Source organism: Ammospiza nelsoni, chromosome 35, assembly GCF_027579445.1.
Source record: "Ammospiza nelsoni isolate bAmmNel1 chromosome 35, bAmmNel1.pri, whole genome shotgun sequence".
In the NCBI taxonomy this organism is placed as follows: Eukaryota; Metazoa; Chordata; class Aves; order Passeriformes; family Passerellidae; genus Ammospiza; species Ammospiza nelsoni.
The window spans coordinates 624,604-696,235 of NC_080667.1; the positions used below are offsets into that span (position 1 = coordinate 624,604).

Below are 71,632 nucleotides of genomic sequence, written 5' to 3' on the forward strand. Positions count from 1 at the left end.
TATAGGGGTGTTCCCAAGGAAAAAAGCGCTGGAGGGAGCATGTTGAGGACATTTTTGCTGCCCTTGGGAAGCCTTTCGCAGCTGCACTGGGTCTGGAGCTCAGGGTTTACTGATTTAAAAACCCTCTCCCTTGGCGTGACCATAGCTGCAACTGGAGGCAAGTAAATCAGCCTAGGGTCCATGATGGTCCCAAGAAAAAAGCGCTGGATGCAGCCATGTTGTGGCACTTTTGCGCTCCTCTTGGGTAGTCCTTCGCAGCTGCTGTGTTCTTGGAACTCAGGGCTTTCTTGTTAAAAAAACACTAACCCTAGGCATAACTCTAACCCTAACCCTAGGAAGGAAAATCAGACTATGGTTCAGGATGGTCTCATGAGAATAGCAGCAGAGGGAGCAAAGTTTTGTCACTTTTGCGGCCTTCTTCGGATGCCTTGAACAGCTGCAGTGTGCCTGGAGCTAAGGGCTTCCTGGTTTTAAAAGTCCTAGGCCTAAGCCTAACAGTAACCCTAGGAAGGTAAATCAGCCGGGTATTAGGGTTCTTCCTAGGGAAAAAGCATTGAAAGCAGCCATGTTGTGGCACTTCTGCGCTCCCTTTGGGATGCCTTTGGCAGATGCAGTTGTCCTGGAACTCAGGGCTTCCTGGTTAAAAAAATCCTAGCCCTAGGCTGAACCCTAACCCTAACCCTAGGCAGATAAATCAGCCTAGGTATAGGGATGGTGCCAAGGAAAAAGCTGTGAAAGCTGCCATGTTGTTTCGCTTTTGTACTCCCCTTGGGATGCCTTTCATAGCTGTTGTGTGCCTGGAGCTCAGGGCTTCCTGGTTTAAAAAACCATGTCCATAGCTGAGACTGGAGGCAGGTAATTCAGCCTAGGTTTAGCATTGATGCCAATAAAAACGTGTGGAGGCAGCAATTTTCTAGCAATTTTGCGCTCCCCTAGGGATGCCTTTCACAGCTGCATTGTGCCTGGATCTCAGAGTTTGCTGGTTTTAAAAGCTCTACACCTAGGCTTAACCCTAACCCTAACCCGAACACTGGTCATTTAAATGAGCCTGGGTTTAGGAATTATCCCAAGGAAAAAGCTGTGGAGACAGCCATGTTGTGGCACTTTTGCACTCCCTTTTGGATGCCTTTCACAGCTCCAGTGTGCCTGGAAATCAGGGCTTCCTGATTTTAAAAATCCTAGCCCTAGGCCGAACCCCAACCCTAAGACGAGAAAGGCAAATCAGCCAGGAATTAGGCATGTCCCCAAGGAAAAAGCTGTGGCGGCAGGCAGGTTTTGGTACTTTTGCGCTCTTCTTGGGTAGTCCTTTGCAGCTGCTGTGTTCTTGGAACTCAGGGCTTTCTGGTTAATATAACCCTTACCCTAGGCCTAACTCTAACCCTAACCCTAGGAAGGAGTATCAGCCTATGGTTCAGGATGGTCTCATGGAAATATCAGTGGTGGCAGCGAAGTTATGTCACTTTTGCGCTCCCCTTGGGATGCCTTTTGCAGCTGCAGTGTGCCTGGAGCAAAGGGCTTCCTGGTTTTAAATCCTAGGCCTAAGCCTAACAGTAACCCTCGTAAGGTACATCAGCCGCGTATTAGGGTTCTTCCTAAGGAAAAAGCCGTGAAAGCAGCCATGTTGTGGCACTACTGCGCTCTCTTTGGGATGCCTTTATCAGCTGCAATAAGCCTGGAACTCAGGGCTTCCTGTTTGGAAAAATCCTATCCCTAGGCTGAACCCTGACCCTAACCCTAGGCAGATAAATAAGCCTAGGTATAGGGAGGTTCCCAAGGAAAAAAGCGCAGGAGGGAGCATGTTGAGGCAGATTTTCGCTGCCCTTAGGAAACCTTTGGCAGCTGCACTGGGTCTGGAGCTTGGGGTTTACTGATTTAAAAACACTATCCCATGGCGTGACCATAGCTGCAACTGGAGGCAAGTAAATCAGCCTAGGGTCCATGATGGTCCCAAGGAAAAAGCGCTGGAGGCAGCCATGTTGTGGCACTTTTCCGCTCCTCTTTGGTAGTCCTTCACAGCTGCTGTGTTCTTGGAACTCAGGGCTTTCTGCTTAAAAAAACACTAACCCTAGGTGTAACTCTAACCCTAACCCTAGGAAGGAAAATCAGCCTATGATTCGGGATGGTCTAATGAGAATAGCAGCAGAGGCAGCCAAGTTTTGTAACTTCTGCGGCCCTCTTGGGATGCATTTAAGAGCTGCAGTGTGCCTGGAGCACAGGGCTTCCTGGTTTTAAAAGTCCTAGGCCTAATCCTAACAGTAACCCTGGGAAGGTAATTCGGCCACTCATTAGGCTTCTTGCCAAGGAAAAAGCCGTGAAAACAGCCTTGTTGTGGCACTTCTGCGCTCCCTTTTGGATGCCTTTGGCAGATGCAGTAAGCCTGGAATTCAGGGCTTCCTTGTTAAAAAATCCTAGCCCTAGTCTGAACCCTAAACCTATCCCCAGGAAGGAAAATCAGCCTAAGTAAATGGATGGTGCAACGTCTAGAACACGATGGGAGATATTTTCTGTGATGGCAAAGTTTTTCCTTGCCAGACATAGTGGAAAAGCTTTCTGCTAAGATGTAGACTACAAAAGAGGCTTAACAAGAATGTACGATGCTCTCCGGAGCTAAGAGCCGCTCCCGGGCGTCTTTCGGCCACAACCCCGTTAAAAAGAGCACTGTGAGCGGTAAAATCATCTTTCCGCGAAGAAGCCGCCTCTTAGCCTCCAGGAGCCGGAGAGAGTGGCAGCTTCGGACAGGTGAAGAAGGAAGCTGTACAACATTGGGATTGTGTGGCGATCTTGCCAACTGATAGAAAACAGTACCTTTGCACTCTCCTGACTTTTCCAATCACATGAACATTCAATTGGAAGCTGTTTTGGACAACTTTTCTTTTCCTCATGCCAAGCACTTGGCTGACTTCCGTGCAATGTCTAGAACAAGATGGGACATGTTTTCTGTGCTGGCGCAGTTTGTCCTAGCCAGACATAGTGGAAAAGCTTTCTGTTAGGATGTAGACCACAAAAGACGCTAAAGATGATTGTATGACGCTGTCGGGTGATAAGCGCCGCTCCAGGGCGTCTTTCTGCAGAAGCCGCGCTAAGGAGAGCACTGTGAGCGGCACAATCGTCTTTGCGCGAAGAAGCCGCTTCTTCACCTCCGGGAGCCGGAGAGAGCGGCAGCGTCGGAAAGGTGAAGAAGGAAGCTGTACAACAATGGGATTGTGTGCGCAGCTTGCCAACTGATAGAAAACAGTACCTTTGCACTCTCCTGACTTTTCCAATCACCTGAATATTCGATTGGAATCTCTTTTGGACAGCTTTTCTTTTCTTCCTGCTAAATATTTGGCAGACCTCCGTGCAACATCTAGAACCCAATGGGAGATGTTTTCTGTGCTGGCACAGTTTTTCCTAGTCAGACATCGTGGCAAAGCTTTTTGCTAAGATGTATATCACAAAGACGCTAAAGACGAAGGTACAATGCTCTCCGGAGCTAAGTGCCGCTCCTTGTCGTCTTTCTGCAGAAGCCGCGCTCAGCAGAGCACTGTGAGCGGCACCATGGTCTTTTTGCGAAGAAGCCGCTTCTTGGGCTCCACGAGGTGGACAGAGCGGCAGCTTAGGAAGGGTGAAGAAAGAAGCTGTACAACATTGGGATTGTGTGTGCAGCTTGCCAACTGCTAGAAAACAGTACCTTTGCACTCTCCTGACTTTTCCAATCACATGAACATTTGATTGGAAGCTGTTTTGGACAGATTTCTTTTCGTCCTGCCCAAAACTTGGCAGAACTCTCTGCAACGTCTAGAACACGATGGGAGATGTTTTCTGTGCTGGCAAAGTTTTTCCTTGCCAGACATAGTGGAAAAGCTTTCTGCTAAGATGTAGACTACAAAAGAGGCTTAACAAGAATGTACGATGCTCTCCGGAGGTAAGAGCCGCTTCCGGGCGTCTTTCAGCAGAATCCACGCTAAGGAGAGCACAGTGAGCAGCACAATCGTCTTTGCGCGAAGAAGCCGCTTCTTCGCCTCCGCGAGCCGGAGAGAGCGGCATCTTCGGAAAGGTGAAGAAGGAAGCTGTACAACACTGGGATTGTGTGCACAGCTTGCCAACCGATAGAAAACAGTACCTTTGCACTCTCCTGACTTTTCCAATCACATGAACATTCGATTGGAAGCTGTTTTGGACAACTTTTCTTTTCTCCCTGCCAAACACTTGCCAGACCTCTGTGCAATATCTACAACACGCTGGGAGTTGTTTTCTGTGCCGGCACAGTTTTTCTAGCCACACATATTGGAAAAGCTTTCTGCTAAGATGTAGACGCGAAGAGACACTAAAGACGAAGGTACGATGCTCTCTGGAGCTAAGAGCCGCTCCCGGGCGTCTTTCGGCAGAACCCACGCTGCGGAGAGCACTGTGAGCGGCACCATCGTCTTGGCGCAAAGAGGGCACTTCTTCACCTCCGGGAGCCAGAGAGTGCAGCATCTTCGGAAAGGTGAAGAAGGAACATGCACAACACTGGGATTGTATGAGCATCTTGCCAACTGATAGAAAACAGTACCTTACCACTCTCCTGCCTTCTCCATTCACGTGAATATTTGATTGGAAGCATTTTGCACAACTTTCTTTCTCTTTTTCAAAACACTCGGCAGACCTCTCTTCAACTTCTAGAACACGATGGGAGATGTTTTCTGTGCCGGCACAGTTTCTCGTTGCCAGACATAGTGGAAAAGTTTTTTGCTGAGATGTAGATGAGAAGAGACGCTGAAGACGAAGGCACGATGCTCTCCGGAGCTAAGCGCCGCTCCCGGCCGTCTTTTGGGAGAATCCGCCCTGCGGAGAGCACTGTGACCGGCACCATCGTCTTGGCGCAAAGAAGGTGCTTCTTCGCCTCCGGGAGCCAGAGAGTGCTGCAGCTTCGGAAAGGTGAAGAAGGAAGCTGCACAACACTGGGATTGTGTGCGCAGCTTGCCAACTGATAGAAAACAGTACCTTTTTGTTCTCCTGCGTTTCCCGTTCACTTGAATATTTGATTGGAAGCTGTTTTCGACAACTTTCTAGCTCTTCCTGCAAAACACTCGGCAGACATCCCTTTAACTTCTAGAACATGATGGGAGATGTTTTCTGTGCTGCACGGTGTCTCCGTGCCAGACATAGTGTAAAAGCCTTTTGCTGAGATGCAGACGACAAGAGACGCTAAAGATGAAGGTACGATGCTCTCCGGAGCTGAGCGCCGCTCCCGGGTGTCTTTCTGCAGAAGCCTCGCTAAGGCGAGCACTGTGACCGGTACAATCGTCTTTTCGCCAAGAAGCCGCTTCTTCGCCTCCGGGAGCCGGAGAGAGCGGCAGCATGAGAAAGGTGAAGAAGGAAGCTGTACAACACTGGGATTGTGTGCACAGCTTGCCAACCAATAAAAAAGCCCCACTCCTCCCACTGGCAGTTCAACAGCCTAATTAGTGTCAATCAACCGCAATTAGCTTGTTAATAATCATTTGTGACCTAGCAATCAATCCCCATGGAATTCCCATAGGGGATCATGGGGATATCGGTGATCAATAACCCTCCCAAACCCCCCCAACCAGGCCACTTTCCTGCTCTTAATTAGCATTAATAACTCATTAGTGGCACTCATTAGCCTCAATTAACATTAATTAGCTCATTAATAATCGTTAATAACGCTGCAATCAATCCCCATGGAATTCCCATAGGGGATCATTGCGATATCAGTGGTCAACAACCCTCCCCTCCCCAAACCCCCCCAACCAGGCAACTTTCCCGCTCTTAATTAGCATTAATAACTAATTAGTGGCACTCATTAGCCTCAATTAACATTAATTAGCTCGTTAATAATTGTTAATGACCCCGCAGTCAATCCCCATGGAATTCCCATAGAGGATCATAGGGATATCGGTGATCAATAACCTTCCCCAAACCCCCCAACCAGGCCACTTTCCCCACTCTTAATTAGCCTTAATTGGTTCATTAATAGCCTGAATTACAGTTATTAACATTAATTAGTTCATTATTAGCCTTTAATAAATCTCTCATCAATCAATCGTTAATTCCGATAACGGATCAATAAAATATTGGTGATCAATAACCCTCCCCAAAGCCCCAGCGCACTTTTCCCCTCCCAATTAGCATTAATAATTCATTAATACCACTCCTTAGCCTTGATTAAAATTGATTAGCTCATTAATAATCGTTAATAACCCCCAATCAATCTGAACTAATTCTAATAAGGCATCAATAAAATATGGGTGATCAATAACCCCGATCCCACCCCCGTGACCCTTTTCCACTCCTAATGAGCCCTAATTGCTTCATTAAAACCCCTCATTAGGCTTAATTAGTTAATTGATAGCCCTCACTGCCCTCAATTAGCATTAATTAATTAATCAATAACCCGCCAATCATTCAATCAATCAATCAATCAATAATCAATTCTGACATTGGAGGGATCAAACGCCAGTGACCAATAACCCTTCCCTGCCTCTCCGGCCTCATTAGCGCTAATTAGCGCTCATTAGCTACTTAATTGTCATTAACAACCGTTAATAATCACTGACGGCAAGGATCAGTGGTTATTGATCGATTATCGGTTACTGATTATCGATCGGTTATCGGTGATCAATACGTCACCCGGGGCATTGATCAGTACTGATCGGTTATTGATCAGTTATCGATTATCGATCAGTTATTGATTATTGATCGATTATTGGTTATTGATTATCAATCTGTTATCGTTGATCAATACGTCACCCGGGGCATTGATCAGTACTGATCAGTTATTGATCAGTTATCGATTATCGATCAGTTAGTGGTTATTGATTACCGATCAATACTCACGTGACGACAGCATTGGGGTTTTTCTCGACGGCGTAGAGCCGCACGCGGGTCCCCGCCTGCTGCGCTGCCCTCAGCACGGCCGACACCAGCGGGCCCCGCCCGGCGCCCAGCACCATCAGAACCCTGCAGGAACGGGGCAAAAACACCCAAAATCGAGAAAATTCACCCCAAAAGCGGGGTGGGGACGCAAAAAACAACACCCCGAAAAAATCCCAGCAAAAAGAAACCCCAAAATTAGGAAAATTCACCCCAAAAGCGGGGCAGGGACGCAAAAAAATCCCCCAAAAGAATCCCAGCATAAAAACCCCCAAAAATCTTCAAAATCCACTCCAAAATCCACCCCAAAATCCACCCAAAAATTTCCAAAACCGTCAAAATTCACCCCAAAGCCACCAAATTCACCCCAAAATTCACCCAAAAGCCTCCAAAATCCCCCCAAAAGTCTTCAAAATTCACCCAAAAATCGGGTCAGGGACACAAAAAAACCCAAAAAAATCCCAGCGAAAAGAAACCCCAAATCCCAAAAAATCCACCCCAAAATCCCCCCCAAAAATACCCAAAAATCTTCAAAATCCACCCAAAATTCACCCCAAAATCAACAAAATTCACCCCAAAATCCCCCTAAAAATACCCAAAACCACCAAAATTCACCTAAAAATTCACCCAAAAACCCCCAAAAAATCCAAGCAAAAAAAATAACAACCAAATTCCAAAAATTCACCCCAAGAAATCCCCCGAAATTCAACCCAAATTGATCCCAAAATAGGCAAAATTCACCCCAAAATCGGGTCAGGGACGCAAAACCCCCCCCAAAAAAATCCCAGCAAAAAAAACCCCAAAATTCATCAAAATCCACCCCAAAATCCACCCCCAAAAATCTTCAAAATCCACCCCAAAATCCCCCCCAAAAATACCCAAAACCATCAAAATTCACCCCAAAACCAACTAATTCACCCCAAAATTCACCCAAAAGCCTCCAAAATCCACCCAAAAATTTTCAAAATTCACCCCAAAATCGGGTCAGGGACGCAAAAAAAGCCCAAAAATTCCCAGCAAAAAAAACCCCAAAATTGTGAAAATGCACCCCAAAATCGGGTCAGGGACACAAAAAAAAAAACAAAAAAAATCCCAGCGAAAAGAAACCCCAAATCCCAAAAAATCCACCCCAAAATCCCCCCCAAAAATACCCAAAAATCTTCAAAATCCACCCAAAATCCACCCCAAAATCCCCCTAAAAATACCCAAAACCACCAAAATTCACCCAAAAACCCCCAAAAAATCCAAGCAAAAAAAATAACAACCAAATCCCAAAAATTCACCCCAAGAAATCCCCCGAAATTCAACCCAAATTGATCCCAAAATAGGCAAAATTCACCCCAAAATCGGGTCAGGGACGCAAAACCCCCCCCCAAAAAATCCCAGCAAAAAAAAACCCAAAATTCATCAAAATCCACCCCAAAATCCACCCCCAAAAATCTTCAAAATCCACCCCAAAATCCCCCCCCAAAATACCCAAAACCACCAAAATTCACCTAAAAATTCACCCAAAAACCCCCAAAAAATCCAAGCAAAAAAAATAACAACCAAATCCCAAAAATTCACCCCAAGAAATCCCCTGAAATTCAACCCAAATTGATCCCAAAATTGTCAAAATTCACCCCAAAATCGGGTCAGGAACGCAAAAAACCCCCCCAAAAAATCCCAGCAAAAAAACCCCCAAAATTCATCAAAATCCACCCCAAAATCCCCCCAAAATCCCCAAAACCATCAACATTCACCCCAAAACCACCAATTTCACACCAAAATTCACCCAAAAGCCTCCAAAATCCACCCAAAAATTTTCAAAATTCACCCAAAAATCGGGTCAGGGATGCAAAAAAGCCCAAAAATCCCAGCAAAAAAACACCCAAATGCCAAAAATTCACCCCAAAAATCCCCCCAAAAATCCCCCGAAATTCAACCCAAATTGATCCCAAAATTGGCAAAATTCACCCCAAAATCGGGTCAGGAATGCAAAAAACCCCCCCAAAAAAATCCCAGCAAAAAAACCCCCAAAATTCATCAAAATCCACCCCAAAATCCACCCCCAAAAATCTTCAAAATCTACCCCAAAATCCCCCCAAAATACCCAAAACCATCAAAATTCACCCCAAAACCACCAAATTCACCCCAAAATTCACCCAAAAGCCTCCAAAATCCCCCCAAAAATCTTCAAAATTCACCCCAAAATCGGGTCAGGGACGCAAAAAACCCCAAAAATATCCCAGCAAAAAAACCCCAAAATTCCTCAAAATCCATCCTAAAATCCACCCCCAAAAATGTTCAAAATTCACCCCAAAATCCACCCCAAAAATTCCCTGAAATCTTCTGTGGTGGTTTGACCAGAAAGAAGTAGGAATTCTGGGATGTTCTGGTCAAACCAATGGGTGCTTGGATTTTGATATTGGCACCTGGGGTAGCCAGTGGGTTTTACGACACACCTCCGAGAACACCCTGGGGTTAAAAGCAGAGCTTCGGCCCTGGGAGGCTCTCTTGGGACTTCGAGGGACGGAGGTCAGAGCTCTCCCCTGTTCAGCCGCTGCCGCTGGGCGGGGGAGGGGCAGCCATGCGGTAGGCCTGGGCCTGGACAGAGATGGGAGTGAGGAGGCCTTGGATGATGGAAGGGTGGAGGAAGAGCCCCAAGAGACATCGGACAGCCTTTCCCCCCCGCCCCCCGGAGACAGAGAGAGAGAGAGAGAGAGAGTGCAGCCTGTGTCGTTACCTTGAAATTCAGTAAATATGTGCTGGCAGCAGGCAGCCCAGCTGAGGAGATGGGGGGGGGGGGGGGGTGTGCAGCCAGGAGTCCAGCCGCCTGGAGGAGTTTTTAACCCCTTTTGGACAATGAAAACCCTACAGAACATTAACCCTTCCTAGATGTGTGATAAGAGTGAAGGAGGACGAAGGAAATGAACCAGTGATGGGGGTCTGGACCGGAGAGAGAGAGAGTGAGAGATGTTGAAAGAAGGGAGAAGATGGAGTGGCATTTTATGCTGGACTCTTTTGTGTAGCCATGGACAGAGCTATGTTTCCGTGAGATACAGAGACTGAGTCCAGGGGGAGAAATGTCCCAGTGCCAGAGAAGATTCAGTGTGGGTACCCCTCGGCCCCAGGGGGTATATAAAATATGGGGGGGACGGATGTCCCAAAGGTGAGAAGGTGAGATACTGTGTTTTTCTGGAACTGGACAAAGCATCCTTAAAAAAAGACAACCCTGGAAACAGCCCTGATCCCTGTTCGGTGGTGAGAGCACCGGAACAAGGACGGAAAAGGCCACCACGACACACAGAAGGACTCCCTCTCCTCTTGAGGAGCTGAAAGTCTGAGCAATCTGAAGGGTGGTGTTGGACCTAGAATTGGTGATTTTGGAGGATGTATTGTATTGGGAATTTAGGGGGGAGGAGGAGGAGAGTGTTTTTGTGAGGTTTTCATTTTCCTTGTTGTTTTTTTCTTTTGTGTGTAGTTTAGTAATTGTTTGTGTGTAGCTTAGTTAATAAGATTTTCTTTATGTTAAGTTTGGAGCCTGCTTTGCTTATTCCTGGTCACATCTCACAGCAGACACCGGGGAGAAGGTGTACCCATGAGGCTCTGGCTTTGCCAGGCCCAAACCATAACATCTTCATAATCCACCCCAAAATCACCAAAATTCACCCCAAAATCCCCCCGAAAAATACCCAAACCCTTCAAAATTCACCCCAAAATCCAACACAGGTATTGACCAAAATCCAACCCAAAAATACCAAAAAATGACCCAAAATTCACCCCAATATCGGCTCCAGCACCCCCAAAACCCAAACCTCAAAAATGGGAAAATTCACCCCAAAAATGGAAAATTCACCCCAAAAATGGGAACCACTGGGACAGATTTTGGGGTGAATTTGGGGGATTTTGGGGTGGATTTTTGGATGGATTTTAGGGTGAATTTTAGGGTGAATTTTGGGGTGAATTTTGGGGCATTTTGGGGTGCACTTTGCGGTGAATTTGAGGGATTTTGGGGTGAAATTTGGGGTGAATATTGGGGTGAATTTGCGGGACTTTGGGGTGAATATTGGGGTGAATTTGGGGCGAATGTTGGGGTGAATTTTGGTGATTTCGGGGCGAATGTTGGGGTGAACTTGGGGGATTTTGGGGTGAATTTTGGGGTGAATTTGGGGGATTTTGGGGTGAATTTTGGGGCATGTTAGGGTGAATTTTTGGGTGAATTTGGGGGATTTTGGGGTGAATTTTGGGGGATTTTGGGATGAAATTTGGGGTAAATTTGGGGCATTTTGGGCACTCACTGCACGTTGGTCTCGCCCTCCGCCTCGGGCACTCGGTCCTGCAGGCACTTGAAGATGCCCTGAAATCATGCAAATTTATGCAAATTTATGCAAAGACACACCAATTTATGCAAATCAGGGGCACGGCATCACCCAAACCACCCCCACTGGCCCTAACCCAGACAGTGGGCGTGGCCATGCTAATGAGAGCAGCAGCCACAACCACCATTCAGCCAATTAAAAAAACAAATCTATGCAAATGAGGAGCTCTTTTATGCAAATCGCAGCTACATTATGCAAATTAGGGGTGCTTCGATGCAAATTACGCATATATATAGCTTAAATGGACTCTAAAAGAGGCGTGGCTATGCAAATTAGGACCATTTTAGGCAAATCAGGGACCTTAATGTAAATTAAGATCATACCACAGCAAATAGCGCTGCGGTATGTAACTATAATAATTAATATGCAAATAAGGTCATGAATATGGAAATAAGGACTGTCACGTGCTTGCATTTAATGGTGTTTATGCAAATTAAAGCAGTAATTATGCAAGTCACCTGTTAAATTATGCAAATTAAAAGAAAACCACACAAAAAGCTGACTAAATTATGCAAGTCAACAATTAAATTATGCAAATCACTCACAAATACATGCAAAATAAACACATTATGCAAATCAGCAATTAAGGTATTCAAACCTATAACTAATCAATAATTAACACAAATCAACACCGATTAAATAATGCTAAATACCCCCTAATTTATACAAGTAATTATAATAATTAAAAATTAAAAAAAAATTTAAAAAGCATTAAATATGAATATAAAATAATAATAACAAATTATTTTATTAATATTATAATAATAAATATTCTATTTTTATTTTACCGCAATATCGATTATTGCGCCGCCGATTAATTCAGCATTGGTTAATTTGCATAAATCAGTGATTCATTTATGCAAAATTTTTTTCATAAATCAGTGATTCTGTTATGCAAATTAAGGCTGAGTTGGATCCAAGGAGATGAATGAGAAGGGAGGCGCCCATGCAAATTAGCTGCATTAATATGCAAATGAGGGGAAAAGAGGGCGGAGCAAAGGGGGAAGGAAGGGGTGGGGTATGCAGATGAGATGCAAATGAGGGGGCGGTACCTGTTGGTATTGGCAGTATTTGATTGGATCCTTCTCGAAGACCTCGTAGGTCTGAGCTGTACAACACTGGGATTGTGTGCGCAGCTTGCCAACTAATAAAAAACAGTACCTTACTAATCTCCTGCCTTCTCCATTCACGTGAATATTTGATTGGAAGCATTTTGCACAACTTTCTTTCTCTTTTTGCAAAACACTCGGCAGACCTCCGTGTAACTTCTAGAACACGATGGGAGATGTTTTCTGTGCCGGCACAGTTTCTCGTTGCCAGACATAGTGGAAAAGCTTTTTGCTGAGATGTAGACGAGAAGAGACGCTGAAGACGAAGGTACGATGCTCTCCGGAGCTAAGCGCCGCTCCTGGCCGTCTTTCGGCAGAAGCCTCGCTAAGGCGAGCACTGTGACCGGTACAATCGTCTTTTCGCCAAGAAGCCGCTTCTTCACCTCTGGGAGGCGGAGAGAGCGGCAGCATCAGAAAGGTGAAGAAGGAAGCTGTACAACACTGGGATTGTGTGCACAGCTTGCCAACCAATAAAAAAGCCCCACTCTTCCCACTGGCAGTTCTCCAGCCTAATTAGCGGCAATCAACAGCAATTAGCTCGTTAATAATCGTTAATGACCCGGCAATCAATCCCCATGGAATTCCCATAGGGGATCATTGGGATATCGGTGATCAATAACCCTCCCCAAACCCCCCCAACCAGGCCACTTTCCTGCTCTTAATTAGCATTAATAACTCATTAGTGGCACTCATTAGCCTCAATTAACATTAATTAGCTCGTTAATAATTGTTAATAATGCTGCAATCAATGCCCATGGAATTCCCATAGGGGATCATTGGGATATCGGTGATCAATAACCCTCCCCAAACCCCCCAACCAGGCCACTTTCCCCACTCTTAATTAGCCTTAATTGGTTCATTAATAGCCTGAATTACAGTTATTAACATTAATTAGTTCATTATTAGCCTTTAATAAATCTCTCATCAATCAATCGTTAATTCCGATAACGGATCAATAAAATATTGGTGATCAATAACCCTCCCCAAAGCCCCAGTGCACTTTTCCCCTCCCAATTAGCATTAATAATTCATTAATACCACTCTTTAGCCTCGATTAAAATTGATTAGCTCATTAATAATCGTTAATAACCCCCAATCAATCTGAACTAATTATAATAAGGCATCAATAAAATATGGGTGATCAATAACCCCCATCCCACCCATGTGACCCTTCTCCACTCCTAATGAGCCTTAATTGCTTCATTAAAACCCCTCATTAGGCTTAATTAGTTAATTGATAGCCCTCACTGCCCTCAATTAGCATTAATTAATTAATCAATAACCCGCCAATCATTCAATCAATCAATCAATAATCAATTCTGACATTGGAGGGATCAAACGCCAGTGATCAATAACCCCCCCCTCCCGCCTCTCCGGCCTCATTAGCGCTAATTAGCGCTCATTAGCTCCTTAATTGTCATTAACAACCGTTAATAATCACTGACGGCAAGGATCAGCGGTTATTGATCGATTATCAGTTACTGATTATCGATCGGTTATCGGTGATCAATACGTCACCCAGGGCATTGATCAGTACTGATCGGTTATTGATCAGTTATCGATTATCGATCAGTTATTGATTATTGCTTGATTATCGGTTATTGATTATCAATCGGTTATCAGTGATCAATACGTCACCTGGGGCATTGATCAGTAGTGATCGGTTATTGATCAGTTATCGATTATCGATCAGTTATTGACTATTGATCAGTTATCGGTTATTGATTATCGATCAGTTATCGGTGATCAATACTTCCGTGATGACGGCGTTAGGGTACTTCTCGACGGCGTAGAGCCGCACGCGGGGCATTGATCAGTACTGACCACCTATTGATCCGTTATCGGTTATCGATCAGTTATTGATTATTGATCAGTTATTGGTTCTTGATCGGTGATCAATACTCACGTGACGACGGCGTTGGGGTTCTTCTCGACGGCGTAGAGCCGCACGCGGGTCCCCGCCTGCCGCGCCGCCCTAAGCACGGCCGACACCAACGGGCCCCGCCCAGCGCCCAGCGCCATCACCACTCTGCGGGAACGGGGCAAAACCACCCAAAATTGGGAAAATTCACGCCAAAAGCAGGGCGGGGCCGCAAAAAACAACACCCCGAAAAAGTCCCAGCAAAAAGAAACCCCAAAATTAGGAAAATTCACCCCAAAAGCGGGGCGGGGGACGCAAAAATAAACCCCGAAAAAATCCCAGCAAAAAAACCCCCAAAATTCATCAAAATCCACCCCAAAATCCACCCCAAAAATCTTCAAAATTCACCCCAAAATCCACCCAAAAATCCACAAAAAAACCACCCAAAAATTTCCAAAACCCTCAAAATTCACCACAAAACTACCAAATTCACACCAAAATTCACCAAAAAGCCTCCAAAATCCCCCCAAAAATGTTCAAAATTCACCCTAAAATCGGGTCAGGGACGCAAAAAAAGCCAAAAAAATTCCCAGCATAAAAACCCCCAAAATTGTGAAAATTCACCCCAAAATCGTGTCAGGGACACAAAAAAAAAAAAAAAAACCCCAAAAAATCTCAGCGAAAAGAAACTCCAAATCCCAAAAAATCCACCCCAAAATCCCCCCCAAAAATATCCAAAAATCTTCAAAATCCACACAAAATCCACCCCAAAATCACCAAAATTCACCTCAAAATCCCCCTAAAAATACCCAAAACCACCAAAATTCACCCAAAAACTCCCAAAAAATCCAAACAAAAAAAACCCCAACCAAATCCCAAAAATTCACCCAAGAAATCCCCTGAAATTCAACCCAAATTTATCCCAAAATTGTCAAAATTCACCCCAAAATCGGGTCAGGGATGCAAAAAACACGCAAAAAAAAAATCCCAGCAAAAATCCCCAAAATTCATCAAAATCCACCCCAAAACTCTTCAAAATCCACCCCAAAATCCCCCCCAAAAATACCCAAAACCATCAAAATTCACCCCAAAACCAACTAATTCACCCCAAAATTCACCCAAAAGCCTCCAAAATCCACCCAAAAATATTCAAAATTCACCCCAAAATCGGGTCAGGGACGCAAAAAAAGCCCAAAATTCCCAGCAAAAAAACACCCAAATGCCAAAAATTCACCCCAAAAATCCCCCCAAAAATCCCCCGAAATTCAACCCAAATTGATCCCAAAATTGGCAAAATTCACCCCAAAATCGGGTCAGGAACGCAAAAACCCCCCCCAAAAAATCCCAGCTAAAAACCCCCCAAAATTCATCAAAATCCACCACAAAATCCACCCGAAAAATCTTCAAAATCTACGCCAAAATCCACCCAAAATACCCAAAACCATCAAAATTCACCCCAAAACCACCAAATTCACCCCAAAATTCACCCAAAAGCCTCCAAAATCCCCCCAAAAATCTTCAAAATTCACCCCAAAATCGGGTCAGGGACGCAAAAAACCCCAAAAAAAATCCCAGCAAAAAAACCCCAAAATTCATCAAAATCCACCCCCAAAAATCTTCAAAATTCACCCCAAAATTGGGTCAGGGACGCAAAAACAGCCCAAAAATTCCGAGCAAAAAAACCCCCAAAATTGTGAAAATTTACCCCAAAAATCCCCCAAAAAATCCCCTGAATTTCAACCCAAATTGATCCCAAAATTGGCAAAATTCACCCCAATATCAGGTCAGGGAGGCAAAAAACCCCAAAAAAATCCCAGCAAACAAACCCCAAAATTCACCCCAAAATCCACCCCCAAAAATCTTCAAAATTCACCCCAAAATCCACCCCAAAAATCTTCAAAATCCACCCCAAAATCCACTCCAAAATCCACCCCAAAAATCTTCAAAATCCACCCCAAAAATCTTCAAAATTCACCCAAAATCCACCTCAAAATCCACCCCAAAAATCTTCAAAATTCACCCCAAAATCCACCCAAAATCCACCCTAAAATCCCCCCCAAAATTTCCCAAAAATCTTCAAAATCCAACCCAAAATCCCCCCCAAAATCAACAAAATTCACCCCAAAATCCCCCCAAACATACCCAGAAATCTTCAAAATCCACCCAAAATCCACTCAAAAATTTCCAAAACCAACAAAATTCACCCCAAAACCACCAAATTCACCACAAAATTCACCCAAAAGCCTCCAAAATCCCCCCAAAAATCTTCAAAATTCACCCCAAAATCGGATCAGTAACGCAAAAAACCCCCAAAAAAATCCCAGCAAAAAAACCCCAAAATTCCTCAAAATCCATCCTAAAATCCACCCCCAAAAATGTTCAAAATTCACCCCAAAATCCACCCCAAAAATTCCCTGAAATCTTCATAATCCACCCCCAAATCCACCCCCAAATCCACCCCAAAATCACCAAAATTCACCCCAAAATCCCCCCGAAAAATATCCAAACCCTTCAAAATTCACCCCAAAATCCAACGCAGGTATTGACCAAAATCCAACCCAAAAATACCAAAAAATGACCCAAAATTCACCCAAAATTCACCCCAAAATCGGCTCCAGCACCCCCAAAACCCAAACCTCAAAAATTCACCCCAAAAATAGAAAATTCACCCCAAAAATGGGAACCACTGGGGCAGATTTTGGGGTGAATTTGGGGGATTTTGGGGTGGATTTTTGGATGGATTTTAGGGTGAATTTTGGGGCATTTTGGGGTGAATTTTGGGGTGAATTTGGGGGTTTTTCGACGGAAGGAGACCCGGACATCAATTTGATCATCACAGGCCCCTAAAGTAGCTAACACTCTCTGGTTTGCTGGATTGGTGTTTTGCAAGGCACACTGCTTCAATAGCGCCCCCTTCATGTAGTCTGCAACACCAGCCCAATCTATGGCAGTAGCTGCTCTATCAATAACATTTCCAAATGATTCTTCCCTTCCTTGCTTAATACCCATATAAGCCGGTAACCCTCCTGGCTCTTTAACCATGTCTATTGCAGCACGCACTAACCACATAGACTCTCTAAGTTTATCAGCTCCCGATATCGTCTGTGCCTCTGTACGCAAATACACCCCTAAGCCCATCAGCTCCTCTACTGTCACTCCATGTAATGGGTCTCCCTGGGCTCGTTGTACAGCAACCGACTCATTTACCAACGCTTGCCAATGTGCGTTAAACAATAACTGCTGATGCTGAGTGAATATCAACCGAACTATTCCTCTTAAATCATTAGGACATAAAACCTGAGTATTAAAAAGATAATCTAACATTTGCCTAACAGGTTCACTTTTTACTCCAAACTGACTAACCGTAGAACATAGCTGAGTTAACAGTTTCCAATCTAAGGGAGTATATTCTGCTATATTATGCGTAAGGTTCCCCTGTGCATCATACTGTGGTGTGTATGTGACCGGACATGCAAGACTAGAAGCTATTTCCACCGCTTCACCATCCCCCATTTGCATTACTTCTTTCGCCAAAGCAGCCCAAGCTTCCCTCCTTTGTTTAGCCATCTCCCCCCATGGATCACGGTGTGCCCCTGGGATGGGATCTGGCTCTTTAAGGGTGCTATGCTGCTGGCGCTTCGGTGCAGACACCGAGTTTTCGTACGGGGAAGGCAGTGAAGCAGAGGCTGGCTCGAGCGGGGGAATCAGGGGCCCCCCCGCTGGAGCTGACAGTGAAACCGGAGCCGGCTCGAGCGGAGCCGGCCTGCAGGGGCGAATCGACCCCCCCGCTGGAGCCGGCTCGGGCGGGGGAAAGGGCCCCCCCCCCCCCGCCGAAGCTGTAACCGGAGCCGGCTCGCACGGGGGAAGCGGCGGAGGCAAGGCTGGCGGCGGAGGCGAAGCTGGCTTGCTCCCACCCCCACCATCTGACCCGCCTGAAGCTGGTGGCGGAGCCAAAGCTGGTTTGCTCTTACCCCCACCATCCGACTCGCCCTCCCCCTCTGACAGGAAAGGTGCAGACAGTTCCACTGCGCCTATAGGAAAATCCTCCACACCACTTTGCTGGGGACTCTTATGCATAAGTACCTTAGTTACAGAAGGTGCCAGGGGATCATCCTCACGACCATACCCTATATTCCTCTTATGAGCTTCTGTCGCCCTTTCTGCTGCCTTTCTCTCAGAGACCTGCTGAAGTAACGTGTTATACACCACCCGCCATAACTTCCCGAATTTCTTTGCTGACTTATCATCGTCTAACACTGTATCCCACAATATTTCCCCAAACTTCTTCCACTCTGCTAGCTCATGAACTGTATGAGGATTAGAAAAGATACCCTTAGCATGGCCATAAGCTAATAACCCTGGTAACTCCTTTTTTAAATCTATCCCTTTTATCTCTTGCCACTCTAAATATGGGGCGAATAAATCATATGCCGCTTGCCTATCCATACCTATTAATCAGCGCGCGCTGTTGCAGCTCTCCAGGCTCCGGCGGACACGTATTGGCTTAAGTCACCGTTGTGAACCTTAAGGGTGCTTCAAATTCCGGCACCGTCCCGGCTGCAAGGACCCAAACCCAACTTCCTCGACCATGGCGTAATCCCTTTTTCTTTTAATTCGAGAAAAAGGGCAGAGATTCGGTTATGCCCGCATTCTCCACCATTTGTCGACGGAAGGAGACCCAGACATCCGTTTGATCATCACAGGCCCAATTTTATTGATCAGTACGGCGGGTTAAATACAGTTCATAATGAGCTTCATACATATTGCAAAAATTGAGCTCAGGATTGGTCAGTTACATATCAGCACCTACGCCTACTTCTGCATTCCTATGGTTCTACTTTTGATACTTTTCACATATTCTCAGGATATATTCAGGACTAATCTCTACTCCCTTTCCTCATGTTGCAGCAAGGTCACTGCTGACCTTTCCTTTTAGCTTGCTGACTGCTGGCTTTTCTCCTTCAGCTTAACCAGCGGCATTATTTCAGCGTGGCCTTTCTCAGCTAACCAATTATTAATAATACTCTCCACATTCAATCACTTAACACCTCTTTGCATTCTCCTCCTGAGGAATTAGATCTTTTTGGAAGTTCAAACGCCAGTATATCTAACACTACAGCTAGCGGATGGTTTAGCTTCAAATTTTCGGCTGCTCAGAATTTAAACCAACCTAAAGAAACATGGGCCACACTAGATTCATCCCTGAATGTGAGTGAATTCTCTCCACAGCATTACAGTCAATGTAACGGCACAAATATCACGGCACCAATGAAATTACCCACAGGAATATTTTTGATTTGTGGAGACAGGGCGTGGAATGGTATACCAGCTAAACCACAGGGTGGACCCTGTTTTTTGGGAAAATTGTCACTGTTTCACCCTAATGTGTCCTTGCTAATGCAGCTGAGTCAAAATTCAAACAGGAAAAAACGTAGCATACATGACTTAGACTGCAGCCAGATAGGAGATCCACAGTTTTGGGGTACATTCAAACAGGGGTTTGGGGTGAATTTTGGGGCATTTTAGGGTGAATTTTGGGGTGAATTTTGGGGTGAATTTGGGGTGAATTTTGGGGTGAATTTGCGCGATTTTGGGGTGAATTTTGGGGTGAATTTTGGGGCATTTTGTGGTGAATTTTGGGGCATTTGAGGGTGAATTTTGGGGTGAATTTTGGTGATTTTGGGGCGAATGTTGGGGTGAATTTGGGGGATTTTGGGGTGAATTTTGGAGCATGTTAGGGTGAATTTTGGGCTGAATTTGGGGGATTTTGGGGTGAATTTTGGGGCATGTTAGGGTGAATTTTTGGGTGAATTTGGGGGATTTTGGGGTGAATTTTGGGGGATTTTGGGATGAAATTTGGGGTAAATTTGGGGCATTTTGGGCACTCACTGCACGTTGGTCTCGCCCTCCGCCTCGGGCACTCGGTCCTGCAGGCACTTGAAGATGCCCTGAAATCATGTAAATTTATGCAAATTTATGCAAAGACACACCAATTTATGCAAATCAGGGGCACGGCATCACACAAACCACCCCCACCGGCCCTAACCCAGACAGTGGGCGTGGCCATGCCAATGAGAGCAGCGGCCACACCCACCAAAGCCTCATTCAGCCAATTAAAAAAATGAATCTATGCAAATGAGGAGCTCCGTTATGCAAATCGCAGCTACATTATGCAAATTAGGGGTGCTTCGATGCAAATTACGCATATATATAGCTTAAATGGACTCTAAAAGAGGTGTGGCTATGCAAATTAGGACCATTTTAGGCAAATCAGGGACTTTAATGTAAATGAAGATCATACCACAGCAAATAGCGCTGCGGTATGTAACTATAATAATTAATATGCAAATAAGGTCATGAATATGGAAATAAGGACTGTCACGTGCTTGCATTTAATGGTGTTTATGCAAATTAAAGCAGTAATTATGCAAGTAATCTGTTAAATTATGCAAATTAAAAGAAAACCACACAAAAAGCTGACTAAATTATGCAAATCACCAATTAAATTATGCAAATCACTCACAAATACATGCAAAATAAACACATTATGCAAATCAGCAATTAAGGTATTCAAATCTATAACTAATCAATAATTAACACAATCAACACCGATCAAATAATGCTAATTACCCCCTAATTTATACAAGTAATTATAATAATAAAAATTTTAAAAATTTAAAAAAGCAATAAATATAAATATAAAATAATAATAACAAATTATTTTATTAATAATATAATAATAAATATTCTATTTCTTATTTTACCGCAATATCGATTATTGCGCCGCCGATTAATTCAGCATTGGTTAATTTGTATAAATCAGTGATTCATTTATGCAAAATTTTTTTCATATCACGGTGATTCATTTATGCAAATTAAGGCTGAGTTGGATCCAAGGCGATGAATGAGAAGGGAGGCGCCCATGCAAATTAGCCGCATGAATATGCAAATGAGGGGAAAAGAGGGCGGAGCGAAGGGGGGAGGAAGGGGTGGGGTATGCAGATGAGATGCAAATGAGGGGGCGGTACCTGCTGGTATTGGCAGTATTTGATTTGATCCTTCTCGAAGACCTCGTAGGTCTGAGACTCCAGGTTGTCCATCAGGGGCTGCCGAGACCCAAAATCCGCGGAATTCACCCCAAAATTCACCCCAGAAATGGGCAAAAAGTCACCCAGAATTCACCAAAAAATTCCCAAAAATTCACCCCAAAAACTACCCTAAAAATGGAGAAATTCGCCCAAAATTTCACCCAAAATTCCACCCAAAATTTCCCCAAAATTCCCCCAAAAATCGACACCAAAATTTCCCAAACTGTCCCCAAAATTCCTCCAAAAATTGACACAAAAATTTCTCAAATTTCCCCCGAAATTCCCCCCAAAATTCCTGCCAATATTTCCCCAAAAATTGACACAAAAATTTCCCTAATTTCCCCCAAAATTCCCCCCAAGATTTCCCCAAAATTGACACCAAAATTTCCTAAATTTTCCCCAAAATTCCCAAAAACTTTCCCCAAAAATTGCTCAAAAAAATCCCAAAATTCTTCCAAAGTTCTGGAGGGACTGGGCGGGACTAGTTTATACTGGTTTATACTGGTTTGTACTGGGAGGGACTGGGATCAAACTGGGATGTACTGGGAGGGACTGGTTTATACTGGTTTGTACTGGGAGGGGACTGGTTTATACTGGTTTGTACTGGGAGGGACTGGTTTATACTGGTTTGTACTGGGAGGTTACTGGGATGGACTGGGATGAACTGGGATCAAACTGGGATCAAACTGGGATGGACTGGGATGAACTGGGATCAAACTGGGATGAACTGGGATGGACTGGGATGAACTGGGATCAAACTGGGATGAACTGGGATGGACTGGGATGAACTGGGATCAAACTGGGGTGAACTGGGATGGACTGGGATGAACTGGGATGGACTGGGATCAAACTGGGATGGACTGGGATGAACTGGGATGGACTGGGAGTTACTGGTTTGGGGTTTTTGGTTACTGGGAGTTACTGGTTTGGGGTCAGGGCTTACTGGGGGGTTACTGGTTTGAACTGGGACGGGTTTTGGGGTTACTGGGAGTTACTGGGAGTTACTGGTTTGGGGTTTTGGGGTTACTGGGATGGACTGGGATGGACTGGGAGGTTACTGGGATGAACTGGGATGAACTGGGATGGACTGGGATGGACTGGGATGGGTTTTGGGGTCACTGGTTTGAGGTTTTCCCTTACTGGGTTGGGGTTTTTTGTAACTGGGAGTTACTGGTTTGGGGTCAGGGCTTACTGGGCTGTACTGGGATGGACTGGGAGGGACTGGGATCAAACTGGGATGGACTGGGATGAACTGGGATGGACTGGGAGTTACTGGTTTGGGGTTTTTGGTTACTGGGAGTTACTGGTTTGGGGTCAGGGCTTACTGGGGGGTTACTGGTTTGAACTGGGACGGGTTTTGGGGTTACTGGGAGTTACTGGGAGTTACTGGTTTGGGGTTTTTGGTTACTGGTTTGAACTGGGATGGACTGGGATGGACTGGGACGGGTTTTGGGGTTACTGGGAGTTACTGGTTTGGGGTCAGGGGTTCCCAGTGGGTTACTGGTTTGAACTGGGCTGTACTGGGATGAACTGGGATGGACTGGGATGAACTGGGATGGGTTTTGGGGTCACTGGTTTGAGGTTTTCCCTTACTGGTTTGGGGTTTTTTGTAACTGGGGGGTTACTGGGATGAACTGGGGGGTTACTGGGATGAACTGGTCCATACTGGTCTCACCTGGAGCGGGCTCTGCAGGTAATCCTGGGTACTGGGAGTTACTGGTTTGGGGTTTTTGGTTACTGGGGAGTTACTGGGCTGCACTGGGGGGTTACTGGGATGAACTGGGATGAACTGGTCCATACTGGTCTCACCTGCAGCGGGCTCTGCAGGTAATCCTCGTAGCCCCTGGCATAGAGCTCGTAGGCCGAGGGCGGCGGCCGGTGCTGGCCCAGGTGCTCCAGGTACTGCAGGTACGCGGCCAGGGGGTGCCCGCCGTGCCAGGGGCTGCCCTGCACCACGATCTGCACGTCCAGCTGCGGGGGAAACCAGTACAAACCAGTACAGACCAGTACAAACCAGTACAGACCAGTACAAACCAGTATGGGCACAAACAACAGAAAAAAACCCCAAAAAAATCCCCCAAAAATCCCAGTTTTTCACCATTTTTTGCCCATTTTTTGCCACTTTAAAGCCCCAAATCCACTCCCAGCTCATCCCAATCCCAGTACAAACCAGTACAAACCAGTACGGACCAATATGCTTACAAAAAGCAGAATAAACCCCGAAAAAATCCCCAAAAAATCCCAGTTTTTCACCATTTTTTGCCCATTTTTTGCCATTTTAAAGCCCCAAATCCGCTCCCAGCTCATCCCAATCCCAGTATAAATCAGTATAGACCAGTATAAACCAGTATGGTTACAAAAAAGAGAAAAAACCCCAAAAAGTCCCCCCAAAATCCCATTTTTGGCAATTTTTCGCCATTTTAAAGCCCAAAATCCGCTCCCAGTTCATCCCAATCGCAGTACAAACCAGTATAAAACCAGTATGGAGCAAAATATCCCAAAAAAACCCCCGAAAAAATCCCGAAAAAATCCCATTTTTTTTCCCACCATTTTCCAGTCATTTTTTCACCGTTTTATCCCCATTTTTGGTCATTTTTTCATCATTTTTTCACAGTTTTTTCTCCATTTTTCCCCATTTTTTGGTCACTTTTTCACCATTTTCCCCCCAATTTTTTGGTCACTTTTCACCATTTTCCCCCCATTTTTTGGTCACTTTTTCACCATTTTACCCCCATTTTTTGGTCATTCTTTTCACCATTTTTCCCCCGGTTTTGGTCATTTTTTTCACCATTTTTTCCCCGGTTTTGGTCATTTTTTTCACCATTTTCCCCCCATTTTTGGGCATTTTTTTCACCATTCCCCCCCCCCATTTTTGGTCATTTCTTTCACCTTTTTTTCCCCCGTTTTTGGTCTTTTTTTTTACCATTTTCCCCCCATTTTTGGTCATTTTTTCCCTATTTCCCCCCATTTTTTCCCATTCCCCCCCCCCCATTTTTTGGTCATTTTTTCATCGTCTTTTCCCCTTTATTTTGGTCATTTTTTCCCCCCCATTTTTTGGTCATTTTTTCACCCTTTTTTCCCCATTTTTTTGGTCATTTTTTTCCCCCCATTTTTTGGTCATTTTTTCACCGTTTTTACCCATTTTTTGGTCTTCCCCCCCCCCCCCCCCCCCCCCCCATTTTGTGGTCATTTTTTCACCGTTTTTTTCCCCTTTTTTTGGTCATTTTTCCCCCCTTTTTTTTGGTCATTTTTTCATCATTTTTTCACAGTTTTTTCTCCATTTTTCCCCATTTTTTGGTCACTTTTTCACCATTTTCCCCCCAATTTTTTGGTCACTTTTCACCATTTTCCCCCCATTTTTTGGTCACTTTTTCACCATTTTACCCCCATTTTTTGGTCATTCTTTTCACCATTTTTCCCCCGGTTTTGGTCATTTTTTTCACCATTTTTTCCCCGGTTTTGGTCATTTTTTTCACCATTTTCCCCCCATTTTTGGGCATTTTTTTCACCATTCCCCCCCCCCATTTTTGGTCATTTCTTTCACCTTTTTTCCCCCGTTTTTGGTCTTTTTTTTTTACCATTTTCCCCCCATTTTTGGTCATTTTTTCCCTATTTCCCCCCATTTTTTCCCATCCCCCCCCCCCCCCCCCCATTTTTTGGTCATTTTTTCATCGTCTTTTCCCCTTTATTTTGGTCATTTTTTCCCCCCCATTTTTTGGTCATTTTTTCACCCTTTTTTCCCCATTTTTTTGGTCATTTTTTTCCCCCCATTTTTTGGTCATTTTTTCACCGTTTTTACCCATTTTTTGGTCTTCCCCCCCCCCCCCCCTCCCCCCCCCCATTTTGTGGTCATTTTTTCACCGTTTTTTTCCCCTTTTTTTGGTCATTTTTCCCCCCTTTTTTTTGGTCATTTTTTCCCCCATTTTTTCGCTCATTTCTTTGCCATTTTTCCCCCATTTTTTCCCCACATTTCCCCCATTTTTAACCCTTCAAGTCCCATTTTTCTGGGTCATTTCCTCACTGTTTCTCCCCGTTTTTTCACCGTTTTTCGCTGTTTCTTCGCCCTTTTCCCCCATTTCCCGCCCTCCCGGTCCCTCCCAGTACAAACCAGTACAAACCAGTACAAACCAGTACAAACCAGTACCTTGAGCAGCTGTCCCAGCAGGCGCTGGTGGCCCCGGCCCAGCACTGGGAACCCTTTCTTGTTGGTGAGGAAGAGGCAGGTGGGGAGGAAGGCCGCGCGCACAAGTTCGCCCAGCCAGCGCGCCAGGGCCTCGGGGGACGGCAGGTCCGGCCCGATCTCCAGCGCTGGAAACCAGTACAGACCAGTACAGACCAGTATGGACCAGTACAGACCAGTACAGACCAGTATGGACCAATAACGATAAAAAAAAACCCAAAAAAATCCCATTTCCCCACCAATTTTTTGCCCATTTTTCATGATTTTAAAGCCCCAAATCTGCTCCCAGCTCATCCCAATCCCAGTATGGACCAGTACAAACCAGTATGGGCCAGTACGAACCAAAAAAGCAGAAAAAAACCCAAAAAGAATCCCATTTTACACTCATTTTTAGCCATTTTAGAGCCCCAAATCCACTCCCAGTTCATCCCAATCCCAGTATAAACCAGTACAAACCAGTACAAACCAGTACAAATTGGTACAAACCAGTACAAACCAGTATGGACAAGTACAACCCCCCTAGGTGAAGCCACACCCATTCTGGTTTAAGCCCCACCCCACTCCTGTAGGCCCCGCCCATTTCCCGGTTAGCCCCGCCCCTTACCCAGCGCCACCCATTTGTTGTAGTGCATGCTAAGCCCCGCCCATCTGGGCCAAGCCCCCGCCCCTTTTTGCCAAGCCCCGCCCCTTACCCAGTGCCACCCGTCAAGCAGGGTGCGGAAGTTGTGCCACCTGTGGGGAACGGCCCACAACAGCCCCAATTCACCCCAAATTCACCCCAAAATTCTCCCCAAAATTAACCCCAAAATGCCCCAAATTCACCCCAAAATTAACCCCAAAACAGCCAAAATTCACCCCAAAATCCATCCAAAAATATCCAGAATTCACCCCAAAATTCACCTCAAAACAGCCAAAATTCACCCCAAAATTCACCCCAAAATAGCCAAAATTCACCCCCAAAATCCACCCCAAATTCACCAAAATTCACCCCAAAATCCACCTGAAATTCACCCCAAAATTCACCCCAAAACAGCCCAAATTCACCCCAAAATTCACCCCAAAATCCATCCAAAAATATCCAGAATTCACCCCAAAAATCCACCCCAAATTCACCAAAATTCACCCTAAAATTCACCCCAAAATTCACCCCAAATTCACCCCAAAATTCACCCCAAAACAGCCCCAATTCACCCAAAATTCACCCCAAAACAGCCCAAATTCACACGAAACTCACCCCAAAATTCACCCCAAAACAGCCAAAATACACCCCCAAATTCACCCCAAAATAGCCAAAATTCACCCCAAAATCCACCTGAAATTCACCCCAAAATTAACCCTAAAATAGCCCAACTTCACCCCAAAATTCACCTCAAAATCCACCCAAAAATATCCGGAATTCGCCCCAAAATTCACCCCAAAATTCACCCCAAAACAGCCAAAATTCACCCCAAAAATCCACCCCAAATTCATCAAAATTCACCCCAAAATCCACCTCAAATTCACCCCAAAATTCACCCCAAAATACCCAAAATTCACACCAAATTTCACCTCAAAACAGCCCAAATTCGCCCCAAAATTCACCCCAAATTCACCCCAAAATCCCCTGATTTCCCCCCCAAATTCCCTTTTTTCCCCCCAAATCCCCATTTTTATTCAAAATCCCCATTTTTATCCCCAAAATCCCAAGTTTTTTTCCAAAACGCCCTTTTGGTTTTTTCCCTCTACATTCCCAAATTTTCTCCAAATTTTCCTTTTCCTCTCCCCAAAAACTCCCAACTTTTCCCCAAAATTTCCATTTACCCCCCAAATTTCCCCTTTTTTTCCCCCCAAACCCCCAAATCCCTCCCCCAAATTCCCATTTTGCCCAAAATTTCTCATTTTTTCCCCAAAATTTCCCGTTTTTTCTCCCCAAAAATCCCCAAATTTTTCCCCGATTTTCAGTTTTTTCCCCCCAAAACTCCTGTTTTTCCCCCAAATTTCCACTTCTTCTCCCCAAATCCCCAAATCCCGGCCCCAAATTCCCATTTTGCCCAAAATTTCTAATTTTTTCCCCAAAATTTCCCCTTTTTTTTCCCCAAAATTTCCCATTTTTTCTCCCCAAAAATGCCCAAATTTCTCCCCGACTTCCACTTTTTTTCCCCCCAAAACTCCCATTTTTACCCCAAATTTCCACTTTTTTTCCCCCCAAACCCCCGAATCCCGGCCCCAAATTCCCGTTTTGCCCAAAATTTCTCATTTTTCCCCAAAATTTCCCCGTTTTTTGCCCAAATTCGCCGTTTTTTGCCCCGTTCCCCCTCACCACTCCCACGTGTTCTCCTCGTCGCCGCCGGTGGGCGGGGCCTCGTTGGCGATGACGTCATCGCGGCCGTCCTCCGGCGGGACCAGCGGGACCTGGACCCAGAACTGCCAAGAAAAACCAGTTTAAACCAGTTTAAACCAGTACAAACCAGTATAAACCAGTACAAACCCGTAAGGACCAGTAAAAGCAGAAAAAAACCCACCAAAAATCCCATTTTTTCACCATTTTGTGCCCATTTTTGAGCCCCAAATCCACTCCCAGTTCATCCCAATCCCAGTATGGACCAGTACAAACCAGTACAAACCAGTAAGGACCAGTACAAACCAGTATAAACCAGTACAAACCAGTAAGGACCAGTAAAAGCAGGAAAAAAACCCCAAAATATCCCATTTTTGCCCATTTTTTGCCCATTTTTCGCCATTCTAGAGTCCCAAATCCACTCCCAGTTCATCCCAATCCCAGTGTAAACCAGTACAAACCAGTAAGGACCAGTAAAAGCAGAAAAAAAACCACCAAAAATCCCATTTTTTCACTCTTTATTGCCCATTTTTTGCCCATTTTGCACCACTTTAAAGCCCCCAAATCCACTCCCAGTTCATCCCAGTTCATCCCAGTAGAAACCAGTCCAACCCAGTAACCCCAAATCCCATTTTAACCCTTTCCCCCGCATTTTCCACCCTATTTTCCCCATTTTTCACCAATTTTCACCCAATTTTCACCATTTTTTCCCCATTTTCCCTCTCCCAGTCCCTCCCAGTACAAACCAGTCCAACCCAGTAACCCCATTTCCCATTTCCCCCATTTTTAACCCTTTCCCCCCTATTTTTAATCCCATTTTCCCCATTTTCCACCGATTTTTACCCAGTTTTCACCGTTTTTCCCCGTTTTTTCCCCATTTTCCCCCTCCCAGTCCCTCCCAGTACAAACCAGTAACCCCATTTCCCATTTCCCCAATTTTTCCCATTTTTAACCCTGTTTTCCCCATTTCCCGCCACACTTTCCCCATTTTCTGCCATATTTTCCCATTTTTTTCACAAATTTTCACCCAATTTTCACCATTTTTTCCCATTTTTCCCATTTTTTCCCCATTTTTCCTCTCCCAGTCCCTCCCAGTACAAACCAGTCCAACCCAGTAACCCCATTTCCCATTTCCCCCATTTTTAACCCTTTCTCCCCCATTTTCCACCATATTTTCCCCATTTTTTCACTGATTTTCGCCGTTTTTTCACCGTTTTTCCCCATTTTCTTACCTTCCCAGTACAAACCAGTCCAAACCAGTAACCCCATTTCCCATTTCCCATTTCCCACATTTTTAACCCTGTTTTCCCCATTTCCCACCACACTTTCCCCATTTTTTGCCATATTTTCCCATTTTTTTCACCGATTTTCACCCAATTTTCACCGTTTTTTCCCATTTTTCCCCCATTTTCCCCCTCCCAGTCCCTCCCAGTACAAACCAGTAACCCCATTTCCCATTTTCCCCATTTTTAACCCTATTTCCCACCACACTTTCCCCATTTTTTGCCATATTTCCCCATTTTTTCACCCAATTTTCACCATTTTTCCCCATTTTTCCCCCATTTTCCCCCTCCCAGTCCCTCCCAGTATAAACCAGTATAAACCAGTACAAACCAGTGACCCCATTTCCCATTTCCCCCATTTTTAACCCTTTCCCCCCCATTTTCTACCATATTTTCCCCATTTTTTCACCGATTTTCACCGTTTTTTCACCGGTTTTCCCCATTTTTTCCCCGTTTCCTCACCCTCCCAGTCCAAACCAGTATGGCCAGTTACCTGTGTGGCGTGGTGGCCGCTGTGCAGGTGGGCACTGAGCCCCTGGGCCAGGTTGGGGATGTGGCTGCCCCTGAGCGGCACCAGGTGAGTGGCCAGGCCCAGGTAAGCGCCGAAATCCAACTCCTGCCGCAGGGCCTGGCCCCCAAAAACGCCAAAATTACACCCAAAACCCAGAATTTATCAAATTCACAACGTTCATTAAACACCCCGCAAAATTTCCTCAAAATTTCCCCCAAAAATCTGGGGAAAATTCAAAAAATTCCCCAAAAAATTCCCCAAAATTCTCTCAAAATCTCACCCAAAAATAATAAAAAAAAAAACCTAAAAAATTCCTAAAATAATTCCCGAAAAAAATCCCAAAAAAATCCCCAAAAATTCCCAAAAAATTCCAACAAATTCAACCCAAAACCCAGAATTTATAAAATTCACAACGTTCATAAAAGAATCCCGCAAAATTTCCTCATAATTCCCCCCGAAAAATCTGGTAATTCCTCAAAAATTCCCCACTCTCCTCCCCTTTCCAATCCCATGAACATTTGTTTGGAAGCTATTTTGGACAACTTTTTTTCTCTTCTTGCAAAACACTCGGCAGACCTCCCTGCAACTTCTAGAGCACGATGAGAAATATTTTATGTGCCAGCACAGTTTCTCCTTGCCAGACAGTGGAAAAGCTTTTGCTAAGTTGTAGACGAGAAGAGATGCTAAAGACGAAACTATAATGCTCTCCGGAGGTAAGCGCCGTTCCTGGGCGCCTTTCATGGAAGCCACGCTGCGGAGAGCACTGTGACCGGTACAATTGTCTTGGCGCGAAGAAGGCGCTTCTTTGCCTCCGGGAGCCGGAGAGAGCGGCAGCTTTGGAAAGGTGAAGAAGGAAGCTGCACAACACTGGGATTATGTGCACATCTTGCCATGTGATAGAGAACAGTATTTTACCTTTCTACTGCCTTTTCCAATCTGCTTTAGAAGGAAATAAATTTAAACCTGATCTCCGCACAGAGTGTCACTAATTTCTGTTAATTTATAATACAAAATACATTTAGGAAATGTTGGAAGTTAGTATTTTGGGAAAGAAATTGCAGTTCCACAGAACATTCCATTTAACAGAGGTTCTTGGAATGATTTATTTTGTACCTGCTGTCACTGCAATCAGTTGGTGTTTCGGCCTTGAAATGTGCACTTGCCCTTCTATAAAGCACTGTTTCATTTGCCTTTCAGTGGTATGAGTCTTGATAAATTGGAGAAGAGCCCAAGAGAAATTTATCATCCTGAGCTACAAAAGGTCAGAAGTTACTTTTTTTGGTTTGGTTCTTTTTCTTTATAATTTTCTGGAAATAAAAGTAATTAAGTATAGATACTACCGGGTTTTTTTCTTCCAGTAGCAAATGATAATAACAGTAGCAGTAGTAATAATAATAATAGAAATGTAATACTACTTAAACTGTCTTTACCCATTGAATTGGCCATTTCAAATCAAAACTTCTAAACACAAATCAAACCATCATCCTTATAGAATCTCTAGTAGGAGTGGACTACAGATCCTGGTTTTGTTGACAGGATTTATTGGTTCTGGAAGAACAAGAGGGAAGTACAAGCCTAACTACTCCTAGCTCACAGACCCATCCAGTGAATACAGCTTTGTATTTTGATGGGCTTATGATGACTTTGAAATCAATTGCTCATTGCAGAAAAAAATTAATGTTTTTTTTTATGTGACAGCAGAAATAACTTTAGGCACCAACTTAATAATAACAGATTACCAATTTAAGTTCATAATTTTATGCTATACTATCAAAGTTTAAAGGTAAATTTTTACATATTTGGAGATGGTATAAAGCGTCTGTTCCAATGTGTAGGATGTATGCAAAGATACGTACATACCTGGAAGTCCTTAGAGGAAACAAAATTTTACATCTGTTGTTTGACTGTTTATCATATTATATTTGGTTTTATTTCCCAGGGATCGGTGAATTTTAACTTTGGAGTCCTCTATGCTAAGGATGGTCAACTTACAGATGTTCAGTAATGGTGAGTTTTTCACATTCTCCTTAATTGCTTTGTTCATCTGCATTAAAAAAAAAGAAGAGTAAAAAAAAAAAAATGTTTATTATTTTTTACCCTGTTATACCTGTTTCGTCAGTATTTGCTGGAGCTCTGCTTACCGAAGCTCTGGGTTCCTTCTGTCCCACTGGGAGTTGCCCAGTTTGGTTGCATCTGGTGAAATTCACCCTGAGACCTTACAGAAGTAGCTCAAACTACGTGAGAGCTATTTGCAGTTCTCTCCACACACCTGGAGAATGGGTGACGTTTCTGAGGATCCGGCAAGTGTACTTCTATCAAAACTCAGTGTGTGAAATTTCTGGGGAAAACCTTTCTGTGTCCTGAAGGGTTCAAACTCTGGTGAGGATCCACTTATCAGTTGCTCACCTGGATGGCTCCAGCTCTTAAAGTTAACACTTGTACTCTTGCCCTGTAGTTTATATCTATTGTATTTTTGTTATTTTGCAAGATTTTACAGCTTTGCAAAATATTGTGCATTTCACTCTGGAACCTCTCAGATGGTTCTTTGGTGCAGCAACACCTCATGGGACACTTGGCTGCTGTTCTGAAGGGATTGGTCTCTAGAATTATAAATCCAGGAGAGTTTGTAAGTCTTCTGTCCCCAGGGAGGTATCATGCTTTGTTTACTTTTGTTCTGTTTGTTAGGTGCTGCTTCTCATTGGAAGTATGAATTTCAAACTACCCTGTTCTTTTTTTAACTGTTTTCCCGGTTCTCTCCGTACAGCAGGGAAAGACTCTCGTATCCTTGTCGTCGGGCTCGGTACTGTCCAAGAAGATGCAGAGACTAAAAAAATCATAAGAAGCAAAATATGACTGCAGAGAAAACAAGCTGGAGAGAACAAAAGGTGATATTGTTATCCTTACCCTGTATTAGAAACATCCGCTGTGCTTTGATGCTGGCAGCTGCCAGGGGCTTGTTAGCTCTTTGTAGGCAGGTGTAGGTGTTCACTTGTATTTTTTTTTCTCTGGACAAGTCAATTCAAACTTTGCTAAGCTTATATTTGCAGATTACTCTCTAGCACAGTCCAGCATGACATTTTGTAAAATTAATGTTGTAAAAATACCATGTTACTTGGAAATTGCTAATGATGAGAAGCCTTAGGGAAAAATAAGATGTCAGGGTTGGGAGATATGAGAAGAATGTTGTGGGGATGTTAGACTGAAATAAAGCACGCTTTAAGCTGGACTGGCACGCTGGCAGGTCCCCTATTAAACAGTAGTGCTGAGATTAGCCTGGGGGTTGCCGATTGTTTCTGTAGAAATCAATGTTTCCGGGTCTTCAGAAGTAAGCTGCTTTGAAAAGCTGGAAAGTGCAGTATACTGACAATCCCCGTGCTTCAGATTAAAAGTAGATTTCAGAAGGGTGATAGGCTTTTGTCTTTTCCTAGAAGTCTATGTAATCCTATCGAGGAGGTTTTAATTCTGTGTTGCCATGTCATCCATCAGGGCCCTGTCGTACTAATCGCCATACAAGTACAAAACAAAAAATCACACCCTGTCCCAACCACTTAGAGCCCAGAACACGATTTCCTCGGGCTGCCATTTGTGTGCCCTCGGTACTCACCACGGAAGCGAGCTGGGGATTGTTGCAGCTGTTGGGAACAAACTGCTTCTCATCACACAGAAATGGAATTGGGACAATGCCTCAGCCAGCCCCTCTCTGCCATCGTCTCCTGAATCTGCAGCAGAGCAGTTCCAGTCCATCCGGGCACGTGTAATCCAGTTCCTGATGATCTGAGCACACGGAGCAGTGCTCAGCTGCTGTGGGGGGCTCAGGGAAGGCAGAGTGTGTGCATTGTCATCTTCCTGAACCTACAGACAAATCAAAGTGAGAAACCACAGGGTGGAAATCAGTCGCATATATGCTAAACAAAACTTGCAGATTTTTTAAAGAGTTGTTTCTGCTTGTTCTTTGTTGTGTTTCTGTGCTTAGAAAACATCCCTTTAAAATCAGCTCCGTTCATCAGTTGAACCTTTGTTTGCAGACACTCCCTGAGCAGAATTTGTTGCAGACTCAGTGCATGCTGTGCTTGCCTCCCGGGAGTGTGAGGAGCTCATGTGTGCTACTTTTTGCTTTAGGACGCTCTGCGGTATTTATTCCTTTTGGGATACATGATGAGAATTCCCAAGAGAGGTAGTTATAAGATACGACATTGGGAAAAAGCCTGTGTGGTTGCAATGTTGTTGCTGTCAAAAGTTAATTTTTTCTTAGCCAGTAGTTAGATTTTTGCTTTATTTTTGTGGTATCAGTATTGTATTGTTTAAAAAATTGCTTCAAAATCACTTCACTGGTCGCCCACCAGTTCCTTGTTCAGATTTGCCAATTTGCTTGTAGCTAAAATGTTCACATCTTGTTTATCCTTCTATTTAAGAAACTGCTGCCCAGCCAACTAATAACTGAATATCCATCTGTCTAGGACACGGGGAGAGGATTTAGGTAATGTCTTTGTTTCCAGAAAAAAGTTCCAGTGTAGTTTCTAAATAGAGGAGAAGGGGGTGGAGACTCGGGGCTCTGATGCCATTGGGGCACCCCAAGGTCCCCAGGAGAGGGAGCTCTACTGGGGCGCCGGAGCAGGTGTGTTCTCATGTAATTTAGAACAAATTATAAATATGAATATAAAAATTATAAATAAAGAAATATTTTTTAAATAGTTAAATAAAGCGGGTTTTTTTAATGTGTCAAAAGGCAGGGTTTTGATTGTAAAAATTATAAATACAAATAATATAAAAGTAGAAATCTAAGTTCAGAAATATATAATAAATACAGAGAAATATAAAATTTAAAAATTAAGAAAAAATTAGTTGCAGCAATAAATATTATACATAATTTAAATAATAATTTAAATATATTAAAATTTTATATATATTATATATCATTATTAATGTAATACATCCAAAGAAACAATAAATTAAACTATGAATGTATAATTATACAAAGTATAAATAAAAAAAATTTCAATATCCTTTAAAAGAAGGGTTTTTTTTATTTATTTGGTTAGAGATGGGGTTTTTATTTGGAATAAAAGAAGTATTATAGAAGTATAAAACTAAATATAAAAATATACAATCAATATGGAAAGATATTTATAAAAACTCAACCGAATGATGCCGCCTTCGGCCGAATCGAACGAGCTCAGCCAAACCAAGGCGAGACCAATCGAACCTGACGGCCTCGAGCGAACCTAGGCCAGGCTTCCGAGGCTGCCTGAACCGAGCCGAGCTCAGCCGCACCGTGCCGCCTGCTCTCGTGCGCATTAATTAGCATGAGTGTGGACACAACCTAGTGAGCTCCTGTCCCACCCGCGCTCCCGGTCGGGTCTGTGCCATGGGCGGGCCACCCGCGGGACGCGGCAGCAGGAGAGCCCTGAGCCGGGTGAGTTTAACGGGAGGCGGCGCCACTTGCCCGCCCTCAGGGAGCTGAGCTGAGCCTCGCCGAATGCACAGAGAGCGGCTCCGAGTTTGGCTGAAGGGAGCCAAGGTGCGCCGAAGAGCTGACTATAGCCGAGTGTCTCCGGAGCGAGCCAAGCTCCACCGAGCGCAGCATCCCAGGCAGGGCGAGGCACTGAGCCGGACTCAGGGTGCAGGCCGGGCTCAGTGAGGCTTCCCTGCCTGTCCCTCTCCCTAGCCCTCCTTCCATCTCCCCGTATTCGCCTTCTGTTGCTCCCTTTCCCCCATTCTGCATTGTGCAGGATGCCTCCCGGACCCAAACTGCCACCACCACAAAGTCAGCCTGGTTTGAGGGTCCCAAGTGGCTCCGGCAATCTGCCATCAGGAAACTGGACTGTTGAATTTTGCTTACCTGGGAAAAGGGTTAGCACTAGTGTTCAGGAGCCTGTGGCCCCGAGTGGCTGGCTGTCTTCGCAAATTCTGCCTTGCGCAGGATGCCTCCCAGACCCAAGGTGACACCACCACAAAGTCAGGCTGGTTTGAGGGTCCCAAATGGCTCCAGCAATCTTCCATCAGGAACCTGGGTTGCTGAGTTTTGTTCTTCTAGGAAAGGTCTGGCAGTGGTGTTCAGGAGGCCTCGCCTGGAGTAGCTGGCTGCCTGCTGAAATTCTGCATTTCCAAATGTGCCTCCAGGACCCAAGCCTGCACCAGTTCCAACTCCTGCTGCTTTGAACACAGCACGTGTCTCCTGCCATCTGCCATCAGGAACCTGGGCGGCTGAGTTACACTTCCCTGTGTAAAGGGCGGCATTGGTGTCCAAGGCCCAGGGGCACTTAGTGTCCCGCTGTCTGCTGAAATTCTGCACTGCACAGGATGCCTCCCAGACCCAAGCTGCCACCACCTCAAAGTCAGGCTGGTTTGAGGGTCCCAAATGGCTCCAGCAATCTGCAGCAAGGAACCTGGGCTGCAGAGTTTTGCTTACCTGGGAAAAGGGTCAGCACTAGTGTTCATGGGCCTGTGGCCTGTAGTGGCCAGGCGCCTGCTGAAATTCTGCATTGCGCAGGATGCCTCCCGGACACAAGCTGCCACCACCACAAAGTCAGGCTGGTTTGAGAGTCACAAATGGCTGCAGAAACCTGCCATCAGAAACCTGAGCTGGTGAGTTACACTTCCTGGTGTAAAGGGTGGCATTGGTATCCTGTGCCCCGGGGCCCTTAGTGGCTGGCGGCCTGTTGAAATTCTGCCTTGTGCAGGATGCCTCCCAGACCCAAGCTGCCACCACCTTTAAGTCAGGCAGGTTTGAGGGTCCCAAGCGCCTCCAGTAATCTGCCACACGAACCTGGGCTGCAGAGTTTTGCTTACCTGGGAAAAGGGTCAGCACTAGTGTTCAGGAGCCTGTTGCCAGGCATGGCCGGCTGTCTGCCTGCTGAAGTTCTGCATTGTACAGGATGCCTCCCGCGCCTACACTGCCACCACCTTTAAGTGAGGCAGGTTTGAGGGTCCCAAGTGGTCCCAGCAGTCTGCCATCAGGAACCTGAGCTGGTGAGTTACACTTACCTGTGTAAAGGGTGGCATTTTTATCCTGTGCCCAGGGGCCCTTAGTGGCCAGCTGCCTGTTGAAATTCTGCATTGCGCAGGATGCCTCCCGGACCCAAGCTGCCGCCTGTGCTGTGTTGAGCTCGTTTGAGTGTCCCAAGCACCTCCAGCAATATTCCACACGAACCTGGGCTGCAGAGTTTTGCTTACCTGGGAAAAGGGTCAGCACTAGTGTTCAGGAGCCTGTTGCCTGGCATGGCCGGGTGTCTGCTAAAATTCCACATTGAGCAGGATGCCTCCCGGACCCAAGCTGCCACCACCACAAAGTCAGGCTGGTTTGAGAGTCACAAATGGCTGCAGCAACCTGCCATCAGAAACCTGAGCTGGTGAGTTACACTTCCTTGTGTAAAGGGCGGCATTGGTATCCTGTGCCCAGGGGCCCTTAGTGGCCTGCTGAAATTCTGCATTGCGCAGGATGCCTCCTGGATCCAATCTGCTGCCTGTGCTGTGTCGAGCTCGTTTGAGAGTCCCAAGCGCCTCCAGCAATCTGAAAGCAGGAACCTGGAATGCTGAGTTTTGTTCCCCTGAGAAAAGGGTCAGCCCTCATGTTCAGGGGCCTGTGGCCCAGAGTGGCCGGCTGTCTGCCAGCTGAAGTTCTGCGTTGTGCAGGATGCCTTCCGGACCAAAGCTGCCACCACCACAAGGTCAGGCTGGTTTGAGAGTCCCAAGTGCCTCCAGCAATCTGCCACACGAACCTGGGCTGCAGAGTTTTGCTTACCTGGGAAAAGGGTCAGCACTAGTGTTCAGGAGCCTGTTGCCCGGCGTGGCCAGGTGTGTGCTGAAATTCCGCAATGTGCAGGATGCCTCCCGGACCCAAGCTGCCACCACCTCAAAGTCAGGCTGGTTTGAGGGTCCCAAGTGGTTCCAGCAGTCTGCCATCAGGAACCTGAGCTGGTGAGTTACACTTACCTGTGTAAAGGGCGGCATTGGTGTTCAGGAGGCCTAGGGGCTCTTAGCGGCCGGCTGTCTGCTGAAATTCTGCATTTCCAAATATGCCTCCAGGACCCAAGCCTGCACCAGTTCCAACTCCTGCTGCTTTGAACACAGCACGTGTCTCCTGCCATCTGCCATCAGGAACCTGGGCGGCTGAGTTACACTTCCCTGTGTAAAGGGCGGCATTGGTGTCCAAGGCCCAGGGGCACTTAGTGTCCCGCTGTCTGCTGAAATTCTGCACTGCACAGGATGCCTCCCAGACCCAAGCTGCCACCACCGCAACGTCAGGCTGATTTGACAGTGCCCAGTGTCTTCTGGAATCTGCCATCAGGACCCTGGACTGTTCAGTGTTTTTTCCCAGGGCAACGGGTCAGCATTTTTTTTCAGGTGCCTCAGGCCCGGAGTGTCCCGCTGCCTTTTGAAATTCCCTATTGCACAGGATGCCTCCAGGTCCTAAGCTGGCACAACTCGCAGGTCAGGCTGGTTTGAGCGTCTTAAGGCACTCCTGCAATCTTCCATCAGGAACCTGGTCTGTTGTGTTTTCTTTCCAGGGAAAAGAGCTGGCTTTGGTGTTTGGGGGCCTGTGGCCTGTAGTGGCTGTCTGGCTCCTTAAATTCTGCATTGCACCAGATGCCTTGCAGACCCAAGCTGGCACCAGTGAACACTCAGGCCGCATTAACAGTACCAAATGCCCCCTGCAAAGGGACGCCAGGAACCTGGAATGGTTAGTTTTGTTTACCTAGGAAAAGGGCTGGCATTTTTGTCAAGGGCTCATGTGCCATGAGTGCCCGTCTGGCTCCTGATATTTTGCATTGCACAGGATGCCTCTCCAGCCCACACCGCCACCACTGCAAAATCAGGCTGCATAGTCAGTGCCAACTGCTTCCTGCGAACCTGGCCTGGTGAGTTTTGTTCGGCAGGGAAAAGGGACGGTGTTTGTGTTCACGGGCCTGTAGCCCTGAGTGGTGTGCTGCCTGCTGAAATTCTATTTTGTGAAATATGCCTCCCAGATCCAAGCTGGCACCAGTGACAACTCGAGGTACTTTGGTAGTGCTAAGTGCCTCTTGCAAACTGCCATCTTGAACCTGGAGTAGTTAGTTTTCTTTGATAGGGAAAAGGGCCTATAGGCCCTTCTGAACACACTGGTGTTCAGAGGTCTATGGCCCAGAGTGGCTGGCTGCTTGCTGAAAATTGTGCATCGAGCCAGATGTCTCCCAGACACAAGCTGCCACCACCGCAAAGTCAGGTTGCTTTGTGAGTCTTAAGTGCCTCCTGAAAACCTTCCCCAGCTGTCCCTCGTTGTTAAGGGTTTTGATTGATGAAAAAAATTCTGGTTTTTTATTGCTGGAGGGATTTAAATTGAGGACAACCCTTCTTTTCACAATATTTTTGGAAAATAAATTATAGGGTAGAATCGGTTTATTTGCCATTTTATCAGTTTCAGCAGAGCTAACTGCCCTGCTTTCTAATTTTTACAGGTTCGCTGGAAGGAAGCTCTGTCTTTTTCAGCATTTTTAGGATTTAAATATTAATTTCTGGCCACTTTTTTCTGTGCCTTTGGACCAGCTATCTTAGACAAGAGCGAGCCTGGAGTGTACTTAACACATAAGCCGCCCAGGAGGTTTTTCTTCTCATTTTTCTTTCTAATGTAGATAGGCCTAATTAGAAGTCCAAATGAGACTTAGGCTATTTATGTCATTATCATTCTTCTCCATTCTACTTAGTCATACTTGATGTTCTACTTAGCAATCACCAAATAATAATTATGTAAGGTAGCAGCAAATGACCCAATCTATCCAGCTATGTAACCTTAATACAAAGTTTTATGTCTTACCAGTTTTTTGTTCTTCTGCTGCAAGTAGTCGTTGTGAAAAAAGAAAGCACTGTTGTTTTTCTGAAGAGTTTTCTTCTAAAACAAGCCCTTTACTCCCCTTGAATCTGAGTCAGAGGAGCAAAACTGCTGCAGCTCTTCTAAGGGCTTTTATGCCCAGTGGGATTAGCCCCCTCCTTTTCCCAGGCATCATGGGAATGAGAGGCGGGCACAATCAGGGGTATATTAACCCCAGCCTTGGCTAAGGGGCTTCATTCCCTCTGTGGGATGTGCTGGGGTAAAAGCTCTCCTCTCATTTCAGTGAAGAAGCTCTTTCAGCTCATCTCAGCTTGTTTTCAGCAGGTGTTTCTGGGCATCTAAAGCAACCGAGGCTTGGAAAATACTGTGAAGAAAACACCATGGAATACAGGGAGTATTTAAGTTTGTGATTTTGGGTTTTGTGTGTAGGGGTGATAAAGCATAATTGTAATTTCTGGTTTTGTTATGTTTTTTAATTGTTTTTAGGAGGAGTGCAGCTTCCAGAGATTCCAGGTGGTGTCAATTACATTACTTCTTTCAGCCGATTGCTTCTGTCACAAGAGCGATCTTCCCAGTGTCCAAGAAGATGTTTGAGATTGAGGCTTCGGGTGACTTGAGGATTGTGAGTAGGAGAAGGGAGGGTGAGCAGGAATCCAGTTGAGAGTTCTTGGGGGGGGGCTTGAAGGCCGCAGGGTGAGAAAGGGTGTTTATTTGAGGGCTCCCTCACACCAGGTTTTTCAGAAGCATAGCAGAGGCATTCTCATGTCTTCCTCACACAAGGTCATCCACTGCACTCATGGGAATGCCATTTAACTTTGGTTTTTTCAAATCCAGGTGCCACTCCTAATAAAGACCACAGCCTTGGAGTCAGGATGAACTTGGAGCCTGAAAGAGCCAGGCACAATCAGGAGAGGGCAAGTAGTTCCCTTGCTGGGATTTGGCCCACATAACTCTGAACTCATGCTTTGGTTTTGGTTTTCTTTATTGTAGCTGACTGAGAGGCTATCTGGCCATCACAGGGCCCTCTGAGGCAGACTCATATCAGGTGCAAAGTGGATTCCCATCACCGATAATTCAAAAGATAAATTGTGGGCCACAGCCTGGAGATGGGAGGGTAGTGGGTTGGGAGTTATTGGGACAGATTTAAAAGTTAGCAGAGGGAAAAGAAATTTTCTCCACAAGGGGGTCTTAGGACAGCTAAAGGGAGACGCTCTACTTTTGATGGCAGCTTTCAGGTGGGCAGTGCAGAACAGCTCTGGCCTGTGTCGTGTTGTCTGGTGTGCCGTGTTACCTAGTATGTCTTTGGGGTCCCTTTTGCCTTCTCCCCTCAAGGCCCTCAACACAAGCATAATGTGTCGTGTTTAATGTCCCCGTTTGTCACGTTCTGTGTCATGGGTGTCTGCAAACATTGGTGCCAGAGCTGTTCTGCCCTGCCGCATAGCCTGCTGCAATAGGACAAGCCCTGGGGAGTTGGAATTTGTAATGTGGGGTTTACTTTGCCTCTAGATGCTATTCCTAGATTGACATAAGGTGTTTGCAGCTTGTGAGTTATCCTGGTGGTGTTTGACATACGTTCTAGCTTTCTTTCAGGTGCAGATCCATGGCAGAGGGTTAGGGTTAGGAGGTGCCAGGTCTGCTTAGTAGCACGGTGAGCAGCAGACTGGTGGGGTTTTGGCTGATATGGTGCCAGGATCAGGCACTGATGTTTGGTTTTCTTTACTACAGCTGTTTGAGAGACACCAGCCCGGTGCCAGCAGGACCTTCCCAGCTGACGAGTTGGCCTTTCTTTGCACCTGACATGGACCAGCATCCCCAGATGTCTGAGAGATAAGTAGAGGGCTACAACCCACAGAGGGGATGAAAGCAGGGTGCTGGTTTGGGAATTACTGGGAGGGGTTTTTGAGTCCGCTTTGGAGGTGGGGGGTGTTCATGAAGTGGCCCCTTAGGCCCCATAAAAGCAAAGTCTTTTTGATCCCAGTGCTGAGGTGTGCAGGGCAGAGCAGTCCCGGTGTGTCTCGTGTCACTTGTCTATTTTGCATTATGTGTTGTTTGTGTGTCTCATGTCTTTTACCTTAGCCCTTTGAGGGGCCTGTCAGAAATCCTGGCATCATTCTTAGCATCTTTGATCTCTGCATTCTTTGGCCTGGCACCCAGGCCATAGTTATCATTCTGATGCCTGTCTGAGCTCCCCAGTCAAAAGCTATCTCTTTGAAAGCATCCAGTCAGGTGTCTTGTCAGGTCTTGTTCTGAGCTGTATGGGCAGCTATGCCCCACCTGATCCACTATGGCAGATTAGGACTTGAAAGAATGTGAGGGCAGGTAGAGGATTCTGACCGTAGGATTCTCGGGCATCCATCTTTGCAGTTCTTGGAATAAATCATTCAGTTAGCATCTTCTTCCTTCAGGGTTCTCTGAGCCTCATCAGCTCACCATCGGTCTCAGCTCGGTCATCTCCTTTTGCATTCTCTCAGTCCTTGCAGCCATTTTCCTTGCCAAGAGATTTCTGTCTGTGTCTTGTGCCCATTGTTTGTCACGTCCTGTCTGTCCTGTGTCACGGGTGTCTGCACATATTTGTGCCGGAGCTGGTCTGGCCTGCTGCATAGCCTGGTGTAATAGGACAAACCTTGTGGGGTTTAAATTTGTAATGTGGGGTGTACTTGGACTCTAGATGATAGATTGGTATAAGGTGTTTGCAGCTTTTGAGTTATCCTGCAGGTGTTTGACATGTGTTCTAAATTTCTTTCAGGTGCAGATGCATTGCATCCATGGATGAGCACCCCATCCTGTGTGAGGGGGTTCCCACAATCAGGTCAGTCACCATTTGTCTGTGCAGGGCGTTTGTCAAGTGTGACCCTGTTACAGCACTGCTCTTTGTCTTTGTTTTTAGGAAGCATAGCTGGATCTCAGCAGTCAAGTTGAAGAAGGCAAGGTGAGCAGTGACCAGTAGCCTTTGTTGCTGAGGTCTCAATTCCTGGGGCAAGTCCAAGTCTCCATTCTCATTTTGTGCCCTAGGCAATCCACTCTGAGCATGTCAAGCTCCCATCCCCAACCAGATGACAGACCGTGTTTGCCGCCCTTGCGAGCCCCGTCTTCCAGGTAGCCGTCAGGAACTGCCGAGGAGTTGCGGTGAGTCAGGGAAGTAGGGAGGAGAAGCGAGGGTCCACTCAGTTTTCAGCAATGCCATATCATCTCCTGTCCTCTTCACCCAGGCGTACTCCATGACAACGGCATCGGCATCTGAGCACGGCTGAAGCGTGCGACTTGAGGAGCTGGGCCATTGTTAGGAGAATGGTGAGTAGCAGACTTGTGGGGTTTTTGCTGATGTGGTGCCAAGATCAGGCACTGATGTTTAGTTTTCTTTAATCTGTCTGAGAGACAACAGCCCGGTGCCAGCAGGAACTCCCCAGCTGGCGAGGCGGCCCTCCTTTGCACCTGATACAGACCAGCATCACCAGATGTCCGAGAGGTAAGTAGAGAGCTATGACCCACAGAGGGGATGAAAGCAGGGTGCTGGGTCAGGACTCCCTGGGCAAGGGGTTTGAGTTGGCTCTGGAGATGAGGGTAGCCAAGCCGTGGCCCCTTAGGCCCCATAAAAGCCAAGTGTCACTTTTGGTCACAGTGCTGAGGTAGGCAGCGGGGCAGAGCAGTCCTGGTGTGTCTTGTGTCACTTGTCTATTGTGCATTATGTGTTGTTTGTGTATCTCCTGTCTTTTACCCTAGCCCTTTGAGGGGCCTGTCAGAAACCTTGGCATCATTCTTAGCATCTGTGATTTCTGCCTTCCCTGGCCTGACACCCAGGCCATAGTTATCATTCTGATACTTGTCTGAGCTCCCCAGTCAAAAGCTCTCTCTTTGGAAGCATCCAGTCAGGTGTCTTGTCAGGTCTTGTTCTGAGCTGTATGGACAGCTATGCCCCACCTGGATCCATTATGGTGGATTAGGACTTGTAATAATATGAGGTTGGGTAGAGGATTCTGACCATAGGATTCCTGGGCATCCATCTTTGCAGTCCTTGGACTAAATAATTCGGTTAGCATCTTCTTTCTCCAGGGTTCTCTGAGCCTCATTGGCTCACCATCGGTCTCAGCTCGGTCATCTTCTTTTGCATTCTCTCAGTCCTTGCAGCCATTTTCCTTGCCTAGAGGTTTCTGTTCCTGTTGTTTCCCCATTGTCTGTCACATCCTGTCCTGTGTCACGGGTGTCAGCACACATTTGTGCCGGAGCTGCTCTGCCCTGCCCCATAGCCTGGTGCAATAGGAGCAGTCCTGGGGACTTGGAATTTGTAATGTGGGCTGTATTTAGACTCTCTATGGGATTTGTTGATGGACACAAGATTTGTGGAGCTGTTAAGCTATTCTGCAGCCCTTTGACTTTTGTCCTAACTTTCTTTCAGATGCAGAAGGATAAAAACTGGGCAGAGCCCTCATCCCGGGTGACGGGATTCCCCCAAGCAGGTCAGTCACTGTTTTCCTCGGTAGAGGAAGCAGAAATGATGGCTGTTACAGCAGTGTTCTTTGTCACTCTTTTTAGGAAGTCCAGGCAGAGAGCAGCAGTCAAGGCCAGCGGGCAAGTTGAGCATTGAGTAGTGCACAGAAGCAGTTTTATTGTTGAGGTCTCAGTTTCTGGTTCAGTTCTAAGTATCTCCTCTTGTTTTTTTTTTAATTTTAGGTGGTCCACTTGCGATCTATCCTGGCCGAGCATGCCCATGCCAGGTGGGTGCAAGCTTAAGGTATCAGTGTGGCACACTTGTCACAGTAGGGAGGCTCTGTTTTCACAGTATCTCAGCATGCTTTTCTGCTTTGTGTCCTTGCAGGTGCTGTCACTGCCTTAGGCATGCCCAGGAACCGAGGAGGGCAGGTGAGTCGGGGTATAGGCAGGCTGACTCCTAGGTGAGTGTTACGCAGCAGCATGCTAAGCGTGTCTCTTTTCTTTTTGCAGGTACCTTCTGGGCACCCTCCAGAGTCAAATCAAGATTTGAGGTGAGCTGGGGCAGGGGTGCGGAGGAATCCCGGGGATTACTCTTTTTGAGGGCAATAGTCACCTTTTCTGTTTTTTCTTAGGTACCCTGAGGAGGCTCTTAGCCAAAGCTTGGAAGCGGCAGCACCGAAGCACACACATTGAGAACATCTCAACATCCATGTCCAACCGAGGATGGATTTTGTCCGCTCCTCCTCCAAAAGCTAAGTGTTGGGGCCAGCGGTCGGGAGAAGGGGAAAAACCTTTACTGTCACAGGGGGCAGTTTCATGTCAGCTTAGCGGAGAGGTCTGTAGCAGGATGGGCGCTCTGGAAGTAAAGAGAGAGGGTTTCTCCTCAGCCTCACCAGAGCCTTTGCCGGGCACGGCAGTTCCGACCCCTTTCCGCAGTCTCGTGAACTTTGCGTTCTCAGCCTTCCTCGACTCGGCATCGTCATGGCTCTTTCCCCCAAGGAGCTCACCTTCAGGTCCGGAGATACAGCCACGGTCACCCGGCAGTCCGCTTCCTTCTCTAGCCTTGCCGAGCCTCTCGAGCACCTTCCTAACTGCTTTGACACTAACTTCTTTTAGCGAGCTACATTTCATCATCACATGCCGTAGTCATGGGGCTTCCTTTCTTTTGGCATCATCAGCCTCTGGCTCATCTTGCGCTAGCAATCTCAGATCCCTCAGGGGAAAGGTGCCACTTTTCTCTGTGTTATGTCATCTGTGTCTATGTTATGTCATCCGTGTCTGTGTTATGTAGTCTGTGTCCCTTGTCTTCCATGTCATAGGCCTTTGTTACATCTTGACGCTTTGTTGGCACTATTCTGTGCCATATCGCCCATATTCTACTCACGTTCCTTTCTGGATCTGCCTTATTCCGGCATCTTTATATTTTTAGTCTTTGAGCCAGGAAGGATTACAGAAGATGTTCTCATCCGTCTTCCTTCTCACTACCAGCTTTGGTAGTGCCTTTTTACCCACACCATTCTCTTGGACTTCTAGAGAGAGCATCTTACACCCTCCTGACGTGATTGCAGTAGTTCTATGGGTTCCATCTTCTCAAAGGGTATAGGCCTCAAGAATTCATCTTCCAGAGAGTTATCTTAAGTCCTGGTTTATATTGTATGTATCTATGTTGGCTTATATTGTATCTACCTATATTGTGTGTACCTATGCTGGCTTATACTCTTTGTACTTACATTGTATGTACCTATGTTGGCTTATATTGTATCTACCTATATTGTGTGTACCTATGCTGGCTTATACTCTATGTACTTACATTGTATGTACCTATGTTGGCTTATACTGTATGTACTTACATTGCATGTACCTATGTTGGCTTATATTGTATGTAGCTGTGTTGGCTTATACTGTATGTACTTACATTGCATGTACCTATGTTGGCTTATACTGTATGTACTTGTGTTGGCTTATACTGTATGTACTTATACTGTATGTAAGTGCATCGCCTTATATTGTCTGTACTTACACTGCATGTAAGCATGTCGCCTTATATTGTGTGTACTTACAGTCTATGTACACTTGCACTGTATGTGTTAGCTTATATTGTGTGTACTTACGTTGTACCACTTATGGTCAGAGCTGCCCTGCCCTGGCACGTAGTCACAGTTAGGTAGAACAGTTATAGAAGTTTTCCTGTTCATCTGTCTTTTGTGGCATTTTGGGTAGAAAATTTATTGGTCCAGAGCGCGGACAAGTCCTGGCTGTCAGATAGCCCCTCGTTGACCACTTCCTGTTGTCTCACAGGTCCCTGAGGGTACCGATTTCCCCAATCTACCATTTGACGTCAGGGAGCAGCAGCCAGAAGATTTGTCGAAGTATGTTCTTCAGCATCTCAGGTAAGGGCCGCAGTGAGTGTGTAAGTGGGAAGAGTGTGTGAGCATGTGTGAGAGCCTGTGACTGTGTCTGTCTGTCTGCTCGTCTCTGCATGTGTGAGCACATGCTGACTGGATTTAACCTTGTCTGTGTGACTTTTGCTTTTCAGGGTTTTCAACTAATTTTTAAATTTAGAATAAAAAATCCCCAGCCTTTTTTTTTTTTTTTTTCCCCCTGGCTGGGTTTTTTTTCCCTCGGTCCCGGTCGGTCTGCGAGGCAACGTTCATCGCCAAAGTCTGGGCACAGACTGTCCAGGGACCGGGGTTTTCGTCAGGCAGGAGGATTTTTTTTTGAGGCTCCCGGGAACCATGTTCCTGAGGATCAATGATTGCTGGGGTGTAATTTAGCAGTTGTGATGAGAGGGCTGCTGAGTTTGTGTGCCATCTGAAGGGAGTGTGTGTGGTAGGTGAGTGTTGTTGTCTCTGTGCTTTTGTTGTTTTGGGTTTCCTGTAACCATAAATTAACATGTAATGGAAATAGAAAAAGGTTATCCCTTTGTGTTAATATGTGTATTGCTCTGTATGTAAATTAGACTTTTACCAGTGTGTGTATGGCTTGTATCTACATTTACATTTGTATATACTGTTTCCATGTATTTTGCTGATGCATAAATAAAAACATTCATTTAATAAAGTAAAATCCCCACTAATAAAGATACCCTCTGCCCTTCCCTACCCCCACCGTGGCTCCTGTGTTGTTTTTGGTGTGGTTTTGTAATTTCTTTCCACTGTATTTCTTCCTGTTGCTCCTCACTTTCCTTGTCTATTTCTAACTTCCATCTGTCTCTAACCTTTTGTTTCTGTTTCTCACTCTTTCTGACACTGTGTCTCTGCTTCTGTAACTGTGTTTCCATCCCCTTCCTTTTCTTATTTGTCCATTTCCATCTTTCTGTCTGACTGTATTTATTTTGCTCTCTTTTGTCTATACTTTGCACCTTATAAAGAAAAAGAAATAACTTTCAACCTTGCTCTTCTTGCTTCTTTTACTCTCTGTGTTACCCTTTTCCTGGGTTTGTCTTTTTTTGCTGTTAGTCTTTTCCTTCTTCACTCTACCCTGAGTTTTCACTTTAACACTAATCCTGACCACTTTTTTTTCCCTCTAACTCCTGTCCTTCAGTTTTCCCACTCTCATTTTCTTTTTGTCTCTGTCTTGGTTTCTATCTCTGTGTTTTCTTCTCCTCTGTCTCTCTGTCTTCTTTTTTTCTCTGTTTTCTTTTTTCTCTGTCTTTTCTTCTGTGTCTCTGTCTTTTTTTCTCTTTCTGTCTCTGTCTTCTTTTCTGTCTCTCTCTTCTTTCTTCTCCCTCTTTCTTTTCTCTCTCTCTTCTCTCTGTCTTTTCTGTCTCTCTCTTGTCTGTATTTTTCTTTTCTCTCTCTCTCCTCTCTGTCTCTTTCTTTTGTCTCTCTTTCTTTTCTGTCTTTCCTCTGTCTTTTCTCTCTTGTCTGTCTTCTCTCTCTCTTCTCCTTTTTCTGTCTCTTCTCTTACTTTCCTCTCTTCTCTTTCTTCTCTCTATCTCTGTCTGTCTGTCTGTCTCTCTTCTCTTTCTTCTTCTATTTCTCACTTTGTTTTCCTTTCTAGCTTTAGTTTAAAAAAGCAGCAGTAGAAATTTTCAGGCTCCCTGGGAGTAAAGGAAAAAAAAAAAAAAAGGAATTAAAAACCCAAACCATTTACTCCCTGGAAGCCTGAAATTTTCTACTGCTGCACAAGACATATAGTTTTTCTTCTTTTTGTGTATAGGACCCAACCCCCTAATTAGTACCCCCCACCCAGGTGCCACGAATAAGCCCTGATCACTAGCCACCCCTATACAGTGAGCCCCCACCCATACACACCACCCCATACCCAAGACCCCACCCCTAGAAACCACCCCCTTCCCCTGCACACCACCTGAACCATGCACAAGCACCCAACCCAAGAGCCGCCATTTTGCCAGAAGTGACATTTTCAGTCAGCAAACGCCATCGTGCCCCATGTCACATGACCACGCAGGGCTCTGCCATTTTGCACAATACTACGTGACTGCCGCAATCCTGGAAAACCACCACATGAGCGCATGGGGGAAACCATCTTGGACTAGAGTTCATTTAAAGGATAAATATTCACAATTAGGGCCACCTTTAAGGAGGGTCATGGGTTAGCATGAGGGTTTTGTAAACGGGAAGCCCTGAGCTCCAGGCAAACGGCAGCTGCGAAACACATCCCAAGGGGAGCTCAAAAGTGCAACAACAGGGCTGCTTTCACAGCGCTTTTTCCTTGGCATCATCCCTATACCTAGGCTGATTTATCTGCCTAGGGTTAGGGTAAGAAATATGCCAAGGTATAGGGTTTTTTAAACCAGGAAGCCTTGAGCTCCAGGCACAGTGCAGCTGCCAAAGGCATCCCAAGGGGAGCGCAAAAGTGACACAACATGGCTGCCTTCAGCGCTTTTTCCTTGGGACCATCATGGACCCTAGGCTGATTTACTTGCCTCCAGTTGCGGCTATGGTCACGCCAAGGGATAGGGATTTTAAATCAGTAAACCCTGAGCTCCAGACCCAGTGCAGCTGCCAAAGGCTTCCCAAGGGCAACGAAAAATTGCCTCAACATGCTCCCTCCTGCGCTTTTTTCCTTGGGAACATCCCTATACCTAGGCTGATTTATCTGCCTAGGGTCAGGGTTCACCCTTGGGATAGGATTTTTTAAAAAAGGAAACCCTGAGTCCTAGGGGCACTGCAGCTGCCAAAAGCATCCTACGGGGAGCACAAATGTGCCACAACATGGCTGTCTCCACAGTTTTATCCTTGGAACCATTCCTAAACCTAGGCTGATTTAAATGACCAGTGTAAGAGTTAGGGTTACGCCTAGGTTTAGAGCTTTTTAAACCAGCAAGCTCTGAGCTCCAGGCACACGGCAGCTACCAAAGGCATCCCAAGGGGAGCACGAAAGCTCCAGAAAATGGCTGCCTCCACACGTTTTCATTGGCACCATTGCTAACCCTGGGCTGAATTACCTGCCTCCAGTCTCAGCTAGGGACATGGTTTTTTAAACCAGGAAGCGATGAGCTCCAGGCACACTGCACCTGTGAAAGGCATGCCAAGGGGAGTGGAAAAGTGCAACAACATGTCAGCTTTCACAGCTTTTTCCTTGGCACCATCCCTATACCAAGGCTGATTTGCCTGCCTCCAATTAGGTCTAGGGTAAGGGTTTTTTAAACCGGGAAGCCCTGAGCTCCAGGAACATGGCAGCTGTGAAAGGCACCCAAGGGAGAGAGCAAAAGTGCTACAAGATGCATGCCTCCACCATATTTTCCTTGGCACAATGCCTATACAGAGTCACATTTATCTGCCTTGGGTTAGGGTAAGGAATACGCCTAGGTTTAGGGTTTTTTAAACCAGGAAGCCTTGAGTTCGAGGTACAGTGCAGCTGCCAAAGGCATCCCAATGGGAGCGCAAAAGTGCCACAACATGCCTGCCTCCACAGCTTTTGCCCTGGGACCATGCCTACCCCTAGGCTTATTTACATGCCTCCAGTTAGGGTTAGAGATAGGCTTTTTAAAGCAAGAGGCCCTGAACTCCAGGAACACTGCAGAGCTACGAAAGGCATCCCAAGGCGAGCTCAAAAGCGCAACAACATGGCTACTTTCACAGCGCTTTTTCCTTGGCACCATCCCTATACCTAGGCTGATTTCTCTGCCTAGGGTTAGGGTTAGGGTTCAGCCTAGGGCTTGGATTTCTTTAACCAGGAAGCCCTGAGTTCCAGGCTTACTGCAGCTGCGAAAGGCATCCCAAAGAGAGCGCAAAAGTGCCACAACATGGCTGCTTTCAATGCATTTTCCTTGGGAAGAACCCTAATACAAGCTGATTTACCTTCCTAGGGTTTTTGTTAGGCTAAGGCTTTGGGCTAGGATTTTTTAAACTAGGAAGCCCTTAGCTCCAGGCACACTGCAGCTGTGAAAGACATGCCAAGGGGAGCGCAAAAGTGAAACAGCTTGGCTGCCTCCACTGCTGTTCTCATGAGATCATCCTGAATCATAGGCTGATTTACCTTCCTAGGGTTAGGGTTAGAGTTTCACCTAGGTTGAGTGTTATTTTAACCAGAAAGCTCTGAGTTCCAAGAACAGAGCATCTGCGAAGGACGACGCAAGACGAGCGCAAAAGTGCCACAACATGGCTGCTTTCACAGCTTTTTCCTTGGCACAATGCCTATACAGAGTCACATTTATCTGCCTTGGGTTAGGGTAAGGAATACGCCTAGGTTTAGGGTTTTTTAAACCAGGAAGCCTTGAGTTCGAGGTACAGTGCAGCTGCCAAAGGCATCCCAATGGGAGCGCAAAAGTGCCACAACATGCCTGCCTCCACAGCTTTTGCCCTGGGACCATGCCTACCCCTAGGCTTATTTACATGCCTCCAGTTAGGGTTAGAGATAGGCTTTTTAAAGCAAGAGGCCCTGAGCTCCAGGAACACTGCACAGCTGCGAAAGGTATCCCAAGGGGAGCGCAAAAGTGGCGCAACATGGCTGCCTCCACCGCTTTTTCCTGGGCACCATCCCTATACCTAGGCTGATTTATATGCCTCTATTTAGGGCTATGGTTAGGGTTTCTAAAACCAGGAAGCCCTGAGCTCCAGGCACATTGCAGCTGCCAAAGGCATCCCAAGGGGAGTGCAACAAAGCCACAACATGGCTGCCTCCACACGTTTTCATTGGCACCATTGCTAACCCTAGGCTGAATTGCCTGCCTCCAGTCTCAGCTAGGGACATGGTTTTTTAAACTAGGAAGCCCTGAGCTCCAGGCACACTGCAGTTATAAAAAGCATCCCCAGGGGAGCGCAAAAGTGACACAACTTTGCTGCCTCCGCTGCTATTTCCATGAGACCATCCCAAATCATAGGCTCATGTACCTTCCTAGGGTTAAAGTTTGAGTTATGCCTAGCTTTAGTGTATTTTAAACCCGGACGACCTTAGTTCCAAGAACACAACAGCTGCAAAGGACTACCCAAGAGGAGCGCAACAGAGCCACAACATGGCTGACTCTACCTCTTTTTCCTTGGGAACATCCCTATACCTAGGCTGATTTACCTGCCTCCAGTGCGGGATAGGGGAAGGGTTTTGTAAATGAGTAAGCTCGGAGGTCCAGGCCCACTGCAACTGCAAAAGGCTTCCCTAGGGCAGCGCAAAATTGCCTCAACTTGCTCCTCCAGTGCTTTTTCCTTGGGAACATCCCAAATCCCAGCCTGATTTACCTTCCTAGGGTTAGCCTAAGGGATAGTCGTAGGATTCCGATTTTTAAAATGAAGAAGCTCTGATCTCCAAGCACACTGCAGCTGCAAAAGGCATCCCAAAGAGAGCACAAAAGTGCTACAACATGGCTGCTTTCACAGCTTTTTCCTTGGGAACAACCCTAATACCAGGCTGACTTACCTTCCTAGGGTTAGTGTTAGGCTTAGGCCTAGGGCTAGGATTTTTAAAACTAGGAAGCCCTGAGCTCCAGGCACACTGCAGCTGTGAAAGGCATCCCAAGGGGAGTGCAAAAGTGACAAAACTTGGCTGCCTCCGCTGCTACTTCCATGAGACCATCCCGAACCATAGGCTGATTTACCTTCCTCGGCTGAGGGTTAGTGATTTTTTAACCAGGAAGCCCTGAGTTCCAAGAACACAGCAGCTGTGAAGGACTACGCAAGACGAGCGCAAAGCTTCCACAACATGGCTGCTTTCACAGCTTTTTCCTTGGGAACATCCCTATACTGTTTTGCGGATAAAAGAAGAAACCTCACAACTTTATAAATGTTGTAAAGCCCGGTATGTTTATTTTACGACACGCACCGGACGCAAGTCCCCCAACAAGGCATGTGTACCTCTGAAGACCTCAGGTCGTCTTTTATCCCCCTCCCAAATGCATATGCATACAGTTTCACAATAAGTTCATACATATTCATTCCGCGTGACATTTAGCACTAGTTCTTCTTTATCAGAGGAATTCCTAGGTCTGGGGCAGATCGACCTTGCGGTAATTTCTGTTTTTCTTTCTCTGTCTCCTTGCTGTCTCCGGAATGCGGCTTTTCTTTCAGCTTTGGCCCTACAGACCTCTCACCTCTTCCAGGCACTTCACCTAATTCAGAATGGATCTCCACTCTGTCTCATTCCCCCCTTTCCTAGGAAATAAGTAAATTCTTTTACTTAATGAAAACTTTCACAACAGTAAGTGTCTTTTAGTGCTTCACCGTGTGCTTTTGACAAAGATGTTAGTACAGCTATTTGTTGTAGCATTCTCCAGTACCAAATTAACAATATAATAGATAGTCCTAAACTTATCCCAACTAATATTAGTAAGACTACAATGGGGTGACACAACTTATTAAAGATTCTATTTGCAGTTGGTGACCACCCAAAGATCACATCCAATAATCTTAACAAAATTACATATACAGAGATTAGAATGGTTTCTACTAGACAGAATAACATCATTGCTATCAATTTTTACAGCAGCACAAGCAGTTCTCAAGCATACACCCTTTTCCAGTATATACGAGCACAGTTTTCTGGTCAGTGACTGGATGGACTTTGAAGGGACAAATACTCTGTTCAGTGTCCAAACACACATCCTGAGCGTTAATAGTATTGCTTTCGCAAATGATTCCCATCTGTTCTCTAGTAATGCAGGATTCTAAGTTTACTGTCTGCCACTTTCCATTCATCTTTCGTGCCCATACTCTATGTTCTGAAGGATAGAATATTGTTTTTTCATGGTTTGATCCTAGAGCAATGATGGGATGGACAACATAAACAGTGGCATTATGTATGGTAAGCACAAAGGCAGTTGCCACATTAGAAACAGGATCATAGGTGAAATTCACCATAGTCTGCCAGGATTGAAACTTCCTTTCAATATCAATTGCATTATCCCACACAATTTCTTGAATTTTAGCTGGAAAATTACCTTCGCCCCTTTCCCATATGATCAGAGCTGCTGTTGCTTGTATCCATAACTGTGCTTGTATACAATTGAAAGTTAAAGACCCATTATCTTGTACTATACTAAGTGTTTCTACTATCAACTTGTGGTCTTGGTCCCCGGCCTTTTCATACTTCCTTACTTTGGCAGTACTTTTGAAATCTGTCACTGGCTAGTTCCTAATGCCAATAGAGATTACTATAAAGGCTGCTTCAATTTTGTTAGGCTACCTGCTGCAGTGGCCAGTTTATTCACCAGTATTTCTGAATCAATTCCATTTAAAACTCCTAATCTTGTCCCTAATATGCCAGTTAGATGTTTGTTATGGGGAACAGGAACTGCTTTCTGTTTATGACCATCCCTCCCTGCCAGAGGGATGTGCTGGCTCACACTGCAAATTCAGACACACTTCACAAGTGTATCTGACAGAGGTTTAGGTCATATTTGAGGCACATGTTTGTTCTGAAATGTAGAGACCTCAGGAATCTCCTTCCCCCTCCAGAGCACCTGATTTCCCAGATGTGTGGCAAACAGGAATGTCTCTCTTGGTCTACGAAACTTCACCCACCTTGCCCCTAGCTTCAGGTCCAAGCCTCAAGTAAATAATGAAGGGGAAGTCTGAGAGAAGAGCCTAAATTCATTGCAGTGCCTCAGAAGAAACTGGGATCAGGTTTCTGCTACTTGAAACACTCAGCACAAAAGTGATGCTCAAAATCTTACAGCCTGCTGCTGAGCTCTGAGGGGGGTCTCTCTCTACCTCTTTTAAGCAGAATCCAACTGCCTCAGACTGGGACAATCACTGATCCAAATCTCAGTAGGAAAAGGGATAGCTATAAATAAAGAAAATCACCTTTCTTGCTTGGGTTAATTTACCACCTGCAGTTCAGCACCCTTTACCAGTCATTGCCTGAGTGTTCAGCCAACCGGCTTGGAAAATGACCTAAGGAAACTGATTTCTTGGTGTTCCTGGTTTTAGGCACCAGGAGAGCTGGCTCCTTCCTTTCTTGTTCTGCTCCTGAGATATGCCTGTTTTAGTCTGAACTAGTATGGGGTGTATAAGGCCCTGCTGTGGTAAAAAGTGCAGTGTCCAGCCCTCAAAGGGAGTTTTTAGGAAGGAGGAGCAGGCTGGTTGGATTTTTGAGATGTTAATTTGCATTATCAACTCCACACATTTGAGAGACCATTCTGGATTGAATAATAGCTGTTGTTCAGTCACATCCACTTTGAATTCAAATGAAAGTCTGATATTAATTTGAGCTCAAAGGCAGGTCACTTCTACAGGCTGTATCAAGGTGAAATTACACCAACAGTCTGATTCACTTAGGTTATCACAGACTTCCTGGTGTTCATATACACCAGGGGAGGTTCAGACACTAATTACATCTGGTCTCTCATAAGCTACCCTATTGATGACCTGGCACCCTACTTTGATTTCTTCTCCTCTGATTCCTTGAAGAGTCCACAGTTCCTGTTCTTGCCATTCTTGCTCCTCACATATCTGATTCTCGTGGATTACTACAGTAGATATGTTTCAATCTTTTATCTCAGAAGGTTTTCCTATGGATCCAGTATACTGATTAAATGCCAGGGACCAAGGCCATTTAGCATTACTTTGAACAGAGGTACTCTCAAGTTCTGAAACTTCAGTTATGATTACACACAATACAATTCTACAAACTAAAATATGAGCTACTCCTGACCGCAATATACTCATTTTGCCCGAGTAAGTTTTAATCTCAGTTCATTGTCTCCTGGCATCACTCCTGAAGGGGTTTCTGGGCCTTCTTCACCCGAGAGTGATGGATCCAGGCATTCTGCTCCTTGTTTTTGATTGCAGTGAAGGTGGTGAGAAGTACTTGCAGTGGTCTCTCCCACTGTGGTTCCGAAGTCTTCTCTGTAAGAGACTTAACATATACATCATCCCCAGGCTATCTAACTCCCTGCTCCGAGTTCCAGCCACATGTTTCTCAATTACTCTGAGCTGTTTGCTTAATTCCACCATGTAGGTGGACATTCTGGACATTCCCTTTGTGTTCTATATGGTCTTCTATAAGGCATTCCAAAAGGACTCAGCATTCCTTTAGCTCAAGGTTTTAGTTTGAATTTGCAATATTGCTAGTGGAAGAGCTTGGGCTAGGGTAGATTAACTTCTTGCCCCAGTCTTATGATTTGCTGCTTAATCAAATGATTCATTCTCTCCACCTGGTTGCTTGATTGGGGGTGGTATGGGGTGTGAAGTTCCTAATCTGTGCCCAGATGGCTACTAATCTGTTGCACTATTTTGGAAATGAAATGTGATTCTTTATCTGAGGATATCGTGGCTGGAACTCTGAAGCGTGGTATTATTCCTTATAAAAATAATCTGGTCACCTCTTGAGCTTTGACAGTTCTGGTGGGGAATGTTTCTGGCCACCCTGAAAATGTATCTATCAATACCAGTAAATACTGATACCCCCCTTTCCTTGGGAGTTCTGAAAAGTTAATTTGCCACTGCTGTACAGGCCCATGGCCTCTCCCAGTCTGACCGAGTTTTGGCCGGGGGCATATTTTGGGGTTAGTCTGGAGGCAAGGATCACATTGTTGGCTTACCTGAGTGATAGTGGCATATAAATTCCTGACAACGATACAACGATTGTTTCAATCAGATTTGTGTAATGCACTCTGTATCACTCGCAGCCTTGGTCATCTCGAAAAAGGAGCCACACTCTATAAAAGGCTTCTAAGTAGTTAGGCCCTAGTGTGTTTTCTAGTGCCCTTCCTTCACTAGTAACCACGAAAATGGGAAGGGATTCCTAGCTCTCTTTCAATGGTAGCCCACCCCTTGCAGTTGTACGTCTCTTTTGGTTAGTATTATTGTATTATGGCTTACCTTCGAGGAAAATCTGTACCTCACCCTTTGCTGCTTTCTTTGCCTCTCCGTCCGCCAGCTCATTTCTTTCCTCCAATTTTAAGCTCACTCTCTAGTGTGCCTTAATATGCCTTTTCAGGTAGCTGAACTGCTTCCAGCAGCTGGATTGTCTCTTCTTTCCCTGTGAGGTCAGCAGTCCCCTCTCTTTCCAGATGGCTCCATGTGCATGTATGACTCCAAATGCATTCCTTGGGTCTGTGTAGATGGTTATTCTCCTCCCTTTTGCCCTTTCCAGGGCACGGGTCGGGGCAATTATCTCAGCCTTCTGCGCAGAGGTCCCTGTTGGTAAGGGTCCAGACTCTATTACCTCTCTGCAGGTAGTCACTGTGAACTTTGCAATGTCGCTTTCCTGTCAGTGAACCAGGTCTCTGCATAGTCCGGAGGAGTGTCCCTTAAGCCTGGGCAGCAGGAGTAGGTAGCTTCGGTGGTCTCTAGGCAACTATGGTGTCCACTGAGAAAAGAAGCTGGGTTGACAATATTAGTCACCACTATCTCTACATCGTCTTGCTCTACCATGATGGCCTGGCATTTCAGAAACCTCTGTGGTGAGAGCCAGTGGCCACCCTTTACTTCCAGTGCTGCGGACACTGTGTGGGACATTAGCACAGTCATTTTTGTCCCAGGGTAAACTTGCATGCCTCTTGAATATTCAGCACAACTGCTGCTACAGCTCTTAGGCAACCTGGCCATCCTTTGGCTGTTGCATCTAGTTGCTTAGAGAAGTAAGCAACTACCCTTCAGTAAGGGTCCAAGTCCTGAGCCAGTATTCCCTGGGCAATTCCTTGCGTGGAAAAATAGAAAGAATGGTTTACTTACATCTGGAAGTTTCAAAGCTGGAGCCGACATGAGGGCACTCTCTGTAGCTGGCGAAAGGCCCGTGTGGTGTCTTTTGTCCACTGGAGATCTCAGTTTCCATTGGCAATAAGAGCATAGAGGGGTCTGGCGAACAGTCCATAATTATAAACCCACAGCTGGCACCACCCTGCCATGCCTAAGAAGGTTCGGAGCTCCTTCGTTGTCTGGGGTTTCAGGGTTTGGCATATGGCTTCCCCGCCTTAAAGTCTGCTGCTCAGCACTCACTTCTTACCCCAGGTAGATTACCTTCTGTTTCACTACCTTGTAAGGTTTTCTGTGTTGCTGTTTAGGTGTTCTGGAATTCTCAGGGATGGCCTTGGAGAGCCGACGCTTCAAAGGACGAGGAGAGACTTCTGATCTTGTCTCGGTCTTGGTATTTATTAATTGTTTATCTAAAAGATTTTCTTTCAGCCCGACAGAGGTCTGCACAGCAAGTCAGCCATGGGCACACTCCCCAAGCCCCCGGGCGGTCACTTATCTTTATACCCTAAGTTACGTGTACAATATTTATCATTTTTCTCCAATACTTTCTACTCTTATTAACCGGTGCACTTTTAGTAATAACCAATCCCCAAGTGCCACCACCACCACAGAAGATGGAGGCCAAGAAGAAGAAGAAGAAGGACAGGACACGCCCCAATTCCTCCATCTTACTTCTTTAGACCCCCCTGTACCAAAATCCTAAACCCTGTGTTTTACACTTTAACTAACTTATCCCTTCACCATTCACCCAGTGAATTCTTCCCAGTCCTCATACAGGTCTCATCTCCTGTGTAGGATCAAAATCCTGCCACCAGACACTTCTGGCAACATTCCAGGATTCCCGAGCCCCCCAAGGGTGGTCTCGGCCTCTCTGCACCTCCATCCTGAGGTGCTGAGATCCCACACTACCTGTGCCTTTTCTTTGAGACTCTGCGTCCTTGGAGTCCTAGGAAATTCAAAAGGCTTACCGTCCAGGCTTCTTTTGCTTCCCTCGTCCGAGTGGCTACTAGAAGATCGTCCACATACTGCAACAGCCTCCTTTCCTCTTGTGGATCTTCCCAGGACTCTGGGTCTTTGCAAGCTGTTCTCCAATCGGAGTGGGGAATCTTGAAGCCTTCAGGCACATGGACTATGTGAGCTTGAGTTTGAATGCAAAAATTTCCTGGCTGGCTTCGTGGATAGGGAGGCAAAAGAAGGCATCTCTTAGGCCTAAAACAGTGAACCAGGTTAGCTCAGGTGTTAAACAAGTTAGTAAGGTATATGGATTTGCTACCACAGGGTATAAATTCTGTGTTATCTTATTGACAGCCCTTAATCCAGTACTATCAGTTATTGGGCTGATTCCTTCCTTATCTTCCTTTTGAGGGTACTACTCAGTTCTCACTAGTTGTGTTCTTTCCTTAAACTTGATGTTCATGGGGGAGCATCTTTCAGTCTACCTGGTAGAGCAGAGGCCCATACCCTTGAAAACACTTGTTTACTTATTCTAATATCTCCTTACTAATGTCTTTCTTAATTTCAGTGTCTGTTAATGTTAAGCCTAACATCTTTATATAATTTGCCTCCAGAGTAACCTTTCTCATTTGAGAATGTTTAGCAAATTGAACGAATTGTACAAAAGCTTTTAGGTACACATAGTACACATGTTACTTTAAAGGTTTGCACAAGTATGCCTTCTCAGACTGGCCAGTTGTTCATTCCCCACACTACAACATAAACATTCTCCACAGGTACTAAAGTTTTATTTAAAACTGAGTATATGGCCCTTGTGTTGACAAAAATTCTTCCCTTTTGGGGAGGTCATCTTTACCCTTCCTCCCTTACCTTGGGAGGAGCCTTTAGCAAATCATATGTACTCATTTTGTGAACTGTGATTGCTTTGCATTTCAGCATGATGATCCTTGCCTGGTTTCATACGTTGCTATCTTATGCTGCATGCTGAACAACATGTTTGATTTGCTTTCTCTTTGCCTTGTTTTCCCTTTTCAAGAAATCTGGGTGATTTCTTAAAACACAAAGACATTTCAGCATACAAAACTCTATCCCATTTATCCTCCTACTTTAAAACAGTACTAACAGCAATGAAGTATTATAAATCTTTTTATTTTCTGAGCTGCTCCTACTGGCAGCCTTCTCCCAGTGAGCCCCTCCCAAAAGGGGCTAATTTAGGAACCTCTTTGCTCTGGTCAGTTCTCATTATTTATTTCTCCTTGCCCTATCTCGCTTCCACTCAAACCTTTTTACAGACCTTCACAGTAGTTTCTCAGTTTTCCTCCCATACACACAGCTCCAGGTGGCAGGTATCAGATGTGGTTCCCACACACACAAGTTCTAAGACCTTAGGTTCTGAATCCGCTTGACCAGAAACCTCTAATTTACATGTGCCCTAACACTTATTAGAACAGCAAAACCAGTGTTTCTCAAAAACAACGCACTGCAATAATAACTGCACATCCAGCTTTTGCTCACAGGCCAATCACGTGTTCCCTGGGGAGACGGGGCAGCCAGAGCTGTCCCTGTGCCCAGGGGACAGCCACTGTCACCTCACACAGCATGCTAATCAAAAACGTGATATAGACACTATATTCTGATCAGACAAAATATCAGTCTTTTCTAGTTCTTTCCTTGCACAATCTAATTAAGCACTGTGCCTACTTACACTTGTTTTACTGCTTTGCAAAAAGGCTGTGCTAGTCACAGCCGAAACTCTGATATGCCTTCAGACAGAAACACTCGCACCCGCACCCCCCTTTATCTCAAATTCCCTAGAGCCAAGGCTTGAATTGCTGTGAGGGGGGGAATTCTTAGAATTCCTTTAACTCTATCGTAGTTAAGCATAAATCACTGTACTATAGTTCTCCTATGTAAAATGCCACTCTTGTTGCAACAAAATCTTAAAATCTCCACAAACACTACTATACAATGAAAATCAAATTACCACAATGCAGCGGAAGAAAATCACCACACAAAACCACTGGGCAAGGGCATATCTCTCAAAGTGCTCGCTTTTCTCAACACAACATAGCATACCATAATTCAGCATTTACTCACATCAATTTTCTTGGACACAATCAAAATAACATCATACAGTCTGCAGATCAAAATCAAACATCCAAGGCAAAGGAACTCTCTGAGCTCATACTCACGGTTAAAATGTACCAGATCTACACAAATCACTACATTTAAACACGATAAATACCATCACTGACATTCTTCTACTCGCTTCTCTGTGAGGCACTTCTGTCCCTGCCCTGGCAGCCTGTTGCAGCCGGCGCCTCAGGCCTCACTCGGCTGCTTCAAACACGGGTAGTACTGACCCCCCCCCCACTGTAGATTTATTCCTTTTATACACCATACACTTATACACTTGCACGATTAGAAACACAGTGCACCGACCACACAATGCACACATTAACCATACAGCAACACAATGTCCGGACATCACACACACATACAAACAAAGCACACACGGGCTCAACAGTTCTGCTCTATCAGAACTATGAACCCCCAACACACATACACGGGTTCACCCGGCTCACCCCCAGAGCCTCTAGCGGTTCTGCTCTATCAGAACTATGAACCCCCAACACACATACATGGGTTCACCCGGCTCACCCCCAGAGCCGCTTGCGGTCTGCTCTATCACAACAATGAACCCCGTCTCTAATACAGCTGCTCTATCAGCTGAACCCAGACGTCTCCGGGTGGTTTACTCCCTTGCTCTCCTTTCCCTCCCCCAGGGGCCCCTCAGTACATACCATATCTTCCTCCGCAGGCCAGCAGGTCCTTGTCTGTCCTCGCAGGTGGCAAGTTGAGACGAGCGGAGCCCCACCAGGAAAAAATCCTAGGGCGCGCCTTGGAGTCCGCCTATCCCCCCTGCCCCTGCGGGGACAGAGAGCTCCTGGCTGGCTCGCCATAATGTTTTGCGGAGAAAAGAAGAAACCTCACAACTTTATAAAAGTTGTAAAGCCCAGTATGTTTATTTTACGACACACGCCGGACGCAAGACCCCAACAAGGCATGCATACCTCTGAAGACCTCAGGTCGTCTTTTATACCCCTCCCAAATGCATATGCATACACTTTCACAATAAGTTCATACATATTCATTCCACGTGATTTTTAGCACTAGTTCTTCTATATCAGAGGAATTCCTAGGGCTGGGGCAGATCGACCTTGCGGTAATTTCGGTTTTTCTTTCTGTGTCTCCTTGCTGTCTCAGGAATGCGGCTTTTCTTTCAGCTTTGGCCCTACAGACCTCTCAAGTCTCCCAGGCACTTCACCTAATTCAGAATGGATCTCCACTCCATCTAAATACCTAGGCGGATTTATCTGCCTAGGTTTAGGAAAAGGAATACGTCTAGGTTTATGGGTTTTTGAACCAGGAAGCCTTGACCTCCAGGCACAGTGCAGCTGCCAAAGGCATCCCAACGGGAGCACAAAAGTGACACAACATGGCTGACTTCAGTGCTTTTTCCTTGGGACCATCATGGACCCTAGGCTGATTTACTTGCCTCCAGTTGTGGCTACGGTCACGCCAAGGGATAGGGTTTTAAATCAGTAAACCCTGAGCTCCAGACCCAGTGCAGCTGCCAAAGGCTTCCCAAGGCAGCCAACAATTGCCTCAACATGCTCCCTCCAGCGCTTTTTCCTTGGGAACATCTCTATACCTAGGCTGATTTATCTGCCTAGGGTTAGGGTTAGGTTTCAGCCTAGGGATAGGATTTTTTAAAACAGGAAGCCCTGACTTCCAGGGGCACTGCAGCTGCCAAAGGCATCCTAAGGGGAAAGCAAATGTGCCACAACTTGGCTGTGTCCAGAGCTTCTTCCTTGGCACCATCCCGAAACCTACGCTGATTTAGAAGCCTCCCGTTAGGGCTAAAGTTAGGATTTTTTAAGCCAGGAAGCCCTTTGCTCCAAGCACAGTGCAGCTGTGAAAGGCATCCCAAGGGGAGTGCAAAAATGCCACAACATGGCTGTCTCCACAGTTTTTTCCTTGGGACCATTCCTAAACATAGGCAGATTTAAATGACCAGTGTTAGGTTTAGGGTTAGGCGTAGGGCTAAGTTCAAAGCTTTTTAAACCAGCAAGCTTTGAGCTCCAGGCACACGGCAGCTACCAAAGGCATCCCAAGGGGAGCACAAAAGTGCCATAAAATGGCTGCCTCCACACGTTTTCATTGGCACCATTGCTAACCCTAGGCTGATTTACCTGCCTCCAGTCCCAGCTAGGGACATGGTTTTTTAAACCAGCAAGCTCTGAGCTCCAGGCACACTGCAGCTGTTAAAGGCATCCCAAGGAGAGTGCACAAGTGCAACAACATGGCAGCTTTCACAGCTTTTTCCTTGGCACCATCCCTATACCTAAGCTGATTTACCTGCCTCTAATGAGGTCTAGGGTAAGGGTTTTTTAAACCAGGAAGCCCTGAGCTCCAGGCACACGGCAGCTGAGAAAGCCATCCCAATGGGAGCGCAAAAGTGCCACAACATGCCTGCCTCCACAGCTTTTGCCCTGGGACCATGCCTACCCCTAGGCTTATTTACATGCCTCCAGTTAGGGTTAGAGATAGGCTTTTTAAAGCAAGAGGCCCTGAGCTCCAGGAACACTGCACAGCTGCGAAAGGTATCCCAAGGGGAGCGCAAAAGTGGCGCAACATGGCTGCCTCCACCGCTTTTTCCTGGGCACCATCCCTATACCTAGGCTGATTTATATGCCTCTATTTAGGGCTATGGTTAGGGTTTCTAAAACCAGGAAGCCCTGAGCTCCAGGCACATTGCAGCTGCCAAAGGCATCCCAAGGGGAGTGCAACAAAGCCACAACATGGCTGCCTCCACACGTTTTCATTGGCACCATTGCTAACCCTAGGCTGAATTGCCTGCCTCCAGTCTCAGCTAGGGACTTGGTTTTTTAAACTAGGAAGCCCTGAGCTCCAGGCACACTGCAGTTATAAAAAGCCTCCCCAGGGGAGCGCAAAAGTGACACAACTTTGCTGCCTCCGCTGCTATTTCCATGAGACCATCCCAAATCATAGGCTCAGGAACCTTCCTAGGGTTAAAGTTTGAGTTACGCCTAGCTTTAGTGTATTTTAAACCCGGACGACCTTAGTTCCAAGAACACAACAGCTGCAAAGGACTACCCAAGAGGAGCGCAACAGAGCCACAACATGGCTGACTCTACCTCTTTTTCCTTGGGAACATCCCTATACCTAGGCTGATTTACCTGCCTCCAGTGCGGGATAGGGGAAGGGTTTTGTAAATGAGTAAGCTCGGAGGTCCAGGCCCACTGCAACTGCAAAAGGCTTCCCTAGGGCAGCGCAAAATTGCCTCAACTTGCTCCTCCAGTGCTTTTTCCTTGGGAACATCCCTAATCCCAGCCTGATTTACCTTCCTAGGGTTAGCCTAAGGGATAGTCGTAGGATTCCGATTTTTAAAATGAAGAAGCTCTGATCTCCAAGCACACTGCAGCTGCAAAAGGCATCCCAAAGAGAGCGCAAAAGTGCTACAACATGGCTGCTTTCACAGCTTTTTCCTTGGGAACAACCCTAATACCAGGCTGACTTACCTTCCTAGGGTTAGTGTTTGGCTTAGGCCTAGGGCTAGGATTTTTAAAACTAGGAAGCCCTGAGCTCCAGGCACACTGCAGCTGTGGAAGGCATCCCAAGGGGAGTGCAAAAGTGACAAAACTTGGCTGCCTCCGCTGCTACTTCCATGAGACCATCCCGAATCATAAGCTGATTTACCTTCCTCGGCTGAGGGTTAGTGTTTTTTTAACCAAAAAGCCCTGAGTTCCAAGAACACAGCAGCTGCGAAGGACTATGCAAGACAAGCGCAAAACTTCCACAACATGGCTGCTTTCACAGCTTTTTCCTTGGGAACATCCCTATACCTAGGCGGATTTATCTGCCTAGGTTAAGACAAGGAATATGTCTAGGTTTATGGTTTTTTGAACCAGGAAGCCTTGAGCTCCAGGCACAGTGCAGCTGCCAAAGGCATCCCAAGGGGAGCACAAAAGTGACACAACATGGCTGACTTCAGTGCTTTTTCCTTGGGACCATCATGGACCCTAGGCTTATTTACTTGCCTCCAGTTGCGGCTACGGTCACGCCAAGGGATTGGGTTTTAAATCAGTAAACCCTGAGCGCCAGACCCAGTGCAGCTGCCAAAGGCTTCCCAAGGGCAGCCAAAAATTGCCTCAACATGCTCCCTCCAGCGCTTTTTCCTTGGGAACATCCCTATACCTAGGCTGATTTATCTGCCTAGGGTTAGGGTTAGGTTTCAGCCTAGGGATAGGATATTTTAAAACAGGAAGCCCTGACTTCCAGGGGCACTGCAGCTGCCAAAGGCATCCTAAGGGGAAAGCAAATGTGCCACAACTTGGCTGTGTCCAGAGCTTCTTCCTTGGCACCATCCCGAAACCTACGCTGATTTAGAAGCCTCCAGTTAGGGCTAAAGTTAGGGTTTTTTAAGCCAGGAAGCCCTGTGCTCCAAGCACACTGCAGCTGTGAAAGGCATCCCAAGGGGAGCGCAAAAATGCCACAACATGACTGTCTCCACAGTTTTTTCCTTGGGACCATTCCTAAACATAGGCAGATTTAAATGACCAGTGTTAGGTTTAGGGTTAGGCGTAGGGCTAGGTTCAAAGCTTTTTAAACCAGCAAGCTTTGAGCTCCAGGCACACGGCAGCTACCAAAGGCATCCCAAGGGGAGCACAAAAGTGCCATAAAATGGCTGCCTCCACACGTTTTCATTGGCACCATTGCTAACCCTAGGCTGATTTACCTGCCTCCAGTCCCAGCTAGGGACATGGTTTTTTAAACCAGCAAGCTCTGAGCTCCAGGCACACTGCAGCTGTTAAAGGCATCCCAAGGAGAGTGCACAAGTGCAACAACATGGCAGCTTTCACAGCTTTTTCCTTGGCACCATCCCTATACCTAAGCTGATTTACCTGCCTCTAATGAGGTCTAGGGTAAGGGTTTTTTAAACCAGGAAGCCCTGAGCTCCAGGCACACGGCAGCTGAGAAAGCCATCCCAATGGGAGCGCAAAAGTGCCACAACATGCCTGCCTCCACAGCTTTTGCCCTGGGACCATGCCTACCCCTAGGCTTATTTACATGCCTCCAGTTAGGGTTAGAGATAGGCTTTTTAAAGCAAGAGGCCCTGAGCTCCAGGAACACTGCACAGCTGCGAAAGGTATCCCAAGGGGAGCGCAAAAGTGGTGCAACATGGCTGCCTCCACCGCTTTTTCCTGGGCACCATCCCTATACCTAGGCTGATTTATATGCCTCCATTTAGGGCTATGGTTAGGGTTTCTAAAACCAGGAAGCCCTGAGCTCCAGGCACATTGCAGCTGCCAAAGGCATCCCAAGGGGAGCGCAACAAAGCCACAACATGGCTGCCTCCACATGTTTTCATTGGCACCATTGCTAACCCTAGGCTGAATTGCCTGCCTCCAGTCTCAGCTAGGGACATGGTTTTTTAAACTAGGAAGCCCTGAGCTCCAGGCACACTGCAGTTATAAAAAGCATCCCCAGGGGAGCGCAAAAGTGACACAACTTTGCTGCCTCCGCTGCTATTTCCATGAGACCATCCCAAATCATAGGCTCATGTACCTTCCTAGGGTTAAAGTTTGAGTTACGCCTAGCTTTAGTGTATTTTAAACCCGGACGACCTTAGTTCCAAGAACACAACAGCTGCAAAGGACTACCCAAGAGGAGCGCAACAGAGCCACAACATGGCTGACTCTACCTCTTTTTCCTTGGGAACATCCCTATACCTAGGCTGATTTACCTGCCTCCAGTGCGGGATAGGGGAAGGGTTTTGTAAATGAGTAAGCTCGGAGGTCCAGGCCCACTGCAACTGCAAAAGGCTTCCCTAGGGCAGCGCAAAATTGCCTCAACTTGCTCCTCCAGTGCTTTTTCCTTGGGAACATCCCTAATCCCAGCCTGATTTACCTTCCTAGGGTTAGCCTAAGGGATAGTCGTAGGATTCCGATTTTTAAAATGAAGAAGCTCTGATCTCCAAGCACACTGCAGCTGCAAAAGGCATCCCAAAGAGAGCGCAAAAGTGCTACAACATGGCTGCTTTCACAGCTTTTTCCTTGGGAACAACCCTAATACCAGGCTGACTTACCTTCCTAGGGTTAGTGTTTGGCTTAGGCCTAGGGCTAGGATTTTTAAAACTAGGAAGCCCTGAGCTCCAGGCACACTGCAGCTGTGGAAGGCATCCCAAGGGGAGTGCAAAAGTGACAAAACTTGGCTGCCTCCGCTGCTACTTCCATGAGACCATCCCGAATCATAAGCTGATTTACCTTCCTCGGCTGAGGGTTAGTGTTTTTTTAACCAAAAAGCCCTGAGTTCCAAGAGCACAGCAGCTGCGAAGGACAATGCAAGACAAGCGCAAAACTTCCACAACATGGCTGCTTTCACAGCTTTTTCCTTGGGAACATCCCTATACCTAGGCGGATTTATCTGCCTAGGTTAAGACAAGGAATATGTCTAGGTTTATGGTTTTTTGAACCAGGAAGCCTTGAGCTCCAGGCACAGTGCAGCTGCCAAAGGCATCCCAAGGGGAGCGCAAAAGTGACACAACATGGCTGACTTCAGTGCTTTTTCCTTGGGACCATCATGGATCCTAGGCTTATTTACTTGCCTCCAGTTGCGGCTACGGTCACGCCAAGGGATTGGGTTTTAAATCAGTAAACCCTGAGCGCCAGACCCAGTGCAGCTGCCAAAGGCTTCCCAAGGGCAGCCAAAAATTGCCTCAACATGCTCCCTCCAGCACTTTTTCCTTGGGAACATCCCTATATCTAGGCTGATTTATCTGCCTAGGGTTAGGGTTAGGTTTCAGCCTAGGGATAGGATATTTTAAAACAGGAAGCCCTGAGCGCCAGGGGCACTGCAGCTGCCAAAGGCATCCTAAGGGGAAAGCAAATGTGCCACAACTTGGCTGTGTCCAGAGCTTCTTCCTTGGCACCATCCCGAAACCTACGCTGATTTAGAAGCCTCCCGTTCGGGCTAAAGTTAGGGTTTTTTAAGCCAGGAAGCCCTGTGCTCCAAGCACACTGCAGCTGTGAAAGGCATCCCAAGGGGAGCGCAAAAATGCCACAACATGGCTGTCTCCACAGTTTTTTCCTTGGGACCATTCCTAAACATAGGCAGATTTAAATGACCAGTGTTAGGTTTAGGGTTAGGCGTAGGGCTAGGTTCAAAGCTTTTTAAACCAGCAAGCTTTGAGCTCCAGGCACACGGCAGCTACCAAAGGCATCCCAAGGGGAGCACAAATATGCCATAAAATGGCTGCCTCCACACGTTTTCATTGGCACCATTGCTAACCCTAGGCTGATTTACCTGCCTCCAGTCCCAGCTAGGGACATGGTTTTTTAAACCAGCAAGCTCTGAGCTCCAGGCACACTGCAGCTGTTAAAGGCATCCCAAGGAGAGTGCACAAGTGCAACAACATGGCAGCTTTCACAGCTTTTTCCTTGGCACCATCCCTATACCTAAGCTGATTTACCTGCCTCTAATGAGGTCTAGGGTAAGGGTTTTTTAAACCAGGAAGCCCTGAGCTCCAGGCACACGGCAGCTGAGAAAGCCATCCCAATGGGAGCGCAAAAGTGCCACAACGTGCCTGCCTCCACAGCTTTTGCCCTGGGACCATGCCTACCCCTAGGCTTATTTACATGCCTCCAGTTAGGGTTAGAGATAGGCTTTTTAAAGCAAGAGGCCCTGAGCTCCAGGAACACTGCACAGCTGCGAAAGGTATCCCAAGGGGAGCGCAAAAGTGGCGCAACATGGCTGCCTCCACCGCTTTTTCCTGGGCACCATCCCTATACCTAGGCTGATTTATATGCCTCTATTTAGGGCTATGGTTAGGGTTTCTAAAACCAGGAAGCCCTGAGCTCCAGGCACATTGCAGCTGCCAAAGGCATCCCAAGGGGAGTGCAACAAAGCCACAACATGGCTGCCTCCACACGTTTTCATTGGCACCATTGCTAACCCTAGGCTGAATTGCCTGCCTCCAGTCTCAGCTAGGGACATGGTTTTTTAAACTAGGAAGCCCTGAGCTCCAGGCACACTGCAGTTATAAAAAGCATCCCCAGGGGAGCACAAAAGTGACACAACTTTGCTGCCTCCGCTGCTATTTCCATGAGACCATCCCAAATCATAGGCTCATGTACCTTCCTAGGGTTAAAGTTTGAGTTACGCCTAGCTTTAGTGTATTTTAAACCCGGACGACCTTAGTTCCAAGAACACAACAGCTGCAAAGGACTACCCAAGAGGAGCGCAACAGAGCCACAACATGGCTGACTCTACCTCTTTTTCCTTGGGAACATCCCTATACCTAGGCTGATTTACCTGCCTCCAGTGCGGGATAGGGGAAGGGTTTTGTAAATGAGTAAGCTCGGAGGTCCAGGCCCACTGCAACTGCAAAAGGCTTCCCTAGGGCAGCGCAAAATTGCCTCAACTTGCTCCTCCAGTGCTTTTTCCTTGGGAACATCCCTAATCCCAGCCTGATTTACCTTCCTAGGGTTAGCCTAAGGGATAGTCGTAGGATTCCGATTTTTAAAATGAAGAAGCTCTGATCTCCAAGCACACTGCAGCTGCAAAAGGCATCCCAAAGAGAGCGCAAAAGTGCTACAACATGGCTGCTTTCACAGCTTTTTCCTTGGGAACAACCCTAATACCAGGCTGACTTACCTTCCTAGGGTTAGTGTTTGGCTTAGGCCTAGGGCTAGGATTTTTAAAACTAGGAAGCCCTGAGCTCCAGGCACACTGCAGCTGTGGAAGGCATCCCAAGGGGAGTGCAAAAGTGACAAAACTTGGCTGCCTCCGCTGCTACTTCCATGAGACCATCCCGAATCATAAGCTGATTTACCTTCCTCGGCTGAGGGTTAGTGTTTTTTTAACCAAAAAGCCCTGAGTTCCAAGAACACAGCAGCTGCGAAGGACTATGCAAGACAAGCGCAAAACTTCCACAACATGGCTGCTTTCACAGCTTTTTCCTTGGGAACATCCCTATACCTAGGCGGATTTATCTGCCTAGGTTAAGACAAGGAATATGTCTAGGTTTATGGTTTTTTGAACCAGGAAGCCTTGAGCTCCAGGCACAGTGCAGCTGTCAAAGGCATCCCAAGGGGAGCACAAAAGTGACACAACATGGCTGACTTCAGTGCTTTTTCCTTGGGACCATCATGGACCCTAGGCTTATTTACTTGCCTCCAGTTGCGGCTACGGTCACGCCAAGGGATTGGGTTTTAAATCAGTAAACCCTGAGCGCCAGACCCAGTGCAGCTGCCAAAGGCTTCCCAAGGGCAGCCAAAAATTGCCTCAACATGCTCCCTCCAGCGCTTTTTCCTTGGGAACATCCCTATACCTAGGCTGATTTATCTGCCTAGGGTTAGGGTTAGGTTTCAGCCTAGGGATAGGATATTTTAAAACAGGAAGCCCTGACTTCCAGGGGCACTGCAGCTGCCAAAGGCATCCTAAGGGGAAAGCAAATGTGCCACAACTTGGCTGTGTCCAGAGCTTCTTCCTTGGCACCATCCCGAAACCTACGCTGATTTAGAAGCCTCCAGTTAGGGCTAAAGTTAGGGTTTTTTAAGCCAGGAAGCCCTGTGCTCCAAGCACACGGCAGTTGTGAAAGGCATCCCAAGGGGAGCGCAAAAATGCCACAACATGACTGTCTCCACAGTTTTTTCCTTGGGACCATTCCTAAACATAGGCAGATTTAAATGACCAGTGTTAGGTTTAGGGTTAGGCGTAGGGCTAGGTTCAAAGCTTTTTAAACCAGCAAGCTTTGAGCTCCAGGCACACGGCAGCTACCAAAGGCATCCCAAGGGGAGCACAAAAGTGCCATAAAATGGCTGCCTCCACACGTTTTCATTGGCACCATTGCTAACCCTAGGCTGATTTACCTGCCTCCAGTCCCAGCTAGGGACATGGTTTTTTAAACCAGCAAGCTCTGAGCTCCAGGCGCACTGCAGCTGTTAAAGGCATCCCAAGGAGAGTGCACAAGTGCAACAACATGGCAGCTTTCACAGCTTTTTCCTTGGCACCATCCCTATACCTAAGCTGATTTACCTGCCTCTAATGAGGTCTAGGGTAAGGGTTTTTTAAACCAGGAAGCCCTGAGCTCCAGGCACACGGCAGCTGAGAAAGCCATCCCAATGGGAGCGCAAAAGTGCCACAACATGCCTGCCTCCACAGCTTTTGCCCTGGGACCATGCCTACCCCTAGGCTTATTTACATGCCTCCAGTTAGGGTTAGAGATAGGCTTTTTAAAGCAAGAGGCCCTGAGCTCCAGGAACACTGCACAGCTGCGAAAGGTATCCCAAGGGGAGCGCAAAAGTGACGCAACATGGCTGCCTCCACCGCTTTTTCCTGGGCACCATCCCTATACCTAGGCTGATTTATATGCCTCTATTTAGGGCTATGGTTAGGGTTCTAAAACCAGGAAGCTGTGAGCTCCAGGCACATTGCAGCTGCCAAAGGCATCCCAAGGGGAGCGCAACAAAGCCACAACATGGCTGCCTCCACATGTTTTCATTGGCACCATTGCTAACCCTAGGCTGAATTGCCTGCCTCCAGTCTCAGCTAGGGACTTGGTTTTTTAAACTAGGAAGCCCTGAGCTCCAGGCACACTGCAGTTATAAAAAGCCTCCCCAGGGGAGCGCAAAAGTGACACAACTTTGCTGCCTCCGCTGCTATTTCCATGAGACCATCCCAAATCATAGGCTCAGGAACCTTCCTAGGGTTAAAGTTTGAGTTACGCCTAGCTTTAGTGTATTTTAAACCCGGACGACCTTAGTTCCAAGAACACAACAGCTGCAAAGGACTACCCAAGAGGAGCGCAACAGAGCCACAACATGGCTGACTCTACCTCTTTTTCCTTGGGAACATCCCTATACCTAGGCTGATTTACCTGCCTCCAGTGCGGGATAGGGGAAGGGTTTTGTAAATGAGTAAGCTCGGAGGTCCAGGCCCACTGCAACTGCAAAAGGCTTCCCTAGGGCAGCGCAAAATTGCCTCAACTTGCTCCTCCAGTGCTTTTTCCTTGGGAACATCCCTAATCCCAGCCTGATTTACCTTCCTAGGGTTAGCCTAAGGGATAGTCGTAGGATTCCGATTTTTAAAATGAAGAAGCTCTGATCTCCAAGCACACTGCAGCTGCAAAAGGCATCCCAAAGAGAGCGCAAAAGTGCTACAACATGGCTGCTTTCACAGCTTTTTCCTTGGGAACAACCCTAATACCAGGCTGACTTACCTTCCTAGGGTTAGTGTTTGGCTTAGGCCTAGGGCTAGGATTTTTAAAACTAGGAAGCCCTGAGCTCCAGGCACACTGCAGCTGTGGAAGGCATCCCAAGGGGAGTGCAAAAGTGACAAAACTTGGCTGCCTCCGCTGCTACTTCCATGAGACCATCCCGAATCATAAGCTGATTTACCTTCCTCGGCTGAGGGTTAGTGTTTTTTTAACCAAAAAGCCCTGAGTTCCAAGAGCACAGCAGCTGCGAAGGACTATGCAAGACAAGCGCAAAACTTCCACAACATGGCTGCTTTCACAGCTTTTTCCTTGGGAACATCCCTATACCTAGGCGGATTTATCTGCCTAGGTTAAGACAAGGAATATGTCTAGGTTTATGGTTTTTTGAACCAGGAAGCCTTGAGCTCCAGGCACAGTGCAGCTGCCAAAGGCATCCCAAGGGGAGCACAAAAGTGACACAACATGGCTGACTTCAGT

General features: G+C 46.2%; 1 protein-coding gene across 1 annotated transcript; it reads right to left on the reverse strand.

The window, feature by feature from the left end:
- Nucleotides 1-6,818: 6,818 nt before the first annotated feature.
- On the reverse strand, nt 6,819-36,625 carry LOC132086019 (protein arginine N-methyltransferase 5-like). The gene is made up of 14 exons (XM_059491481.1): nt 36,553-36,625; nt 34,777-34,847; nt 29,551-29,685; nt 27,757-27,860; nt 26,169-26,189; nt 26,062-26,090; nt 25,422-25,585; nt 23,087-23,248; nt 21,218-21,295; nt 20,079-20,137; nt 14,235-14,357; nt 12,786-12,837; nt 11,139-11,197; nt 6,819-6,945 (listed from the first exon to the last, which is right to left on the reverse strand). The coding sequence occupies exons 1-14, from the start codon at nt 36,623-36,625 to the stop codon at nt 6,819-6,821; spliced, it is 1,257 nt and encodes a 418-aa protein (XP_059347464.1).
- Between the last annotated feature and the right edge of the window lie 35,007 nt (nt 36,626-71,632).

What these genes read in the sequence shown, in the direction of transcription:
- LOC132086019 (XM_059491481.1), bottom strand. Translation starts at nt 36,625, where the DNA reads ATGCAGAATTTCAACAGGCAGCTGGCCACTAAGGGCCCCTGGGCACAG. An exon ending in AAATGCCACCCTTTACACAG is followed by an intron (nt 34,848 to 36,552) that starts GTAAGTGTAACT and finishes GCACGAGAGCAG; the next exon opens with GCGGCACGGTGCGGCTGAGC. An exon ending in AACCCCAACGCCGTCGTCAC is followed by an intron (nt 12,838 to 14,234) that starts GTGAGTATTGAT and finishes GCCGCTAATTAG; the next exon opens with GCTGGAGAACTGCCAGTGGG.